Source organism: Cyrtonyx montezumae, unplaced genomic scaffold (genome assembly GCF_038088225.1).
Source record: "Cyrtonyx montezumae isolate F1298 unplaced genomic scaffold, pur_monq_1.0 scaffold_21, whole genome shotgun sequence".
Lineage (NCBI taxonomy): Eukaryota > Metazoa > Chordata > Aves > Galliformes > Odontophoridae > Cyrtonyx > Cyrtonyx montezumae.
The window spans coordinates 1,686,049-1,755,447 of NW_027071948.1; the positions used below are offsets into that span (position 1 = coordinate 1,686,049).

The 69,399-nt window shown below is 41.0% G+C and overlaps 3 protein-coding genes across 7 annotated transcripts; 1 reads left to right on the forward strand and 2 right to left on the reverse strand.

The window, feature by feature from the left end:
* Window positions 1-3,630: 3,630 nt before the first annotated feature.
* FAAP20 (FA core complex associated protein 20) lies at window positions 3,631-8,081 on the forward strand. The gene is made up of 4 exons (XM_065738267.1): window positions 3,631-3,716; window positions 4,701-4,848; window positions 5,436-6,046; window positions 7,058-8,081. Exons 1-4 carry the CDS (start codon window positions 3,631-3,633, stop codon window positions 7,128-7,130), a joined length of 918 nt encoding a protein of 305 aa, XP_065594339.1. The 3' UTR covers window positions 7,131-8,081.
* A 1,153-nt stretch (window positions 8,082-9,234) lies between these two features.
* On the reverse strand, window positions 9,235-46,738 carry PRKCZ (protein kinase C zeta). 4 transcript variants are annotated; one of them, XR_010622313.1, is made up of 19 exons: window positions 46,607-46,738; window positions 44,881-45,002; window positions 42,557-42,646; window positions 42,135-42,185; window positions 29,440-29,525; window positions 26,625-26,756; window positions 25,473-25,554; window positions 24,935-24,987; window positions 23,035-23,223; window positions 21,480-21,577; window positions 21,046-21,132; window positions 20,271-20,406; window positions 19,823-19,910; window positions 19,288-19,407; window positions 18,344-18,423; window positions 17,672-17,761; window positions 10,613-10,728; window positions 9,500-10,178; window positions 9,235-9,410 (listed from the first exon to the last, which is right to left on the reverse strand). XR_010622313.1 is itself a non-coding variant. In XM_065737915.1 (18 exons), exons 1-18 carry the CDS (start codon window positions 46,678-46,680, stop codon window positions 10,091-10,093), a joined length of 1,782 nt encoding a protein of 593 aa, XP_065593987.1. In that variant the 5' UTR covers window positions 46,681-46,738; the 3' UTR covers window positions 9,235-10,090. The 4 variants fall into 4 exon arrangements, 3 of the variants coding, with proteins under 3 accessions (XP_065593987.1, XP_065593988.1, XP_065593989.1); XM_065737915.1 differs by having other exon boundaries at window positions 9,235-10,178; XM_065737916.1 differs by lacking the exons at window positions 42,135-42,185; window positions 42,557-42,646 and having other exon boundaries at window positions 9,235-10,178.
* Window positions 46,739-52,571: 5,833 nt separating this feature from the next.
* Window positions 52,572-67,098, reverse strand: GABRD (gamma-aminobutyric acid type A receptor subunit delta). Of its 2 annotated transcripts, none has more exons than XM_065737921.1 (9): window positions 66,893-67,098; window positions 60,779-60,891; window positions 60,202-60,269; window positions 59,171-59,391; window positions 58,539-58,621; window positions 56,760-56,897; window positions 55,692-55,844; window positions 54,904-55,115; window positions 52,572-54,342 (listed from the first exon to the last, which is right to left on the reverse strand). In XM_065737921.1, exons 1-9 carry the CDS (start codon window positions 66,958-66,960, stop codon window positions 54,043-54,045), a joined length of 1,356 nt encoding a protein of 451 aa, XP_065593993.1. In that variant the 5' UTR covers window positions 66,961-67,098; the 3' UTR covers window positions 52,572-54,042. The 2 variants fall into 2 exon arrangements, with proteins under 2 accessions (XP_065593993.1, XP_065593991.1); XM_065737919.1 differs by having other exon boundaries at window positions 55,692-55,847.
* Between the last annotated feature and the right edge of the window lie 2,301 nt (window positions 67,099-69,399).

Below are 69,399 nucleotides of genomic sequence, written 5' to 3' on the forward strand. Positions count from 1 at the left end.
GTCACATTGCAAAATTGTAGAGGAAGATGAAAGGCAGATTCCCCTCGCCTCTCTCACACTAACCCCAGGGCCTAGAAACATCAGGACTTGATTTAACCAAACACACAGTGGGCCAGAAAAACGACGAGTGATACCAGGACATGACTGAGACACAGAAGACTTTATCTGATTCACAGTTTTCCATCGGATCTACTCAGAACCTTGAGCAAATGGTGCCCAAATTGTGATCTTAGCACAAATTAAAGTGGTATGTTCAGAGAACCACTTGTCTTTACTTAACTGCAGCAGTTTTAGCACTGCTGTTGTTACTTTTGAGAGGTAATTGTGCAGGCTTCTTGACAGTTTGGTTTAGGTTGTCTAAATGTAGCTAAATGACTCTTACCAGCTTCAGTTGCTGATGACAATGATGACTGCGTGCACCTTTTTCTCCATGTTTACTTTAATCCACCAGCCAGAAGCAAAGCAATCCTCCTCCAGCACACCTCCTTTAAGTAGGGCACAGGGAGAAAAGCAAACAAACAAACAAAAAGGAAAAGAAAACATCACTTGCAGCACCTTTTCATGTAATAGTAACAGCCTTTTGGTGCCATCATCAGCTATGGCATTTCATTCACACAGAACACTTGTGGGCACATCACATATGTTTTTCCACTCAACGTATTTTTAAATGTTTCCCAGGCAACTGTTTCAATACAATATGCCTCCTTGGCAACCTGGTACCCACAAATGCCATGCCACTCTCCCCAGCCCTCTTTTTAGGTCTTCCTATCTTGGCACATAAATGCCACATGGCTGCATTTTCCATGTACAGCGACACAGGTCCTGAACCTGATCCTACACTTTGAATGGGAAGGCTGAACTGAGCAGATGCATCACTCACTCATCTGTGCACATTAACAAACTCAAGTTCCAGTAAGGTACCAGAGGAAGCAGGTTCCAAAGCCAATGACTTGTCATTGAAGACTACGTCACCTAGCACTAAAATTAGGGAGAGCTTACATAACTGTCTCCATTCAGCTGATTTTCTCAAGAAACAGCAATGGGCCCACACTTCTCAGAACGAAACCACGCGTCATCTTCACTCTCCTGCCTGTGCCAAAGGAAGTCTCTCACAGCTTTCTTAATTTTGTCATACGTCCCATCAATGAAAACAGCCAGAATTCCCCATCTCACTGCCGACAGCGATCCGTACTGCGTGAGCAATACGACGGAGCTCCTCCTCCCAGGGCTGCCTTCGCTGGTGCTGGGCTGCAGGGGATGCAATGCTGGCAAGCCCCATTGCTGCAGGAGCTTCCACTGATGTTCTGCTACATGTACTTCAGTTCCCTGCAGTGTCTTCATGGGCATTTTCGTTCCAGCATTTAGCAGAATGGGCATGCTAATTCTTGAGTGAAGTCACAGTGTAATTGATAAGAACAAAAATGTATCGCCATATACTTCTTAACCAAGTGCAAATTAGATCAAGTAATCAAAACATAATGTTCCAGCTTTCTAGCAAAGCACTATTTATACTTAAGGTCCTCCTCTGATCCTGGAGCCATCGCTGCACCACCAAAGATATTCTGAAAGGACCAAAACTCTCTGACAGCATCAGTCGCCATAAAAAATGAATAACTTTTAACAAAAGCTGCGTGGGCTTCAGCCTGAAAGTGGTACATGAACAAAACAGCTCCTGCACACAATTATATCAGGCTCTGAGAGAAACCTTGCACAGACTGCAGTGCCACTTCTTCATCGATTACTCCATAACAATAGCTGAAAATTACAATTTTTCCAGGCTATCAAACACCCAACACTCCAAATTCTACACTGGCAGCAAAAATCTCCTCCCTGTCTGTGAGCTGTTGTATCTGTAACAGAGACCCTGCCTTACCAGGCTTCCTAATTCTTCCCAAATGCAGAAGCTCTCATTCAGTGTTGCAGCTGTTGGGTAGGAAATCAGAAATAGCAGAAGGAGGATTAGTTGATAATGTACCAGTTCTTCCCCAGCAAATGCTGCCACCTGCGTTTTACACTCTCCTCTTTCCCTCAGCCCAGGAAAAGATCACTTGGTTTGTTTGGCAGGCTTAAATGATTGTGGAATTGCAAAAGGATTAGAATTCGTTATAATAGCCCCTTCTTCCTGGGAGCAAAAGTTAAAACTGAGGCCCAATTTACAGCAAGAATCAGGAAACGTGTAAGTGAAGATTAAGCATGTGCAGCTTGATGAGCCTCTACAGGGAGTAGATAACTGCACATGCTGGCACTCCATTTACAAGGAAATCCCTAAAGATAATCTGTAGAAGCATTCTAGCTTCCAAAAATCTCAAATCCTTCGACCGTTGGCTCAAGCCCAGTTAAGGCTGCCGATGATAAAGACTTCTCTTTGCATTTCCACGAGAACTTTTGTGTAAGATCACAAAACACCGTAGTTATTGAATTAAGTAAGACTCAAAGTCAAGAGAGAGGTAACGGGATTTCCATGCCAGTCAGGGAAACTACAGCAACGCTCTCGTCCAGCGCGGCAGAACCAGGAGCAGGTCCTGTTCTACACTTCACCTTCATGCTATGCCAAGTCCGTTTTTAATTCTGGAAAGATCCATACTAGAAATCCTCATCCACGCTAGTGATTTTTACTGTTTATTATTCTCCCACTTGTCACCCTTACTGCACTGTAATCAGTTTTTACACTCACCCATGATAAACCCTTTGTAAATGTTACAGCATGTAAGCCATAGCACCGCACAGCAGCACCTTCAGCGTGGCAAAGATGATGCTTCAGATGGCTGCTTTTGGAGAAGCCGTATCTGACAGCACAAACCCATGAGAGGGCTGCCCAGCGAGGGCTCACGAGATGCATAAAGCACTGACAAACATCATGCGGGCAAAGGAAGGAACCGCGGTGTAAGCAGTCGTTAATGGTGCACCGACACAGGCGTACAGACACAGCTCAAAGAGCGTGTTGCTCCAGCTCCATTTCTGCAGTTTGCTGCCTCCAGGTGGCGGTTATCAGCAGCGTAGCACAACTCCTAGCACAGCCTTAACGAAGGCCGGTGTTAAAGTGATAGCCGGCTCTCAGTTTCCTTGTCATCGCGTTTTCAGCCACGCACGTGGCCAACGCCTCGTCGACGCTTTCGCTCTGCTGATGCACAGCTGCTGTCACTGCGGCCCTTTCCCCTCTGCAGCCCTAAAACCTCGGGGAAGGGAAGGGGGAAAGGAAAGGGGGAAGGGGAAAGAGAAAGGGGACAGAAGGGGAAGGGGAAAGGGGGGGACAGGAAGGGGGAAGGAGAAGGGAAGGTGTATCCACGGAGCTCGCGTCCTCTGTTGGGGACGCAGCTTTTTAATGGCAGTGGGAACAAAAGGCGCGGCAGTTTGTGACCATCTGCCGTTTCTGGGGCACTGCGGCAGCTGAGACAAATACTCGAAGGGGGAAAACCGTCGCGCCAGAAGCGCTGAGCAGCGTCGCGAGGAGAAGTTGGATCTGAGATTGCGTTCCTCATTCACTTTAAGGTTTCAGTCGGCAGCTTCGGGCCGCCGCCATGGCGCCCCACGCGGCTGAAGGAGACCCGCGGGGCGGAGCGGAGCCGCCCGCCCGCGGTTGAGGCGGTTCTGAGGCGGTTCCTTTCCCGCCCAACGACCGCCCCCGCGGCCATGGCTGAGGAAGGAGCCGCCAAGCTGCGCCTCAAGCCCAGGAAGGCACCCGCCGCGTGCAGCCGGGAGCGCGCCCCGCGGCGGCAGTGAGTGCGGGCGGGGCGGGCTCCTCAGAGCGGTCTGACGCGGTGCGGGCGGGCGGCGGGAAGCGGCCGTGCCCCCCCCCCCCCCCCCCCCCCCCCATACAAAAGCGGGAAGAGCGGAGCAGCATTCCCACGCTGGCATCGCGTCAGGGCTTGGCGCAGCCCTGCTAGCCTTGTTATGCTCACTGTGTAGTCAGTCCTTTCTAATGCCTTCCTAGGAAGGATTGGATGGAGTTGTTTTAGAAAGCGAATCGGTAATTTCAGATTGCGGGGCGGGAGCGATGCGGTTCGGCCTTTGCTGCTTTCTTCTCCGCTGCTCTGCCCTGTTTCACTCAGAAACGAGGACAGGGACAAGTACCCAAACCTCACTTGTTACACATAGGAAGTAATGCTTCTCCTGGATGATTCAAAAAGCAGTTTACAGACTAAATAATTTCTCCTTGTTCTAAGGGCAGCTTGCTGTAGGCCAGATGAAGGATCCCTTGCTAAACAAGTGGTATAATAAACAGCTAAACTTTTCTTTCCCTCCACAGGGAGCCTCACCTCTTTTAAGCTGTGAGAAATCTGCCCTGGTTTACTTATTCCTACTGACAGCCTTTGTAAAACCACAGAGAGGTGCATAAAGTTGTCAAATATAATACCAGCTTTGCACATAGTGCTGCTTATCAAGAGAAAATGGGTGAGCAGGGAACGCTGTGTGGTGCAGATGGAAGAGGCATGCCAGCTGCAGTCAGAGAACCCCCGTGTTTGTGCTTAGCCATCAACAGGAGAGGTCAGCACACTTTGCCATGCTGCTGGGCTGAAATAGGTTAATTAATAGCCATCAGCTTCTGGACATTTCATTTTAAAACATCTACCTTGATACGGTAACATAAATGTTTCAGGAAACCTCAGCACTACACCAGAATAATCAAGAGGCAGAATAATAACTATCTAAAGTATTCTCTTTCCCACCCCCAAACTACCAAACCACTCCTTGCTTTTCAGGGCATTGGCCGACACAAGTTCCTGGTTTGAAAATAATGATTTAGATGAGTGTGAAGAAACATGGAGTTTGCTACTGAGGAACATCAGTCCGGAATTACAGTGCACAAGTTGGCAAGCTGTGCCCAGTTTCCCAGAGTTCTCCAGAAAGGTAAAGGCAGTGCAGTGGATCCTGTTTGTCTTCACTTTGTGACATACTTACAGTATTGACAGCCTGGATGAGGGTAGCAGTGGAGACACTGAAACAGATTTTAAATAGAAGATTTGCAGCTCTTTAGCCTCTACCTCTATCACAGGGAGCATAAGGACAATTTATGTTTTCCTGCAAAGAGGTTCCCTCTGAAAGCATAAGTAGCACTAGCACCTCCCTAAAGGAGTGTAATTAGAAAAAGCAATAAGAGGTTAATTACACAGAGCACTGTAAAATTTGTTACTATTACTGAATAGAATCTTTAAGTACAAGACACTGCACTTCAGAATCAGATTTTTTTCCCCTGAACAGCAGGTGAGTTATCTGCTGTGGAAGGTACAAGAAGAATATCCAATTTGTGTTCAATCAGTGGGAATTACTTAGAAATGTTAAGACACTGTGTAAGTTCCAGGAAGTTGTTAATTGGTTTGATGGAAGCAATGAGCATCTTATTTACCTCTATGTAGTTTAGCTTTCTCAGTCTCTATCAAAGTCCAGCTTTGTTTTTAGTGCATAGATTTGTTCTGAAGATGTTGTGTATCTTACAGCGCTCCGAGGAAGAGAGTCTACAAAAACAAGAAGTCTTCACAATTGGAACAAAAGACTTTCACTGGGTATCACTCCCATCTTTTCACAAAGAGCAAAATCTTAATCTAGAAGATTTTAGCCCCCCTCAGCTAACAGAAACGCCAGCTGAGCATTTACATGAAGAATGGGACCAAGCGGATGAACTGAAAAGTTTACCTTCTACATCTGAGCAAACATACTGTAAAACTAATACAGATCCCAAAAATACGGTTGGGGAAGACACAGGAGGTATTTCCAAAGCAGATGTAGATCTCAAACCATGTAAAGTCACTCAGCATAAAACCTCCACACACCACTTGGCATCGTCACAAAGAACTGTAAAAGCTCTAAGCATTCAACAGCACTGCAGGACAGTGCAGAACAGCAAGGGAAACAGAAACCAAGAGCTCCAAGGGCAAATGCATCAAGGCAGCATTTCATTTGGTGAGACCACAAGTGTGCCTGCAGGAAGGAAGCCTCCTCTGGTGAGCACGGCTGGAAATGAGACCCACAGGGAGAATTCTGTACGTCAGAGTGAAGGATCTTCAACTCTTGAGAGCTGCCCAATGTGTCTCATTCGTTTCAGTGAAACGTGAGTCTCCTTTTACTTTGTACTATCTTCTGAGTATACAAAAAGCAACACCTCTGGCTGCATTCTATGTGATGCTATGAAAATAAAGTAGGCAGTACTTTTACTTTACTTTTTCATGGCAGAATTCAGCCCTCCATTACGCTCCAACTGCCTCTATTAAAAAAAAAATCTCCCAGTAATTTAGTACCTACTCTACAATTTACTGTACAATTCGAGTTATGTTTTATCTTGAAATTACAGCACTTATCAGCAACTGCAACAGCCTAAATGCTAATAACTAATATGACTCTGAGCAGGTCCTCAAACACTGCGGGATGCATCTGCCAAATACTTTCCTTCCCTGGAAGGCTGAATGAGAAAAGAATGGCTTCATTAACATTTACAAAGCTGTGGTCTTTTGCCAACCTATTTAGACAGAAAAGCTTAACAGTTTGTCCTCATATCCAGTCCTCTGCTACTAGCTGTTCTGCATTGATTCAGATTCGTTCTTGCAGAAGTCACTTCACATAAATAGCCCTCCACAAAACAGACACGAGGAAGCATCCTTCCTCTGTCAGAAACCTTCCTTTCCTGTATCTTCAGGTTGCAGCTGGGTGTGGAGGATGGCAGTGGTTTTGGATCAACTGCCTCCTGTTTTCTTAGGTTTTGAATGTCTGTACTAAAAACATACATTCAGATCACCAAGAGGAAAAAATTGCATGGAGATGCAATGATCCTTAAATCAGTGTATATGTACACACACTAGGTTTCAGTGTACAGCATCCCACAAATAGGATTACTTGACCCAAAAACAACAAGTATGAGCATTCTCTTGTACTAAAAGACATGAAGTAAATCCAGGCAGCAGGCAGCAGCAGATACAGGAGCTTGTGACATAGCGTAATGATTCTGAGCACAGGAGTGACGTATCCATACTCGAAGACTTTAGATATTTTATAGGAATTGAGGAGCGGGGAGGAGGGCATAAATCATTCCTGACTTGGTAGCTCACCGAGTTCTTTTTATTTGCAGGCTGTCACAGTTGGATATCGATGGCCATCTTGCTAGATGCTTATCTGAAAGCACAGATGATATAACATGGTAAATCCAGAATAAGGAAAAGCCAAGGGACAAAGTTGAGTATTAAACTTCCCCGAAGGAAAAACGTGTCAAGGAAACACGTCCTTGTCTCAAACTTCCTGACATCATAGATCAGGGATGATCTGCTGAAACACAGCTGCCTGCACAGCATGTGAAGAGCAGCGCAGCAAACCAGGTTCTCAAGTCTTCAGTCTCAGCAAAGCTCTCTTCTGGACCTCAAGAGCCTGCAGTTCAGATGTGAGCCAGGTACACAGAGAACAGAATACAGGACTGAAGTACAGGCATAATTCTGGAGATTTTTGTTTTAATTTACAATAGGGTCGCTTTAAAAAAGTGCAAGTTGGACATAGCTCAGTTTACTGATAAACAATAACAATTAACTTTTTCATTAAAGTTTTTAATAGATGTGCAAGAATATAAATGATCTTAGCTGTTATGGATTAGTATACCATCTTCTGCACAAATAAAACTGGTCAAAGATCCCAACTAATTAATTATACAAAACTACAAGAACATATTTACTGTTTTACAATCATTATATTAGCTAGAATTTTCATTTACTATTTCAAATAAGACAACTATATATCATAACCAGATCCATTTGTAATATATTAGGATTTTTTTTAAACCACACATTTAATTACATCCTTCATTTTCTTTTATTTATAAAACAAGTACTTTATATAAAAAATTTCCCCTTCATTATGAACAGAACATACACTTGCACATGAGCAACCAAACTTGTATCCAGCAAACTATTTGGCAACACAGCAACGTTGTAAATGCCTGTAAGTTTGTAAATAAATCAAGTATTCTTTACAGCATTTGTTTAGCAGATGCATCTGTTCTTCCTTCCCTCCCTCCCCAAAATGTTCTGGCCACCTAGGACACTGTTAAAAAACAAAACAGAAAACAACTAACCACGTTTATAATTGTTAAGAGTTGTATGCCTCAGCATGTCAGAGGACAGCTTAATGTCCCATCTCCTTCCACGAGCTGCCTGCAGTCACTGCTGTAGCTATCCATCAGCTGCATAACCAGGGGAACTGAAACAGAAGGTTTTCAGGGTAAACACAGCAGTTGACAAGGAGAAGGAAAAACGATTTCAAAGTGACCGATTTAAAAGATAAATATTTCTTTACTAGACAAAGTATCTGAAGTCCAGGCATTTGAGGCAGGTACTTCTTACTGGTTGAATTCTTTAGTGCTGATTAAAACACATCTTGCTTAACATAAAAAGCTACAGTCCAACCAAGAGAAACCCACAACTTAAATCTGAATGGGATTAATAAAACTAAACCACGCGTCTGCTAATGGAGGGATACAAAGTGCAGGCTGTTAATCAATGGGTAACTGAAAGTTTCAAACAATGTTTTGGCAGTCTCATCCTAGCACCTCATGACTTGGATGTGAATCCGAAAGATGTCACGTTCAGCACCTAATGCAATGCTGTACCCTGAGAAAACCATATGTTAATACAAAGGAAGTGGAAGTGTTGCGTTTTGTCCTGCAGTTTACACCAAATCAGGTGAGATGACATGGCACAGGGTTTCTCATTATTTCCTGTTCAGTATTTACAACCCACACAACACTGTTAACCCAGCAAAAAGAAATACTGCCTCGTGCTGTCACGTGTAGAGGTGAGTCCTCACACGCACCTGACGTTCCAGACAGCAACACACACTTATTAAAACTTCTTGCACATAGCGACATGAGCTTTTCCAAGACGTTAACAAACCTTCTGCATGTAACACACACTTCTCCCTGCCTGCCCTGTCCCGTACCCCACCACCCCTTTTCTACAAGGGGTTTGACAGTCACTGTAGTTCACCCAGGCTCTTGGGCATGCTCCTCAGTTAAAGTTACTACTTGGATGCAAACCATTTCACCCAAACATCCCGTTCCTTCACGCAGAAAGATTGGTTATTAACATACACCGAGTAATCGTAAGCAGACACTTTATCATAAGCAGGAGGTGTGCTTTATCAGGAAAGTATATTTTATATTATGGTTATTCTAGATTCACTACTTCAACTTTAAGGCTATGCTTTATTATTATTATACTTCCTCTCTGGTTTTGTACTGTTGGTAAGATTACTTTCCACGATCTCACTGTAGGTGTAGGCACTGCTTCAGCATTTCCAGAAATCCCTTCTGTGCAAATTTAGTTTTCTTCAATCTATGGATTCTGGTAAATTTGGAATTTAAACCAACAGATTTCAAAATCGATACTGTAAAATTTAATTTGGAACTCATATTGCTGAGTCACTCCACATGTCAAATTCTACGAAGAAACAAATGAACATTAGGTTGCAGCTGTGAACCATGTTTCATGTGTAAATGGTTACTTCAACATTAACAAGCAGAACTTACCAGGTTTAAGAACGTTCCAAATATGTAACAACTCCTCAATGCAGTTTATCCATTTAGGCACTTAAATCTTGTACCCAAACTTATGCTTTGATTGCTAATAAAACACAACTCCTTTTAAATACATCTGAGACGTTTAGACAGGTACCACTTGTGAAAAAAGGCATCAAAAATAAGCTTCAACACCACCGTAATATATTTTATTCTTCAGGATGTTACACTAATATTCTTCAACTGGTAGCTCATTGCATCAAATGTTTGTAGAAAGTGTGCAGTCCTCCAACTTGTCCAGAAACTCCTTTCCCAGAGATGCAATGAGTGTTTCAATCCTTCATGAAATAGGCACAAAATGCAAATTCCTTCATTAATGAAGCCAGCTGTGTCAGTGCCCAGAATGTAAGAATAACGCAGTGGTGGTACGTACACCCACCAAAACCATTATTCTCTTCTTTGATTTTCAGCAGCAATTTTTTTTTTTGTTAAATCATTGGTCTCCACCTGGAATCTTACAGTTCCCCAGCCTCGCATGCATATACTGTAGTTAAGTATAAATTTAAGGTCATTCACATTGTCCACAGCAAAGATGCCTTTCCTTCATACTGTTTCTTCCGTTGACAGCAACAATGGATTAATATATTCAAATCCTTCAAATTCTGACTGGTCTATTCGTTTTATTATATCTCTGAAAAACAAGAGACAGATTTCATTTTGTTACTACATCTATTTTCTTCAAGTAACAGCAGAATTCCCAGAGAATTCCCAGAGCTTCCAACTGAACTTTTAACACTTCTGTAAATACCCAAAACTGTGCACAGTTACTTTACAGGAGTTTGGGCAAACTAAGATTCAAACTGCCTGTGTTAGGAACCCAACTCATGTCCTCATTCAGTGCCAAGCACATGCTCAACAGGCAATTAATGAAGTGCTCTGACCCACTTAGTGGATTATGAGCAGCTTTCTAATATACAGAAAATACATTAAGTTGTACAATGCTTGAAGACACTGACTACATACTAAAGCTGAGTACATATCTAAAGATTACTATGTGGAAACAACTTCTGTAGTTTACAAATAAGTTTGATATATAATTGTATTCAGGGAAAAAGAAAAGCTCACTCATCATCTGGGGTTAGCTGCACGGGTTCACTGGTGAACTGCGTATCAAAGTTGTCCAAACCATAATCATCTGTGATCTGAGGCTGAAAGGGAGGGGTTGTTTGCTTCTTTTCCAGCTGGAAAAAAGATAAATGGGAGAGGAAATAAAGTTAGAAATATTCAGTAATTGGTGAATTCCCTAAACATAACAAACTGGTTTGAGAGTACGTGTACAAACGTCACCACAGTTCATTTCTGTATTGCTGGAAGGTACAAACATGCCAATAAGGTTTTACTCCCAGTAGACATTGCCACCAAATTGTATATGCTTCTGGTTTATATTTAAAATGCAGCAAAAGGATAAAAACTGGAGAAGTAATCAGAAATTAAAGTTTTAAGATAACAGAAAAGCTGTTTCAAGTCTCTCACCATTTAAATTAAGAACAAACACTGTTGCTATATAAATCTGGTTGAAGATTTAAAATTGAGAACACATTCCAGAAGCTTTCCACTCAAGCCAACAAGCCTCCCCACAACTGCTCTCGTTTTCCCCCTCCTATAAGCTTCTCTAAAGCTGCATCCTGCAAAGGCATTTAAATCAACCTGTCAAATCAAGACATCCAGACTTGCTTGTAAATGTTAGATCCAGCACAGAACAAAGCTGCAAGCAGTATTTACTAACACCCCCATCAATGGGGAGCCACTAAAAGCAAGAACTATCATAAAGCTAAAGCAACCCAGACCTTTACTTTGCAATTAAAATGCATCTGTATTCACACACAATGCTTCCTGCTATGAGAACTACAAACCACTATTTATCTGCCATGCCAAGGACAGTCAGAGCACGTGGACAAACAGTTTTGATTCAAATGCTGCTCTAACTGTTAAGAACCTTTTCTCATTTGCTGCAGCAGTGGTGTGTTCAACAGTAGCCACAGTTTACTTAGTAAGGCATATCCCTGCTATCATCCAGAGCTGTAAGGCTGCTCTTATCACAGGTTCGAGTGACACAGGAGCTGCTGACAGATCGATGTGCTGAAACCTCAACCCACAGCAGTTACAAACCAAGAACTCCCCCTCGTTGAGCTTGCTCCAAGGGGAAGGTCACGGATGGGCTCTCTGACCCCCAGAAGCCAGTGGGTGCCCACGCACATGCAGCTCCCTTTGTGAGCTGGTCACTAACCGCGCTTGGAGATGCTGTGTGACTTTGCCAACTGCATCACACTTTGCCTCAAATGCAAAACCACACTACCATAGCAATACAACAGAGCAATGCAGAAAGTCTCTGAGCTGAAGTAGTGTAGAACAAGCAGCATCTTAAGATACAAGAAATTGAGGTTTGATAGGATTGTCTCTAAGTGGTTCTAGAGGATCTGCATACTTCTCACGTTGCTCTTTAAGTTATTATACATCACATATTTGTGAACAGAATTCTTTTCAGCGTGACTTTATATCTGACAGTGCAATGAAGTAACTACTGTGATAAAAAGAAAGTGCTCTCCCTCTGCTTTATAAGGGAGAAGGGAAAAAAAACCCACAATAAATTAAACAGGTTTCCATTCACACAAACACAATGGCTACAAAGCAGCATTAGCTGCTCCTCCTCCCTCCCAGCTCTACCACGTGGGAATGCTCGTGCTAGTTCCTATACACTGGGCAGCCAAGTCAGTGCTACTGCTCAATTCCTCACAAAGCGAACAAGTTATTTAAAGTGTGACATCTGGACAACCAGTGAGGTAAACAATGCCACTTCACATCAAAGGCAAGAACCTGAGTCATCAAAACTCGGTGGGAACTGAACCGACAATGAACCAAACTGATGAAATTCTCCTAAGTACTGTAGGTTTACTTGACATCACCTTGCTGCCTGGTCTGTCTTTAAGGAAGCTACTGCAGTGATTGCAGACACCGACCTGGACCAGGCTGACATCAGTGCCTCAGGAAAAAGCAACGCCCGAATTGTGGCCTTCCCCAACCCCACACATCACTGACCACAGCTCTGCCACAGTTCTTCCACACCCAGCCCTTCCCCACGATCTCTGTCCACCACAGCTCCTTCAGCCAGGAAACAGAGGTTGCTGACTACCACTGTTACGTAGTTCAGTATGAAGCACTCAGAAGGTACCACTGAATGTGCAGCCCCAAATCATACAATGGCATGTTAACACACAACAAACGGGACAAAGCACCGAAGCAGTAACAGGCAGAAAGTACACAAACTGTGCCATTCCCATCAGGCTGCAAGTGTGAAAAACCAGGTCAGACAATTTCAGAGGGCTAAAACCTTCCAAACAATTATGTACTTATTGTCAAATCAGTGAAACATTCCCAGATACAAACATCACGACTTGAGAAATCAGAGGAGAAGGAACAACTGCAACATATTTATGTTGGGCACTGAGAGAAACAGTGGGGGTACTTGGAAGAACTCTCCTTCCTCTCTAAATTTATGATTTTTTATTACTTATTTTTAAACATTTATTTGAATCTCTCAAATCTGTTAAAAAAACAAAACAAAACAACTACTGCCATCAGATCTCAAGCTCTGATTTTAATATCAAACTGTGGCATTTGTTAACCCCACATCACACTGAGAAAAACGTAGTTTCATTAGAAACCCAACTTCAAAAGGATAACCAGTGAGCTAATTACCAAGCAAGGCATAGCAAGTGATGAAAGCACTTCAGTGTGCTGAGTGAAGCACACATTCATGAAACGTGCTTCTCCATCCACTCACTTATGGATGCTAGTAAATTTCACCTATTTTGCAAAAACAATTCTTGCAGCAACATTTCAGAGACATTACTGAGCATTAAAAAACCTGAAATTGCCCCTACACAGCACAGCTACAACCAGAACTGTTAAATGTCACAGACAACCATGTATTGTCAGAGTTCTTCTATTTACAATCACAGAAGATGGCAATTCTGCACAATGTTTGCTTAACTGGCATGCTGCTTTTGTTCAAAGCTCCCTTAATCCAAAGAGGTTCTGCATACACATCTCAGAACTGCCATCTAGAAATGGACTGAAGTCATTACTTTGCAGAAGAAAGTGCTCGGAAGGATTCTGGGATAGGAATGCAAAAGGAATTGTTCTTCAGTGCTGGCACATGCACGTCTGAACATCCTCTGTGGATAGTTCTGTCACATCTGCTGGCATTACTATTTTCAGAGTACAACTTTACAGCTACACTGCTCGTGCTCTCATCGTTGTTTGAAACAGCCTCATAGCAGCAGAGATTTTCCACTTCACAGTGGTTTCCCATTCAACATTCCTGGATTACGTTTTAATTGGAAGAACAAAGGGTAAATAAATGCAGACTTCCAGTACTAACACAGTATGCCTATCACCCACTGGGTTTCTTTAATGGGTCATCTAAGCAGAAATTAGAGAACCTGAAACAGCATCAGTGTTTCAGTTATAGGCTTTGGAAAAATAACCAAGAACCATCCGAGCTGCATCAAACCAGAGCTATAAAACTGTCTGCATGGATCTGCTTGTAACTGGGATGGGGTAAACTGGGGCAGAACTGGGGCAGAGACACCCAACAGCAGGAGGGCAGCTGGTTCTGCTACCTGGGAATGTGCTGTGCAGTTTCTCACAGGTGAAGGTTCTACTCCTAACCACTAACTGAGCTGAACATCTATATGCTCCGTGTTACTCCTCATGCTACAGAGCATAAAAGTGACCAATATATGAATCAGAAGGAAGATATTTATCTGCATGAGAAACATTGTAGGCTATGAGCAGTTTGAACCATGTTTACCTTCCTCTGAAGCTTCTGGTAAGGGCTTTGACAGAGACAGGCTACCAGACTTGATCATTATTCTGATCTGTTATGGCCTACGTGGTACATACACTTTGGGTTAAGCCTTGCTGGCCACTGGAGGTCACCGTTCCTCTAGAGAAACATCAGATACAAAATCAACATTCAAAGCTCCCCCTGGAACAGAACTAACGACTCTAATGGAAAATTGAAAAGCAGTTTGTTTTCATGCAACATCCTCAGTGACAACAGCATTAAAAGGCAAAGCAATAAGACTGTTTTAATACAAACTTCTGTATGAAGATTGAAAAACTAACTTTAGTTCTCATAGCAATAATATTCTGTGATATACTCTGCTTTCTGCCTGGCTCCAGCTTCTTCACACACCCACATGGATGGCTGAAACACACCAAGGGAAGGGAGACACGCTGGTTTTCTACACCAACTCTTCTAAGTGCTGTACAAGATCTGTATGACCTGTAGGAGCCTTAAGCAGTTGCATTTAACATTCAATAGTATTCCATGATTCTATCAATCCTATGATTCGTTTCAGCAGTATTCTTTTGAGGAGGAGAGGCAGGAGTAAGGCAGGTATTACACCTGTGATGTCCATGTGTTATCAACTGCAACTGCACATAAGGAGCCTCTGCATTGCTTCCTATCAAAGAACAGGAACATGGACTTGAGAGCTGGAATGCACTGTCACTATTATTTAATTTCAGAATACAGTGTTTTACATCTCCTCTCATAACCATTTGACTTTGGGCTCTTCCTTGCCTCACAGATCATATACAAATTACTGTCACTTCTAAAATAGTTATTCAAAATGCAAACATGGGACTTTTCCCATTTAAAACAGCAGTTTATACAGACTGTGTGGGCTCCCAGGATCTTATTCTGATACCCTTTTATAGGTCAGTTTCACAGGGAAAAATTGAAAGTTTTTGGATGTTTTGAAGCAACACTAACAACAAAAACCACAGTGACACGAGTAAAGTTATACTCTAACAGAAACACATCACTATTTTTGTAACCTTTTCCATAATAATTAGCAGCCTACAAATTCAATGCTACTAAGTGCCATTTGAGAGCAATGTCAAAATACTTAAGTATAACTTATTACAAGTTAAGCAGTGAGCACCAATATAGTTAGTGCTCCACTCTTTAAAAATAGAGATCCAAAAATAATTCATCCATTTAAGCTTTCTGTTCTAACTTGGCACAGTGTACTCAAGACTGGAAAAACTCCTACACAGACACACAATGCTGCAACACAAGAAAGAGTCAGGACGATACATTTACTTATCATCTCAAGGAACAGCATTTGTGTGCAATTAGAGACCAATCTAGTTTACCTAATGCTCCTGATACACCACCAATCAAATGAAAATATCTGAACTGCAATTGCAGCTAATACTCTCAAATCTAGAGACTAATGAACTGACTACAAATCTACAGCTAACAGGCAAAACTTGCAATTAAAAAGTATAAGCCAACAAGCACGGAAAAGCTACTGGCTCTGTTTAGTAGAAAGGGAAAGACCAGATGAAAAGCAACACTTGAACAGAATAAATGACTTGAAGTAGCCCTTAACCTTCAAGTCAGAGCAACAGAGACTAAATTCATTCCAATTTCCAGTACCACCAATCTCAATACTACAATTCTAAAATTTATATTCTCTTAAAACAAACAAAACAAAAAAGCCAGCCAAGCTACAGTCACCATAATCTACCAAAACAATGTAAATGAGTTGATACCACGGTCCAAAACATAACCATTACTGCTTCCACACACAGCTAGCAGTAGCCAGGGCTTTGTAGCACTTCAATACATAATGGATAAAACTATACAGATGGGTACTTCACGTGCTGAAACAATGAGAAAGGTTGTCTTGGTGTTTCTTTGAATGCTATTAAAAGATCCTGCATACAGAGTGAGTAATCTAATTTGTTCTTAACCATGCCACACACAACTCAGATGACCAAGACTGAAAACCACACTTACAGTGGTTTTAAGTTTTATCCTAAATACATTTTCCAACACTAGAAGTGTAGCTTAGTTTTTTTCCTGACAGCTTAGATCCTGCTGAGCAGCACTGCAAAACTGTACAGAAATCCACCCCAAGGTTTTCAGTAGTATTTTTAAATTAGAAAACTAATACCAAAGCTTCCAACCAAAAAGTAGCTAGAAAATCAAAACTCAAGTAAACTCAGCATAAGTGTTGACCAAGAAGTAGCAGTTCCAATTAAGTATTTACACAAAGGAAGAAAACAAATCCAAGTGTCTCCTGCATCTCTCAGAAAAACTCTGCAAAACAGAAACCCTGCAGTGCATGGCATTTAAATTCTAACACAAACCCAGTCAAGATGCATTACAGCTACCACTAGGTAGCTGACATAATGGAACACAGCACGTAGGTAAAAGGAGAGTACAAAATGAGCCATGTCTGTGACAGAACTACCTTGTAGTTATGGCATAAATTGCTTTGTGAACCACAGATATTCTGAAACACTGTTTCCTAATGTGGTGAATGCCTCCTCTGAATGTCTGAGCAGCAGGCCTGAGAGTAACAGTCATCACCTGGTGCTTCTCTTCTCTGAACCTCTTCCACATTATTACAGGCATTGCTGCTTGCCTGCTTCTGTGTTTTCTGGAGGCTTCCCAGGACTATGGAAGCACTACACGCGTATATTCTCAAAGCTCATTTAAGTATTAGAAATGTAATGCTGGTAAGGAAGAGTTCCTGACTTTTCTTCGGCTGTGTCAATAAATGCAACATTGTGGTTCCTATGGTGAGCTTCTGTGAAGCAGAGACAGTTATGAGTACCAGGAGCTTTTATAAAGCTAGTTTTAATAAATATTTATGCATCCAAACCTACAGACATGCAAGTTGCCTGCTCTCCCATAAGCTAAAAATCTCCACTACAACACGAAATTATTGAGAAAAGTAATGATCAGAATCATTTCAAATTGCTACAAAACTTTCAAGCCAGTTTTTTGTTGTTTTTTTTTTTAAAGAAAAAGATGTGGTCTTATTCTGTCATAATACGATACTGCACTGTTACCAACTAGCACTTCACCTGCCCTTGGTCATTCACTTTAATGCCAACCTTCCCCCCCTTCAAGGTTGAAACATTTCTGATCAGAGAAATAAAGCACTGCTTGCTAATACACAGATCCTGCCTCTGTTAGGACTGTGTGAAGTGACCACCAAAAGAGTACAACTGCAGGCACTTTGCATCTACACTGGGTAAGTTAACAAGGGACTCAGGATGTTCCTTCTAAACACACAAACAAGTAATTATTTTTACCAGATCCCAGTCTATGCTGCGGAAAAACGTGTGAGACTTGATATCAGAAAATCCTGTCTGTGGCTGGCAGCCAAGCCTTTCTTTGGGATCCTGCAAAGAACACAGAAATTCCCTGTTACACACTCTGAATCTGTTACAGCCCATTTTGGTCCAAACCCCATCCATATGACCAGCATTCTCCACTACTATGCAAACTGCTGTTAAGATGCACGTACCCATGGCTACCAAAGCATTTTCATTCTCTTTTCCTTGAGAGAGTTAATATAAGAGCTCATTTTCAAGTACTTTACAACTTCTGACAATAATAAAAATTAGATTTAGTAACATATAATTCATATCCTTCTTTTTCCCCTCATTTGAATGATAGTGGTTCTACAGATCTGAAATGCATTTGATGTTCATTGAATTAAGTATTACAGATAAGAGTTTATAAATGTCTACAATAATTTCTAACTAAGGACAGTCTCTTGCAACAAGTCTGATGTGGGAGAGCCTCAGAACTAACAAGTTGTGTGGTGGTGGTTTGGTTGCACTTTTTTTTAATCACACAGGATGCCAAGGTTTTATAGATTTTCTTAATAGTAAGCAGATTAACTACTTAACTGTATTCCTTTCAACAGGAAGCTCTGACTTCCAGATATTAGATGCTAAAAATAAGAGAATGTTATTTACCTTGTTTAAAAATCCTTTTAACACATGGGAGGCCTTGACAGAAAGAAACCTTGGAATCCGGATTGGCTTCTCAAGAATAACTGTTACAGGTTTAAAAACAGTAATATTGTTTTTTTGTTTTATGACATTGACCATTATTTTAATACAAACAATATCGTGTTAGACATGTTACCTTTTGGAAAATGGGAACATGTGGTTACTTTTGAAAATAACACAACAAAAGGAGTTATAGTTATACAAACTACTGTACCAAAACTTCAAGATTTCAAAAGAAATGTTAGCTGCATCATCTTTTTATGAGTAGCAGAAACGGGGAATAAAACATCTGGTGTTCTGAGTATATGTAAAAGTTTGCTTTTAAACAATAATATTGTGCTCATCAGAAGACTGTGGGAGAGCATTATTTGATTACAACAGCAATTAGTTTAAAGAACCTTTCTGCATTTTAGGGAACAGGCAACTTCTCAGTTGCCAAACCTACAAAGTGTGTCATAATTAACATAACAAGCATTACTACTTCCACTGAAAAAACTTCAGGTATCCTGAAGGATAAAACTGTTCTAAAAGGTTACACTAATTCTCTCAGAAGTCAGTTACTCAGACCAAAGCTACATATCAAAAAGGTCCTTTCCTCATAGATCCTCCCATCTTCCCACGTAGCACTGAATTTTCATAACCCATTCTGGGACTGTGGAATGAGTGCCTTCAAACAAAGACACCATGCCATACAACTTCAGTTGGTCTTACTTCTGTCCTTTGCCAAGCTCTTGCCATTTAAAGAAGGCTTCCTAATATTTTATCACAGTTCCACAAAATAAATACCTAGGATGAAACACTTATACTGTAGACCTGATAGTGGCCATGAGATGAGAAGAGTGTCCTACTGCAACTGCTAACTTTCATTATTTCTCCCTGCAAGAGAAATCACAGAAAAACAACTATACCTTGGAAGAGGTAATCTTCAGTGTTCATGTCTGGATTGTCAGAAATGATATCAAATGGAGACCTTCCTGCCATCATTTCAAACATCAATACACCAAGAGCCCACCAGTCCACGCTGAACCCTGTCAATATTTACACAGCAGATTTTCAGCACTTCTTCAATTTCAAGGTTCTCATAATGTGAAGATTAATGGCCTGCTTATACATGATCAGTATCACTGGTTGAAACTTGACAGGAATTTGGACAACAAAAGCAACCTGTATGGATTTTATGGGTGTCTGTACACAACCCAACCAACTGGTCGGATCCGTTTATAACAACACTGGTTAAGAAGATTATAGTTTTGACTCCTGCACAAGCAATGATCTTTGTCACAGCATTCCAGAAACCTTCCCTGGGACAACAGCAGCTGGGATGTCAAATACACCAAGGGTTGGGGCTTGGTTTTGATGCAGTATCACTGCGGTGTCCAGGGAAAGTAGGATTTAAAACTAGCCAAAATGAATATAACATCACATCGTTCAGTCTCAGCTTACCATATTCTTCTCCTCTTAGGATCTCTGGTGCAATATAATTTGGTGTTCCACAGAAAGTGCTTGTAGTGTCACCAGGGCCCAACCCTTCCTGCACACATAAAAACAGTTCAAAAAAAAAAAATTAGGAGTCTACCTCTATTTTTGAAGTAGGAAACTGAACAGAAGAAATGAACTCAGTCAAGATCAACTTCTCTCCTGCAAAGTGATCAGCATAAGAAACACAGAGGAAGTTACAAACGTGGTCCTATGCTTCAGTTATTTTGCAGAATTACACTGCTATTCCACAACCAAATTCTGGGCTCAGTAACACCCGTGTTAAGCAAAGGGGAACTTCTGTCAGTTTTTCCTTGATATCTCTAGGTACAGTATCAGATTTAAAACTTAACCAGAGAAATATACTACTGAGTGACAAAAAGAAAGAGACAAAAGAAAGGTAAGAACACTCTACCTTGCACATGCCGTAATCTGTTAATTTTATATGACCCTCTGCATCTAAAAGAACGTTGTCTAGTTTTAAATCTCTGTAGATTATGCCTCTTTCATGTAGGAAGTTTAGAGCGATACAAATTTCAGCAGCATAAAACCTGAAAAAAGGAGAAAAATATTAAAAGAGATTGTACAAAACGAGTTTGACTCCATGAACTGAATACTGAGAAGATGCTATGTTTGTTCACAGAAGGTACTGAACTCATCATATAACCATTCCTTTAAGAATGGCAAAGGTAATTTCAAATTTTATTAAAGAGAATATTTACTCTTTATCCAGACTTTTTTCCCTGAAAACTCCAAAGTGATGACACAAGAACTGTAGTTTCAGCTTATCAAGAAAAATGATGAGACTTTATGCAGTGCAAAGATTACACACAACACAGCGAATCACGTCTTCTTCCTTGTCCTATAACTATATTAATTTAACATAAGATCAAAATAATTAGAACAGCTACATCATCTCTCAACATATCAAAGAAATGTTAACTGCATACGAAGCAGTAAACAAAAACACACAGGAACAGCTTGCTAATTATCAAATGTTTGCCTGCTTTAGAAATCACATCTTTTTAATAAGTTAACATTTCTTACCATGACAAACATTCTAATCTTAAAAAATAACCTTCTCTTTTCTCTTAGCTATTCATATTCTTTTACTGAATAAACTCCCCAGAGCATTTCATACAACATGAAGTAACAAAAGGAAAACGATGATGGCTGGGTTAGGAAAATACCTTGCATGTTCTTCAGGAAGTTTTCTTTGCCGTTGCATATGAAACATAAGGTCTCCTCCATTTACATACTCTATGACAAGAAACAATCTGAAAGCATATAATAGAATTAATGGCTTCCAAGCAAATTCTCAGGAGGAAGAAAACTATTGCTATTCTTCTAATTCAAGCCATTTCATTCAGTCGTCCACTACTCACTGTGAAATCTGCAGAACTACCAAAACCAGTACAAAAGACAACAGCATTTCATTAATAATATGGGCAGGAAATCCCTGCCCTCTGCTCCACACTGCACCAAGTTACACCCTGGAAATTGGCTTTGGTGGAGCAATGGAACCCCTCCAAAGTTTCCTGACTGTCATGACAGCAGTTATATTTCCTGTATGAGAAGTAGCACAATGATCACTGTTCAAAACAAGGTTTAGGATCCTTCTTACCGACTTGTTGTTTGAAAGCACGAATGTAAACCAACTAGGAATGGGTTGCTGGATGCCTGCTCAAACACATGTTTTTCTGTCTGTACCCAATCAATATCCTGAAATAGAATAATTGAACAATCAGAACTTCTACCAGATAACCACTATGAACAGTCCCAGAACATAAACTGTTTACATCTGACCTTCCCTGTATGTAGTGTTCTTACATATGCCCTTAAGAAGGATTAAAAATCTGGACGACAATAGCAAACACTTCAACTCAATTATTCAGCAGGTTTAAACCAACTAAACTTCATTTGCTCTGCTATTTGAAATTAGTCCAGTGAAGCAACAAAAGTGATTGGTTTGTCCAACCAAAAATCACCCTTAGTAATATCACAGAATGCCTTTAATACTTCAAGAGAAATTCTTTCCACTGACTGCAATACAATATAAGAATGTAACAAAACTCGAATGATATTACTGAAGTACTGCAAAATAATAACACCTTTCATCATTTTTCTTATAACCGTAAGAAATCAAAACCTTACGGACCAGTTCTAGCAGTAGATACCAGACATGACCCAGATCACACTCTGCTATATGGTCAGTACCCTGCCAACAGACGAGGAATGTAAGTAGTCAGAATTCTCTATTTCTAACCAATCTGGAGATGACCAAGACAGATGCTGAGAATTCAGACCTTCCTGTCAAGAACTGCTGAAACACTGAATGAAGGGAAACAGACTTCAACCCCAGGATAACCCATCTAGCTGAGTAACTGAAGTCTCAAAGAGAGTCAAGAACAATTACCAACAAAACCAAATCTGACCCATTTGTGTTTAGACACTCCTCAAACTGTTATGCTTCAGAATGGTAAACCTGGGTCTAAGTATGAACCCTAAATTCAGTTTTGAATAAAACACATTCACTTTTTGTTTTATTGAATGATTTCTCCTTTAAGAAATTCCAGACTAAACTCATCTCATTGCACACATATACAGTACACTAGAATTACACTCGTAAGCTAACATTAAGAGGACCAAATCTAGAGAAATTCATACTCTTCCAATAACTTCTGGTGTCATATCTCATACACCTCTTCATACATGCTGCCACTCTTGCATGAGCATGTCACACTGCAGTGTGCCACTGAAGCTGGCAGCCTGACAACGTATGGCACTGCTCTGCAAGGTCTCTCAGAGCACTGCTTTAACAGGGCTGGGGCTGTGAACCCATCCCCCACTGCCTCACTTCACATGGCATGTTCCAGCCCTATGGCACTGCAAGTGGTTCAAACCTCCCTTCCTCCCCCGCTGGGATTCACTTTATTCTATTCTCTTTTGAGTGAACACAAGCATACAGATTAGCACACTTGCATTTGAGCATTCTTCACGTGCACTCTGCCAAATTTAAGGTATTTCTTATTTTATAAGAGATTTCGAACTTAATCTTGATGCTACACTTTAAGCAGACAGTTAATGACAGATGAGTTCAAAAGCTAGAAAAACTCCTGTGACAGAACTGCCTAACATTTCTGTTGCCTTCCACCTTCCAGCAGTTAATACAGACTTACCTCATCATCATGGACCAATTCTTTCTTCACTACTTTCATCGCATAGATCTGATCATTCTTTTTTAACCGAACTAGAAGAACTTTGGCATAGCTTCCACGCCCAATAACTCTGATTAAATCAAAGTCCTGTAGCCCAAGCCCCTGAGAAATCTTAATTCCATCCATTCCATCAATGACTGGTTTGATATCCTGTATTAAAAAAACAAACAAACAAGTAGTTAACAGTTAAAGTAACTTCTCTTTCTAGCATCTACAACAGCCAAAAGGTCTTTAACCTCTGGACAGAACTCACTGAGTTTACATGCTGTTGCCACTGTCACACCAATATGAATGGCTGATAGTAACTTACTTAGAAATGCTTTGCTGCTATTTGTTTTGTTCTTGCTCTAGGTTGTTCAGTGAATCATATAAGTATGCCTTCTGTTTTCCAGAAGGGGATTGCTTTTAGAAGTGACATTTTAGTCATTCTTAAACTTTAGGCTATGTAGAATTATACACAGCACTGAGCAAAGACCATCTTTTCTATTCTGAAATGTGAGAATTGGCAGAAAATATTCTACCATGAAGAATGCTGTTTCTAAATGCATTATGTACAGTAAAATCAAAAATTGATCTTCACTATTAGCTGGAATTGCATGATATGAGACTAAAGATTAAGTAGTTAAAGATTCACATACAAAACACACTTTGACTTCTCAAATTTCACCAGGATGCACAATGCTTTGACATACTTCCATGGCCTATTTTTATCTGACCCCATGCTACAGTACGTGTAGACAGATCAGTGTTCTGCTGAACCAAGTATTTATATAAAGAACCTTGATCTAGGATTGACTGCTATTAGAAGAGGTTGCTGTGAGCTTAAAGATTCTATTTAACAAAGCTACCACAGTACCACATCCTCTTTGCAGGACACCTTCAATTATTTTAGTAAAGCTCAGAAGAAAGATGGGAAAGTCAGATCAATGTAATTCAAAAGAGCATCTATCAAAATTTAAATACAGAGTACCTGAGCACTACCGTGGCAGAAACAAGTAACTTCAGATAGCAACAACAATTCTCTGATGTGATTTAAGTTTATAGCTTGGCATCTCTGAATTTGAGACAAATCCTAATGGCACATGATGGAAAATAAGGCAGCCACTTACCCAAGAGCAAGAACTACTCAAGTGTAAGTTAATAGTAGTGACAAGTATTGTAGTGGAGGTAGAAAAGGAAGGTACAGGTTTGTTTAGAAGCAGGACAAAAAACCCACTGCTAGCATTCTGTAAAATGCATTTAATTCAAACATGCCAGAAGCATTTTTAAAAAGCAGCTTCTTGAAGTCCTTTAGAATTCAACTGCTTTAAGGGAATAACGTTCTTAGGATGAAGAGACCATGACAGAGCCTCTACAAAAGCTGGAAAAAAAATAGCTTAAGTAGATATTATTTTACTTGTATTTCCACAGGAGCACTGTGTAAATTGTTAGCTATCCAGAAAGCTGGATAGGTAATGTACTGCCAGATTGAACCAACACTCTTAATGTTAGCCTGCAGAGGTAGCCCTAGGGTGAGAAGGGGTGTGCATCCATTAGAGAGGGCAGACGACAATGTCAAAGCCACCACATGCTGTAAGAACCTACACAGCCAACCAGTCTGCTCATCACTATTGTTTCAGCATGAATGCAGGGAATGAATGCATCTCTCTCACATCATGACTCAGGTGACAAGAGCTTTATATAGAAGAAATCAGAAAAATCCAACAAAATTCTTTAAAACTTATTTTCAGAAAGAATATTCAGACCTCTTATTTAAGTGGAAGCAGAAAAAAAACCAACACAAATATAATTAGCTATTTCATAAAAGGTATTTGATTAAGAGTGTGCAAAAGTGAATTAGAAAAGTAATTTTACAACATACCTCAGAGTCATCTTTAATGCCATCATGCTTCCGACTTGAGGGAATGTAAGGAACTGGAAATTACGTCAAAGAGAAGTAGAGTGATTAAAGCCTTACTAGAAATAATTCAAAAATTGATAAATGGTAGGATAATTTAGTAGCTTAGGGTTAGCAGTTCACTATAAATACTGTGGGATGGTCGATCACATTTTCCCCACTCTATTCTTGTAATCATGACAGGAGTTCCTAACCAAGGGCACTGCAGAAATAACCAACTCTGAGACAGTCAGAAACTTATCAGTGACTCATTTGGAAAAGGAGAAGTAGGTAGGATAAGTGGGCTACAAACTTGCTAGTAGGAAGAGAACTTTACCTAGAGAGCTTACTTAACTCTTCAGTACTGAACACAAAAAATGCAACCTCTAATAACAAGGTTAAAGATCTCATCCTCTGAAGGATATCAGCGGAGGCAAAGTTAGCAACAGATTTCCAGATCACTCTACTGTAACTATACTACAAACAAGGAAGAACAGGAATTCCATCTTGACAGAATACTCACTGCCATCGTTTTCTTCTGAAGGAAGGTCAACTTCATCATTTTTATCATCTAACTGAGGTTCCTGGGAAGGCATGACCGAATCCTTCAAAGATACACAAATCGTACAGAAAAACATCAGCTCACGTAGCCCCTCTTAGGCCACAATGTCTTGCCACAACTGCAACAAAGAACCTTACATTTGTAGCTTTAAGAAAAAATAAAAGGATTTCATAGGAGGTATTCAGAATATTAGTACTTTGCAACTGTTCTAACTACAACTGATGCCTAGTTATCGCCTAGAAGTGGAATAAGTGAAATGCAAAGTTTAAACTGATCCTTTTTAAGTCCTCTGAGTGTTTTACATGAAACTGCAACAATGTCCAAATGATATTACACACACAATTTAGAGCAGTGGCATATCCCTTCACTCATTATGCAGAGGTATTGAATGATTTGATAAATATCACAATACCAAGTAACATTATATTATGTTTGGACACTGGTCTCATCCACGGCTCATTATGAGCCACAAAGGACGACTCCAGTATGTACAGTGACATGTATAAATAAACTGCAAGTGATCCAATAATGCCAAGGTAAGTTGTATCTAACACCAGTGAGAAAAAAAATAATGGTTTAACCTTGTAGGAAGCTAAAAAGATGTAAAAACAAGTAAAACACTGGTGAAAATCTGTGATGAGCATATGGAATGGCTGAAGTTTAGGGACACAGATAAACATTTAAAACCTGGGAAGGAAAGTAAAGATGCCACTAGAAAAGGAAAAAGTCTCGGAGAAACAGATGGCAAAACTCATCAGAGAGGTGCCAGTAAGTTCTAACCAAGTGTCTTAGCTCCTAAAACATTCCCATAGACTCCAAGAAACAAACACTAAGGCTGCCAGCAACAACTCCTGACCTATCTGTAAAATGAAATACTGTCCACAGGAGAAGTCAAAAATCAAGCTCTCACACACACAGTCACATCTCAAGTTTTCTTTTTGTCTTTACTGCTCACAATCTAAAGCCTTATCCTCCATAAACATTTTGGAAACTGAAAATCAATTACCACCAAGTGTTATAAACCTACCAGTGTTCAATCACCTAGGATGCACATCTAGAATTAGCAGAACAGGGCACAGTAGGACAACTTAGTTTTAGACAATACAAACTTACCATATGCCTTTTGCAGGTCAGTGGAACAAGTATATGACAACGTTTATGGACCAGCAATTTGCAGTTGATACACTTGTAGCCTTGCTTGCTGAGACCCCATATCCTTTCGCTGCACTGGCCACAGTATGCTCTCTAAAAGGCAGAATGCATATTATCAATTTCCATTATCAGTTCCCTTCTGTAGGCTGCTAGCGAGCCAGCAGAAAGAGCTCACCCCACAAGGTCCCACCGTATCTACTTCCTAACAGATGTTCAATAATAGTTTTTAAAATACCCAGGATTTCACTAATATCTGAAGGTTATATTTCCATATTAACATTCAGCTATGTGCACTTTTTTTTTAAACTGGATGCTAAGAAAAAAAAGTGTCTCAAGCACATGGACACATCACAGCCTAACATCAGCAGATCATCCTTAGACAGCAAGTATATTTTGAACTTCAGGTACCAGAAGAAGTTACCCAAACAAAACTCAACTTGTGCCACGTGCAAAGAAAATAAAAAGCATCCTAACTGGCAAAAAAAAAATGTTACAGGACTCCACAAATCAAAACATGAGGACTGTTCTACATCTGCATCTACATTCTTCCAAGGCAGAACATAAGTAGAAACTTAACAATTAAGAATCTTATCCATCAAGTCTGATTTTAAAACCTCTCTGTGTTGCATTATTTAGTATCTGAAATATATTACCTTTTTTCTTCATGTCTGGAAATGGCATCTGAATAAATTACATCAAAATGAGGACAGAGTAGTAAGTCAGACATTCTGCTGACTTTAACAAGGCACCTCTTTAAATAGTTTTTCCACTGTATGTGTGCTGTGGTCATTTTATACACTTCACCCAAACTGCCAAATACCAAATAGATCCTTTTAATGCCAAGAAGTCTCCTAGCCTCAGTTATCTCCCTATATACAGTAGGGCACAGGTTGCCAAACAGTGACTTGCATGCAATCTGCTATCTGCAGACTTTCTCCTGTGATTAATGTAAGAGGGTAAGGGCACTGCCCACCATGCTGCAAGCAGGCTCAGGCAGCCCTGCACTCCTTCCCCATTTCAGGCTTTGAACTCCACAACTGTCCCAAAGCCACAGAACAGTGCAAGTCTGTTCCTCCCAGCAAACTGCAGTTAGTGTGGTTATTCAGATCCTCAGACTAATGAATCATACATGGTGCCCTGCCCAAAAGCATTCAACTACTACGAATCCTTTCCAGTAGTGTAATAATCAGAGACAACGTGCTTTTTTAAAAAAAGCTCTTTTCTATATGGCCTCTCATGTTTTAAGCTTCATTTTCTACAGCTATTTATTTCATTCCATTTAGCTATGTAGCTACTCCTTGACTGGGAGATATCCAAGCTACGCTGTCCAGAGGAAAACAAACAAGAGAAAGTGCCAGGCAGTAAGCTTTGGACATCTGTAGCTGCTTCTTCCAAAAATCCTGCTCCACGAGACTACTTCCAGTACTCCAGTATGGGTTTGGCAGCAGGAATATCAAAGGAAAAATAAAACGTCCTAGACCCTGGCAACAGCATACAAGAAAAATCTCATTTACTTTGGTTAGATGCAGGCAAACAGGAGGAAAAAAAAAGACAAAAGGGCAACTGTCAGATTCTGTGAATAATACAAGCATCTCTCATCCTGTCCAGAATGTACATAACCATAGAAATAACAGTGGGCTTTCACATCACATTCAACAGGATTACAATCACCAAGTTATAGTCTGATCACTTAGATGCTCCGCCTTAAGAAGATTTAATTTCTGTAGGAACAGTTGTAACAAAGTCATTAGGATTGTTGGCATATAAGTATGCTAATGAAGTTTCCAATTCAAGTGTTTATTCATCATTAGCTCAATTTCTGTAGAAGTTCATTATTTATATCAGTAACAGAGAATCATTAACATGGCATGTATGCATCCACAGTGCTTCTAAGTGTTCTAACTGGGCACCAAATGAACATCTGAGTAAAATTTATGGAATATTTCATACCATGAATTACAAAATTAAAGACAGCACAGCACATTACACAAATGCTTGTTATCATTTAGATAAATAACCTATATTTTCACACAGCCACTGATAAAATAACTACTTTGAAAGGGCTTTTCCTGCTTTTCAAATGCAGCTTCAGGGTAGGGAACATTAAGGAAAAAAACAAACTATCCAGGCAGTAGTACAGATTTCATAGGAGATAAGAGCACTGCTGAAAAAGACAGTTAACTCACCTCACTGTACTGTTTTGTATCCAGTTCCCCAAAGCGTACATGACATTTGTATGTGCTGCAATACTTTGACATAATGGGATAAAAGTCAAGGAGGAGCCTCACCCTTAAAGCTACATCCACTTGCTCATGTGGATTAAGTCAGATTCTTAATGCAGTTGTATTCTAGCTCAACAGAGATTCTTTCCTCTTAATTAGATTACGTAATGCCACCAATTCAAAACAGTTTGAAGTAACATCAAGAGCTGTAATAGCTAAAAATAACAATATATACTGAAGGTAAAAGATCACACAGCAATCAAGCAGCTTAATCACTGCATGGAAAGGAGAAACACCCCTCTAAGCCCATGAGTTTAAATATAACAAAAACTGTTTTTTGGAGACTTTAGAATAACTGCCACCAATCGGAATCAAAGTCTGAGCCTTCCCATTTTTCTGACCTGAATAACGCTGCGCAGACTGAAAAGCCACATCAATAAGCATCTTGCTTCTCCTTTTATTTTTTCCACCACTCAAATACAGAGAGCACGGACTGAGAAAACAATTAGCACAGAACATTAGCAAAACCCTACATTTTATACAACAGTACTCACTCTGTTAAAACGTTTGGCTTGAAACAAATGCCCATTCACTCGGTACAGCTTCCTCCATCTTCTGGCTCCACGGCGGTAGATTGATTCTAAGAAAGAAATTAAGAAGGTGTAAAGCAGCAGCATGGTTGCACAGCAATAGCAGACACACTATGGTAAGCAAGTTGTGACTTAAAACAATCCTGCTTTTCTAAATAGCAACGCACAGCTAAGATCACTGCGGATTTTTTTTTAAGGCAGCCTTAAATGACAGCTCCTGCAGGATGTGCTCTCACACTGCCTCTCCCTTTTTTCCATGCCTGTCTCTTTTTCTTCACATGATCCTGATCCTGTTACGGTTTCCTGCCTGCACGCTGTTCAAGCTCAGGTGAGGAGGAAGGACAGCAGCAGTTAAAGAAACAGCTTCCTCCAGGAAAACTGCCATGTCAATCCCACCACGTCAACCTCATGCACACACGTGAGGATGCCTGCTGCTAAAAATACTGCACAGTTAAAGAGTTAAAGATGTTACAAATCTGCAGAACTGCATTATTTGACCTCAATTTTATAATGGTTAGTAAATGCTATCCAAAGTCATTTATTCCATTATGGAAACAGTTCAAGTGCAGGTCTGCAATTATGTGTAATACAGTCTAAACATGACAACAATAAATAATTTAACTGCTTAAGACAAAGTCATGCAAAATAGCACGGAGCACCTACTCCAAATCCACTTTGTTGTCACTTTCCACATACACACGTGCAGTGTTGGCCTGGCTCATTAGAGAAACTAAATACCAAGTGTTGGAAGTGTTGAAAAATGCATTGTGCAACACTAGTCCTGCTGAGAGCTGCTCACAGCTGCACGGTGACACACACATCCTGCAACGTGAGCAGCACCAGGCTGCCCAGAGCAGGGGCACCAGCAGGTCCTGGCAGGGAAACACATGGGGAAGAGATGGGCTGTGGAGCTGATAGGAACTTCAGCAGCCACATGAAAACTGGCAATGCAGTCCTGCTAACAAAACAGAAAGGGAGACTTACCTAGCATGATTCTAATTGCTGAATAATTTGTCTTAATCACACTCAAGAGATTCAAATATATGAGTTTGTGGTTTGCTGTCATGTGTACAGTTAAAAACCTATTTTTTGACAGTGAAGCACATTAACATCATCTTAAACATTTCAAGGAAACACAGCTTTCACTGTTAATAGTGCCACACAGCTTCCAAAGAAAAACGAGAAGCTAAAATAGTTCCTAGATAGCATTACTTTAAAAATCATCTTCAGTAACACGAGTAACATTTTCCAAATCAAAGCTCTAAGCCTCTTTAAACACACTATTTATATTAGCTATAATGCAACTTAAAGTAACTGGCACCTCGTACAGAATATATTCTGCCCACTTCACACATGAAACATTAGCAAGTAAAACAGCCCCATAGGAAATACAGAACCAAACAGCTTCAGAAGTATAAATAGTCCCATTGAGAAGGTAACGATAAGATGCATGCCTTTATGAGACCTCACAAATGGCAACGTGTGCTATTTTTTATCTAGGTACGCTGCCAGAACCAATGACAACTTCAGATAACGTTCAGAACCACAGAAAACCCAATAGCACAGTTGCAGGTTTTGCTATCAAGGTAAAATCATCTTTAGTTCCCTTTACTCAAAACAAATTCAGTAATGCTTTGTGAAAAGCTACTTACCCTCCATAATTAGGTACATATCTTCCTGATACAACTGTGAAATATACCATACACAAACATCAGTCTAAAACTGTCCCACCATTTGTAATGACTTTTCACCAAGAAGAAAAAAAAACTTCAAAAGATTTTCTCCAGGATAGCTAATGGATTCATTAGACAAAGCACCATATGGAGACAACCTCATGCATCTGTGTTCTGAGCAGCAGCTTATCACCAACACGAGGAATAGTAAGTGACGGGTACGGTAACGAGCAGCTCATGTTGATGAAGTCTGTAAATAAAGGAGCAAGTCACTTCCCTAATTGATGATAAACATTAATATCAAAGTCAGGATTTCATACTATAATCTTAGAGGGCAACAGTCTAACAAAAGCTGAACTTAATACAGCTTAAATTAAGAAGTACAATCCCATCCCAATTCATTGGGATGACAACCACTGATTCAGTCTGGGATCAAATTCCTATTCCCTGTCTGGAACACACCAAACTCATATACTTCCAAGACTGGATCTTTGGAAAAAAAAAGAGACCATTTTTTCCAAGTTCAGATTAAAAGAGAAATAAAAATTCTTAACCTGAATGCCTACCACATTACCCAGCTGCCTCCACAGAGAAAACAGAGTAAAACAACTGTCACTGTTGAGCAGTTCTTCCCTCTGCAATCAAGCTCTACAACTGCAGCACTAACAGGAATGCCTGTAAACATATTTAATAGCTGCTTCTGTTGTTGTTTTTCCTCACCAAAAACACTGTCTACATTTTCTTAAAGTTCATAGGAAAAAAAAAATGAAAAACTTGAAACGATTTAAGTTGTGGATATGAATGGCTGAGTGATTTGAGAAGTCTGTTGTTCTTCGCTCTAAATTAACTCATTTACAGCTGATGCTTCCCCATTCAAGAGTGGTCCCCAGAACTTACCAGAAACTGCTTTTAAACAATGAAACTTGGAAAAGCAGAGAAACGGAAGAAAATGGAATTTTTTCAGATGACAATACACTTTCCCAGTACTAGAGGATAAAAGGAATTGAAAAGACAGGCCCAGCCTCTCCCCAGGCCTCAAGTATACTATTTTCCCCATCCAAAGCAGTTTGACAAAGCTTGTACTTTTCCAGAATATAAGAGAATTCATCTGTTGTCTGAAGAGTGTGCCTTGCACCAACAAATGGCAATAGGAGAGCCACAAACATTTTATTTTCTCTGCATTCAGATTTTATAAATGCTTTTTATGAGTCCAAAATCTGCTTTTATGCAAACTATAATGAAATCTTTTACCATAATAAGCACAGAGATCATTTGCTACCACTGCAAATCACTTCTCAGAGATTAATGCAAGTTGTTTACAGGCCAATTACATGGCCTGCCAGCTGGACACTATGAGAATGCCCACTTTTTGTTTTGTTCTTTTAATGTTTCACTGAACAGACAAGTGAGCATTCTCTCAGAAATTATAACCACGAAATGGATACTGCTATTTCAGATGGATGCTCAATTAGAGAGATAGTTACATATAAAGATAAATTTTGTGAAAGCAAACCCTAAATGACTTGGGATAGTATGTTGCTTCACATCTCTGCTACTTACTATTTCACTAATAGTTGCACTGAAACAATAAAACTGCTTTCTAAAGCACGTAACAGACGTGCATTGTATGGTGTGTTAATAGGCCTTTCTTTTTATTACCACTAAGCTGCCATGTACAATGGACATTCTTTTTCAGAAGTTGTGAGGAGTCTAAGTATGAAGCATTTCCAATTCAAGAAACTGCAAGCAGTTATTGAAATGGACAGAAGACATCATTTATTTTATTTAAAACTAAATAGTATTTGGGAAACAACAGTACCTCAGCTTTTCCTCTCCTTTCAGACAGCAACTTCAAAGGACTCAGCTGATGCCCATTTCAGGATTGTTAGCCTCCATGCATACTGTTTTCTCAAGCATGATCTCTTGGTTGCCCATGCTCACGTTCTCCTGTTAAAGCAGCTGAAGTAGGACTTAACAGAACACTGGCATCCAATAGAAACAGCTAACACCTCATCCTGAAAAAGCTGCACTGCTGTTGCATGCCTCTTTAGTTCAACCACACCCATTAATGCCTTACACATGCTCTTGGTCTGAATCTTTAAAAGCTCATCTGAATGATCATTGGAAAATCAGGACCATCCCATCATTAAAATCACAGCTGGTACTGAAAATATCCCAACATTAGGAAAAAAATAGAATATTAGAAACAAGAAATAAAATGCTCAAACAATACTTAAGCTCCCTTCAGAAGTTCACTTTACTTGTGACCAACACATGGACTGATCAATCAAAAATGCTGTGGATGAGGCCTGAGAAGCACCTCAGAGAAACACCTTGAGTGGAAGATACTGATGCACACTAGCAGCAGAACCACCAGGATAGCTGCTTCACCTATCAACAAACAGGAGGTGCCTAAGGAGCCAACTTTAATACACTGACAAAGTTGCCAAACGGATAATTCAGAGAAGAGTAGGTTTCTCCCAATCACTGTTAGAGAAGTTACAGCAAGTTCAGTGGCTAACCTACTTCCATACTAAATTCTAGAAGAACTGTGAAGTCACCATAGAATTTGAATACAATTCTCTTTTTTACCAGCCAACCACTATGAAGCCTCCTCCTGGTGCCCATCAGATTGCTTGGCTCGCATTCAAGTCATAAGTGTCCACACTTATTTGATTTAGTCATCACTGAAAATGCATAATTAGTAAAAAAAACCCCACCAGCTATTCATATTGAATTTAACTTTTATTTTGAACTCATAAGGCTTGCACAAGGAGGCCTCCACAATGCCCTTGAAACAATGACTTGATTCCTACAGTCTCAGCATTAAGACACTTTCTGAGTCAGGCTGCTTACCTTCACAGCATGATCCCATTACTTCAGCTTATGATCCGTTCTAAAAACAGTTCTATTTCCCTTCCAAATGTTTACAGTATCCCAGCATTAAAAGAAAAGCAGAAATTCAGTTCTGATGTTACTTCATAAAGGTGTATTTACCTTCTCTAATATATCAGACTCTTAAGTGCACTTCTCTGAATTCCTTCCAATTTAATCTGCTAATACTATACTCAGAGATGTGTACAAGATCTCAGTACAACAGGATATTATTGCCTTGCAGCAGGACTTACACTCCAGATCTATCACTTTCTAGTCTGACAGACTGAACACATTTGTATTTCAGAGCACCTTACTCTGATTTGTATTAGGAAGAAAGGAAGCTGAAATGAGAGTGGACAAAATTATCACATCAGAAGTTGAGATGTTCCAGTCGTGCTTGATTTTCATTGTCCCACATTCTCCAATTTGTACTTGCATCCCTTCTAAGCTCCCTCATACAGTACACAGATAAAACAGATGTATGTTTCACAAGAATAACATAAAAACTCACGTTAGCAGCATTAGAGTATCACTAATCTTATTATCATTACTTAGTAATAGTAGCTAAATAAAAACCAAACAGTTTCAGAAGTTAATCACTGGACCTTTCATATTTTGAATTAAGTGAGTACACATTAACAGCTAACTGAATCAGTCTTCCAGCTTAGCTTCCATTATTTTATAATGCAGAGGACTGCCTTTACCCTAGAAAGCAACCTTCCATCCCAGAGCTCCTCATCCTTACAGAGAAAGAGGTGTGTATGATGGCCTTATGTACCTGCCTGCTCCTCTGCTCTGTTAACAGAAAGCTGGTGTTTAACACGCCAAAGAAAGCACGTTAAAATCTTTCAAATTAATGATGACATTCATCTTTCTGCTTTTGGAAGGATGCACTCCATTCATCCCACAAAGGAAAGAAATGTAACTGCAACAGATGGGCAAAGTTTACATGCTGCTTCCCACCAAAACCCCTTTTTGATCTCTACGGTGCTCTCCACTATCTCCATACTGAGAGAACTGCTAAGTAAAGCCATATTAAGACAGTTGTTAACAATTCTTGAGTAACATTGAGATAACTCATAGCCCTACTTTTATCAACATCAATTGCACCTTGAAATTGATGTAACAGGTCCAATCCCTAACCTACTGTTTTATACTCTGAATGTTATCATTGCCTGAGTTCTTCCTTTCTTTACAGTCCCTATGGGTAAGAATGGCTCTTTTATCAGAGTTGAGAAACTGAAAAATAAGGAATCCTGCACTAGTCACAGGGGATCTGTACCTGCTTTACTTCAGAAAGAAAGAGATAACCTGAATTATGGAGGAGTGAGTACGTTATTATAGAAATAAAGGACTATATTAAGCCCAAGGTTTTGCTTTCAAATATCTTCTGGTTTCCCTTTAAGTATATCCCCAGCTAATTAACAAAGGACAAATGCCTACAAGAGAACTGGTAACACAGCTTCAGAACTACAGGTAAGGTGCTTTCTAGTCAACATACAGCATCCTGATTTTTCATTTTTCACTATCCATTTTTCATCATCTTCCCCCTGTGGTTTAAAGACTGAACTGCACAGTCTGCTCAGTACTTAACTCTTGCACTGACAGCGATTATTAGGATTTTCACATGCCCTTTCTGAAATCCACCCTTCCAGCATGCCCAGAAGTAGCTGCTTTCCTTAAGTACTGCAGAAGATCTATGTGCCACACAGACCTGAACTGACAGCAAGTCTTCAGTGGCAAACCAACAACTATCTGTACTTACTCATAAAAAGCTTCACTTCTGGAATGCTCCCCATTTCCAGTAAGCTGAAACTGCCCCTCACAGAATCTGGTTATCCATCCAACCACTCGGAATTCCCACAGATAAGCACATTCAGCTGCCCTGCCAGCCTCTGCAGGTACTTATGGCCCAGAGTACCTGAGAACTATGACAAACAGTCCCAAATACAGTACCATTAACACTGAACATGTCATTTCAGAGATTACACAAAATGGTTCTTTCAAGCCACTGGAACAGAACGGCCTAACAGAGCTTGACAGTTTCACCCACACCCACCAATCCCAGCTATGTGCCTTACCTTCCAGCCACTGCAGTTACCCCATGTGCCTGTGGATCTAAGGCAGAGTGCCCACCTTAAGGGAATAAGTATATAGATGAAGAATGAGCAGTGACTGGGGCGTGGAGCCAGGCAGCACATCTCAGGCAACTCTCCTGAAACTGCACAACATCTTTCCTATCTGAGCAAACTATAATCTGAGCAATAACTAGCAGAGAGGGGAAGAAACAAAAGGTATTTGTTATGACACCTTAAAAACGAGCTCACATATTCCTTAGTCTAAGGAATTTAAATTTACACTTTATTACTTGGCATACAAACATCTAAGATATCCAATATTTTTAAAGTCAGGGAAGATATCAAAAACCACGAGCTGATGCATGCTTTATAATTTCTTACTTCCATATCCCAAAAGGAGGCCTAGCACTTTTTTCACTACTGGGTGCTTCATTACTAAGAAAAATGCTGGAATCTGGAAAAATGTACCAGAAATGTTATGTGATTCCAAGCAAATCAGACATCTAGCTAGAACTCTGTGTCAGGGACTTACCCTGCCTCGTGACCGGTACGTATGTATTTCAGGCACGACACATGAAAAAAAAATCAAGCAGTACACAGAGAACAGAGGCAGAGATTTCAGGTATTCTTGAGAAACTATGACACAGCTATTTTTGATTCCTAAGGAACAATATATCCTACATTAAAAATAGTACAAAACCCTCCTCTGTCAGCTCAATTACTGAAAACCAGGAGGGGGCTACAAGCAGTTTCCAAATTGACTAATTACCCAGTGCAATCCAAGCTATGTCTTCAGAATACTCTCTGTGGTCGCTATAGTTCCTTTCTTCATTGGGGAATGAAATTGGTTCACGTGCTCTGAATAATCTAATCCCTGCTGCCAATACAGTAACAAACGAAGGGGGAAAACCTGCCTTACAAACTAGAAAAATATTTACAGGCCACGTTACTCTAGCAGGAAGCTTTGGGGAACGTTTTGTAGTATTAGACAGAATATAAAGCAAATAAACCCACCAAATATCCTGACCTAAAATAACTCAAGACAATAACTAGGTTAGTGCAATACCTTTTCTCAACCTCATGATGAAATTTTAAGAAAGGTAGCACGGGCAAAAATGAAGCTGAAATACCTAATGCTAAAACAGCATGCAGATAAACAAAGAGCATAACAGGCATTCACAACACTGCAAAAAAAGGAAAGGCCAGCAAAAATCAGACAGAAGCACCAGATAATAACAATGCTAGGCTACTGCCATACTAATGCCATAAGTATTTGCACATTAAAACATTTGTTCTGTTTCATAAAAAGACGTAAAGGTTCTTTACTCTGCATTCTTCTAATGAAATCAACAGCAAAACAATCCTAACATTTGTTAACACCAGTTACTCAAACTAGATGCCTTTTTAACATTAAATACACATCAATTTACTTAGATGTAAGAATACAGAGGTGTGCCAGCAGTTTATTCTGATAACATTACAGACTAACTAAACCCTAATTCAGAACAAATATTTCAATTAAGCAATCCATCTAATACAATTCACTGCATACAATCCAACAAAACGACTGTAAAACACAATGCTCCTAAAAACATTCATCTTTAAATCAGCAATATTTAAAATAAACAGGCCCTGATCACATACCGTCAGGGTTTTTCGGATACATCTCTCACTAATCTCCCTCAGCAGCAGCAGCATCACTCACTCTTCTGTCCTTTTCCTCCTAAAATACGTCCCCTGAGAAAGAGTCTTCTCACCACGATTTTATCAGCGTTCCTGAGGTCTCTCCACCACATCCCTGCGCTCGAGAGGCAGCAGAAATCTCTGCATTTCTAACAATCTATGGCTGCAAAGGAGGCTGGTAGGCAAAGCAACTATATCATAACCAAAACGCTGACTTCTATTATCTACTGCACCACACATACACACACACACTGCATCAATGGCCTCAATTCATAACAGCAATCACAATGACACGTAAAATCTATATAAAAGGCATGCATTACTCACTGGGTTTTATTCTTTAGCTTCTTCAGCATGTGATTCTTTATGCTCTACAATGCAGTAGGTATGAAATGAAACATTTTCCCTTTATTCCACTGATGCCGCTGTTTGAATACCATTAGACACCAAGGACAATAGGCAGGATCAGCTCGGACATTAAGAGCAAATATTTAATGGAAGACTGGTTCCCCTCGCCTCTCCCTTTCACATCCCTGCCTCATGTATCCAGGCACGGGTGGTACTGGCTCCCTTGGGAGGCTGTAGCTAGCAGCTGAGGCACAGACTAAAACATGGCATGGATGTCAAGGAGCTGATGTCACAAAAACAAGTATTTCTCTGATAAAACCAGCGATGCTGTTAGGGAAGTCTGACAAATCAATAGAAATTGTTCTGCTAAACGTGCTTTGTTCTACAACGTGCTGCAGCACCAAGAGGAATACATCAGATCAAGATCTGTTGGTATAAACAAGCTGAGACTACAATAATTAGCAGAACTGCCAATCAGGCACCGCGCGTGCATCAGGACATCAGGATGGCCCTCACAAACACAGACAAGAAAGAGAGACACATTTCAGAAACAGCCCTGTTTAATATCCATTCCGAAATAACAGCTCATTTATACTTCACAAGTATTTTTAAACACAGCAGACAGGCCTAAAAGTGTCCCATTTTTGCCAGGAAACGTCAGGACCAAGGACTGAGGCTCAGGCAGCAGCCGGGAACGCCCCTGAGCCACATCCAGGGCCGTGCAGGGCTGCAGGCACTGCAGGAGCTCTGCCACCCCACCCACCACCAGCACTGCCATTCCCAGCCCAGCATGCACTGGCTGAAGGTAGAAGGTGCTGCTTCTATGGCAGCAGCTGTGCGTTTACAGGAGGAGCTAAGTCTAGCAGGGGGGAAAACAATTCAGGAGCAAAAGAAACAGTAATTACGTATATCCAACTCTAAAGGATCTGCAGTTAATTCCACATTGCAGACAGCACCACCACAATGTAAGGGAGCTTCCCCAAGCACAGAAACAACTTCTCTGACACCACGTGACTGAAATTTCAATGGTATTTGCATTCCTTATTTTATTAATGGATTACATGCATTTATTTCAAGCATTACTGGCTTGGCACAATCTCAAAGTCACATCAATTTCACAAAGTTTCTGGACAGCTAATTTTATTACTAGGTTTCAACATAAACACGAAATACTCAGTACATATTTCTGCACTCTTACTCCAAAAGACTGTTCTGAAGCAACTGGAAGGAAGAGTGCAGCTCCACAGGAACTCACCACTCAACATCTGCAATTCAGAAGATCACATGCAACCAGATGCAGTTACTCATAACCTAATGCCATCAGGTTTGAATAATGTATTGCAAACAAAATGATTCAGCAGCTCAGTATTCCTCCTTAAAAGTTTTATTCCAAATTATCTGCAGTTCTGTAACAAAGTACATACTTACAGTCCACGAATTTAAGTAGAAGTCCATTCTGGACAGTGACTAATTAATGATTTAGTTACCCCTGGAAACACCTTGAGGCAAACTTAGAAGCTCCTTCAATAGAGTAAGCAGGATCATCCGGAAAGGGATTTGTTACAGGTGTTAACAGTACAACAAAGCCAATACAGCAACAACTTGAAACACACTGTACATTTCTAAGCAAGGACACTATTTGAGCCCCCTTAACTTCCCACTTTCCATCAAGCATAGTGCAAAAAGCTGAGCAAAGTCATAGTTTTTAATCAGGTATTTTTTCCTATGTGTATTTCTGGGGCATGAGAAGTACTGCTGAGACAATCTACTTCCCTTGCCTGGCCTTTAAACAAACAAATCATCCAAACCAGTAGCATTTCCATACAGCCCAAGAGCAAAGCAGATCTTTGCTGTACATGTGTAACTAATAAGCAATAATGCTGGATGTGTTAGCGTACTGTAAATTAGCACCAGCACAGCTTAACAGCTCTGTTGTAAAAACAGTTTGAAAATATTTCAACCAGGCCACAATAACAGATTTCCATGTAGGTCCCATGGACGCAAGGAAGCAACAGGCTCTGGATTCATCCCTTAACTGAGAAATCTGACTACCAATCAGTTATCAACTACATCCTACAAAACAGCCATATTAAACAAAGGTTCAACCTGACCTGCAAAACCCTATGGGTGGAACATCCAGGTCACCTACCCATGCTAATCAATGCTCCTGTGGCTCATCGGATGCCTTGCCATAATTAAAACATCTACAAATCAGTAGCAAACACCTTTCCTCAGAAATATCCACATCTCTAATAAGAAGATTAAATCATGACAAACTGAATTATGCTGCATCATCTGCACAAAGATCTCTCCTGTCAGCTTACTCTTTTTGACAGCATAGTGGGTTTTTTTCTTCCACTCTTAGCCATGGAGGTCAAAAAAGGGGTTCAAGGTTTGTCTTCCCATGCACATCTGACACTTTTCCAGGTCAGAGTCCAAGATTTAATGCTCCTAGGTCCCAGAATAAAGCAGCATTCCCTTCTTTTAACTCATGCTGAGAACACAATTAAGCCTACAGAATTAGGACCACTCCTTCCAGAATGATCATGAAGCTAAGTCTGAAAATATTTTCCTGTATTTTCAACCTGTTACTCTAAATTGGAAAGTGACAGCATGGTTAAACCTACACATTTTTGACACAGAGTAAAATATAACTGCACAGTCCTCACTTAAAATTTAAGTCATGGGCAACAAGTATGGAAATTAAGACATTCACTTGCACATTCAGCAGAATTTTATTATGAGATGAAACAAAAGGGACTGGTTACCCTATTTTTTTTTGGTCAAAACTTAGCTCAATGGTTTTCTATTAGTTGTGCTTAACAGCTACAGCACAGAAGAAACAATGCACAAAAACTCAAGATATATGAAAACAGGGTATTAAATACCTTCACAAATGCTTGCCTGGTCAACCTAAAGATCACTGATTTTTCTTTCTTTAAACTTGAAATGTCAAGAAAATGCTTTTTTATCAATTTCTATTCAGCGTAGAGAACAGTCTTATTTTCTCTAATTGACTTAATGAGTATAACAGATATTGTATTGCACTTTTACTTTTTCTACTAGATAATAATCTGCAATAATCATCTACTCAGAACATGAAATTGCCTGCTTTTTACATTCAACCTTTAATCCACCGTGGTTTAAATGTACAAGCTCACACTATGTAATATCTTCATATTTATTCCATCTTGTGCCATCTAAATTTCGGTAAAAGCTCTCAGAACTACATTAGCATTACTTCTCTAACTAGAAATATTATTCACAGCCATTGAGCACAGCACTGCAGATTTTAGCTGGTCCATCAGTGCAGATCCTGGTCAGCTGTGTAAACTGCATCTCCCAGGATGCATTACTCACCTCCTCTTTGTATCATCCAAATGCAAAATAGCAAAGGTCCTCCAACCCTTCAGAAGGCTTTTACTCATGGTGACTACCATCTGTTAACTCCTGTCACTCATTTTTCACATTCCTTTCCTCAGCATTTACAAAGATATGAACTAAAACTGATATATTCCCTCCATAATTAACAGTGACTGTACAGCCACTTAATCATCCACCCCTGTGCAGTTCAAGCTATTGAAATACAAGTAAACCACAAGAAGTATACCTCCTTCCTCTGGAGGCTTACCCATCCTTCAAAGGATTTTAATAACTCAATGAGATTTGTGCAAAAAATAAAAAAGTAAGAAATACTGCATTTCACTCTTAAGTACATCCATTTGTTTTCCTGAAAGTTAAGAAATAAAAAATACAAAAGCAAGGACCCCGTTCAAATCCTGACCTCTCTTCCTCACAGCAACTGGAAACTAGTATTAATCCTTAGAAACATTACAGTATCACTTATTGCTATGTTAAATACTGACCATATTAAACTGCACAAAACCATAGAACAAATATACATAGACATAAAAACAGCTTATGAAAAGCTTTCAATGTATTTCCTTCTCATATGACAGAAAATATACAAGCTAGAATTAGATAGCATTCTGGTACTCACTGTCTTCTCCTGGGCAAGGCATGCCAGGTTTCTCTGGAATACTTGGGAAAACTGGAAAAAACATAAGTTTTTAAGTGAAAAGTTTCTCAGTAGTACCATTACCTGATTCCTGAACACAATTACTCAAAACCAAAACTTTCTGAAAGCCATAAAGTAGTACTCCTTCATAATGCACAGTCACAACTACCACCCCTACTGCCCGGATTTACAGAGCTGGGGTTCAGAACTCAAAGCCCACTGCACTGTGCAGTTTTGGAATCCACAGCCAACAGAACTTCAGTCTTACAACACCAAAGCACAGGGTACCAGGCACACATGGAGGAACTGTACTTGACAGGCAAAAGTGGTTCCAATTTCACATCTCTGAAGCTGTTACGTTTATCAACAAGTACATACAAGGCCTCAAACTGTGTAATACTTGCCATGAATAATCAGCCCTTCCTCTCTGTTCTGACAATACAAACGGAAGGCTTCTTCCAACTCCATCTGAGATGAGATGGTACATGGGTCACCTGTGGAGAAAGGCAAGACATGGCAAATTTATAACTGAAATACCACGTAGGTTTTTTCAGCTAGTACCACCCCTGGACTGCTTTTCTGTCAGTAACTTGAAATTAATCAGGCACTTTGATCACATACAGAATGCAAGAACAATTTCTTTTCCTTCTATTTTCATCTAAACTAAGTAGACAGAAACACACGGTGCTAGTTGGCAAATGGAACAGCACAATTCAGTGAACAGATGTTTGAACATCTTAACACAAGGCTGAGAAAAAAAAAGCTCACTTCCTAGGACCCTGAAAATTTTGTCTTCTGCATCCACACACTTTATTAGTGCAGAATAAGCCTTTAAATACACTCAAAAAGGCAATAGCAATGTGTTAGCCTCAATTGTATACCAGAACAGCCTAATAATTAACTAAAAAAAAAGTGAACTAAATGGAGACAAGCATTACAGAACACTGAAGCCTCAGCTCAAGCCCTGCATCTTGCCCACACCTTATATAAAGAAAATAATTAGGAACACAAGCATTCACACCATTATAAGGAGCATATTTAGTGGATATAAAAACATCAAAATAAGCTTTACAAGAAGAAAAACTGTGGATGACAGTAATTAATCAAAAGCAAGTTAGTGACAAGTATGTGCAGAAAGCTTTCCTCCTCTGAAAATCTCCGTAACTTAACGCCCTCAACTGCACCCTCCAAGGAAAACCTCGACCCACAGACCAAGTAATACATGACTTATCTGCAACAGTAACACCAGCAAAAACCCACTCTCAACAAAACCTAGTCTTCCATGCCACCTGAATCTTCCTTTCATTAGCCATCATGCAGTTCAAACAGCTACACACATGCAATATTCTGTGGGCACTTCTTATCAAGTTACTTTTTATTAGACTGCTGCATACAGCAATGAAACAACAAACTGAAACCAGTATAGCTGTCTACATCTTTCTTATCAGTCTTAAGATGAAACTGAGTGCTAGTGCAATTGCACAATTGGAAGGTAGCTGTTCACAACATATTAGCCAAGAGATCCACCCATCACAAATCACAGCTGTGTCACACCTGCAAGTTGTAAGCAGCCATCTGAGTTATAAAAAAAGCAAACAGGTAGCAAAGGCACACAATGCCAAGCACTTCCATCCAGCTCCTACTCACAGCAACCAGAAGGCTCTATCTAACTTAAGGCTGTAGAGAAATGCCACATTGTGCAGCAAGAAGAAATATCGAAAGCCACTGCACATCAGGATGACATTTCAGAGCCTACAGGAAGGGTAAAGAAAAGGTAAATTTCTCACAACTATTTTTTTGAAGAAACACAATGCTGAAATCCTTTACATGTGAGGATAGCTTAGAACAAGACTTGCCAACATCAACCTTTCCTGCAGGAAGAAAGTAAGCAGCAGAGACTTGCACAAGTGATTTCTACAGGTCTTTGTGAACTCCATGCTTCACTGACATAAAAGCTTACATAATTTCTCTTCACACATTAAATTCATCCCCCTAATTTTTTTTCTCCTGGACATGTCACATCTTACATACACCAGAAACTTTCCCCAGACCAGTTTATTTCTTACAAATTGATGTCATTTTATCTCATGCTTGATCATCATGTTTTATATCAACAGGATACTAGCAATTTTGTAGAATTTTCCTTCAAATATGAACACGCTCTCTAGAGATCAATCAGGCTATGGCAGACAATATAGCCAATGCTACAATCAGGGACAAGAACACAGCTGCCAAGTGCAGCCCATAGAAGAAAACCACTTACCATAATGTAAATTCTTAGCATCTATCTTGCACAAAACACAAAAAAATCCAGAAGTTAAAAAACAGTCTTTGATGTTACAAATGCATTACTTCTCAAAAGCACACTCTAGAGGCAAAACAGTTCAGAAGACACAAGACAAGTCATCCTGCTGAATAGAGAATTTTGAGGGGTATGGCATCAGTAGCACAAATATACCTCGGCATTCAGTATCTGAGTATGTAATAGTAAAATATTCAAGTTCAGCAGAACCTTCACTTTGTAGAATTGGATCCAGTTACAGTACAATCCTGATATTCTGAGACATGTTTTACTTGTAAATAGCAGGGGACAATACTCTGTTTAATAAAGCAAGAAGTCTGAATAACCCCACAACATGAATGGCTTCTATTTACGTTTGTTCGACGCCTCTGTTCATACCATAACATACCAAAAATGAGAACTACCAAGTAGCATTTCATACAGTACCTTCATCATCAATCCACTTGAGGGTAATAGGCTGCTCCTGTTGCAGATTACACATCTCGTGCACTTCATTGCAGAGCTCATCATAGCTTATGGATGCATCCAAGTTTGTTATCAGGATGTCCCTGCATGACATGAAGTCAAACTTTTGTCAGATATCTGCATAAACCTGAGTATTCCAACAGCTCCATCCATGGATTCCAGCCTGCAACACCACACCTACAGAATCAGCATTCTTCATATAAAACACTCCCACTAACATATATGAGTAACAATACATTAAGTAACTGGCATAATGCAGTGAGAAGTATGCAAACTCCCCTTCTGATATCTATTTATAGATTTATATTACAGTATGGTATGAAGTGCCACACCCAGAAACACACATACCTGCAGCCCTGGCACTCCAGAGATAGACTGAACTCTGTGTTTTATAACTTCCTCATGCTTAGATTTAACTTGGATTTCTAAGCAATCCTATCATTTACTACTGATTCCTGTTATTTAATTTAACATGCTATCAACTTCTATTTTAAATTCTTTTAGCAGCTATCTGAATGAACTCAGCTCTAATTCTGAAGTCGTCCAGCTCTGGACTTAACACGGAAGAGGCCAAAACCTACACTCCAAATTACTCTAGAATTCTACACTCAGATTGCTGAGTTACTTAGCAGGTCAGTGCCAAGTAAGGTTAACAAGAAAACACCTCAGTTTAAATTAAGTTTGGTGGAATTGCTTTTAGTATTATATTTAACTAAAAGCACTTTTCTGCACCACAGTATTAAAAACACCACAGTAGCAACATTTGCTTGTTTGGGCAGGAAAATATCAGAGATTACTGATGCTACTGTTATCACGTGCCAGTAATTTCAGGCTAAATACTTGAAGTCTGAAGATTTACTCCGGCCAAACATTTAACTCCTCAAATGACTTAAACTTTGGCTTTAGAGAAAGACAAGGCAGATCAAAGCAGAGCTAACTCACATTGTGGCAGCAAATCGATTAGATTAAATCTGCCTGAAAAACCAAACTTCATGCTGAAGCAGCACTAAGTGAGACTTTCTGACTGCCAACAACTGACTGAAGCCACAAGGACCACGACTTGATTTATTGCCTCAAATCAAAGCTGCCAAAATAAGCACTGCAGAGATAACGGAAGCAGCTGTGTGAGCATCTCCAACTGCTGGGAGGGGAAAGGGTGGGAAGTAGGGAGCAGAAATAAAAGGCAGGCTGACAGGCACAGGAAAGGCATGCGGGGGTTTACTTCTGGTGTTTATTCACTGTAGGAAAGCAGATTTATCTAATCTTCAGGCGTTTCATTTGGTAAAACTGAGTCCTTAAAAAGCTCACACAGTTCACCTGGATCCACTGTTAACATGAGAACCAACCAAGGTTCTTTAACTTCTCTTATTAATTTATTTAATTTTAATAACTATTAAAATGTATTCGATTTTAATATTTTCATCTTTGTTATAATTTATTTAATTTTAATTTAATTTTATTAATTAATTCCAGTAACTTCACACCACTTGCGCACATGTCCCCCACTTCAAGGCCAAAGTACGAACTCTTCCCTACAACCGGAACACCGCAGGAACCGGGATACCGCTTTAATCACTCCTTTTAATTCCCAGACAAACTACAACCGCACCAACGCCGCGCGTAACCTGTTACTACGATCAAACTGCGGACTCGAAATCTGACGGGACACAACAGAGCGCAGACTCACCCGCTGTAGTGCGCCTTTACTCTGATGATGTCTTTGTTCATATTAACTTTGTTCGCGTTAACTTTGGAGCCCATCGCGCTGAGCCCCGCGCTCCGCTCCGCCGCCCCGCCCGCCGGCAACGGCGCCACCGCACCGAACATGGCGGACTAAGAGGGCTAACTCTCGCAGCCAATAGGATGCCTCCCGCTTTACCTGTCAGCCAATAGGGAGCTTCGACTCACCTGGAGCCAATCCCCAGAAGGATACCGTCTACCTACCGCCAATCGCGGGCCAGGAACCGTTACCTGGGAGAGTAGGGACCGCCCGACCAATCAGAAGCCAGAACGGAAGCGGGAACCGAACACCTGCAGCCAATCAGAAAAGCAAGCGGCAAGCGCGCCCATCTCTGGCGCTGAGGTGACAGGTGCGGCGCTCTCTTCACGGTTGGGGCCGCCTCACACAGCTCCGCTCGGCCCCTCCCTGTGTCAGGAGCCGCGGCAGCGCGGGCAGCAGGCGGGCTCAGACCGGTGAGGAGCAGCGCTGGGAGGGATACGAGCGCCTCCTGAGCGGCGTCCCGGGGCACAGCGAACCGCTCCGAGGGGCGAGCGCAGCGTCCTGCGGTCCGCGTCCAGCAGATGGCGACATGTTCCCGCCAACGCGCGGAGCGCGGCCCTGCCCCGCGGGGAGGGCTGTTCAATGTGTCACCAGAAGGAAGTGGCGGCCTTTGGGCTTTCCTGTGTGGAAGGAGTGCTGTTTCCAAAGCTGAGTGTTTTCTCTGTGTGCAGTGCTAAAAAGAAACGAGTCGTCGTCAAACGTGGTTTCATCCACCGCAGCCAGGGAGGAATGAGACGTTTCTGGGTTTAAAAGAGAACATTTCTGGGTTTAAAAGTAATCGGTTTGGTGCACGCTGTGAGAATAATTACATCTCTCCCGTGCAGTGCTCATTACGAATGTTCTGGCACAAATAGCTACAAGCCAGGAGAACAAAGAAATAATATATTTTTTATTTTTTTTTTAAGGTCAGAGACGGCCAAAATTCAGTTTTCACTCATCCTGCTTAAAGTCTGTAAGTAATACGTGGCTTTGGGCGGTTGCAGTTGCAGTTGAAATTGAGTTTTGTTACACTTTAGCTCTGGTACCCATTTTTCCCTCTTTGCGTTTGCCTCTTTGATGCAGCTGTGTTAGTAAAGCAGTGCAGAGGCTCCTCCTTGTGAGCAGTACTGCTGGCTGATACAAGTTAAGGCACAGATGAGACAACTGTTTAAATGTTTATGGAAGATCTTTGCAACATTGGGCTATTTACCATATCAAAGTGTCCATTTAATGCAGAGGGGATTATAAAATCAGGTGAAGAATGATTTGAAATGATATCACAAAAAGTGTTTGAGGGTCATCACAGAAAAGATTTATCAGCTAGCATGGTTTATTTCTTTTGTGTTTTGATAAAAATTAATTTTCATGTTGAAACTCTTTGTCTTCACCTTAAAGTATTAACTGTGCATCAATTTAGAAAGTCAATTTGATAACTTTTCGTGTATCCTAGATCCTAAAGGGAAAAAGCTCAGCTCTTGAACCTAGTGAGGATTACCTAGTTTAAATATTAAAAGGGAATTGCAGGTTTGTGAGGGAAACATTCCAGGTCTGCTGCAGAGACTGTGAATGGCAGGCAAGGTGCTGTTAAAGTGAACTGGGAATTCTGTGTTAGCTCTTCATTCGCAGTCGTTGCCAGTTGCTCTAAATCATCTCCAGAGCACTGTTTCTGGTTTATATAGAAGGCTTCCTTTGAAAGAAACACATGTCTCCTCAGGAATACTTCACAGGGGTATTGAATAGAGATAGAGATGCTGTCCTTGCAGTTTGGGAGCTATTACTCTGTTGGCTTACATCTTCCATTTCCACTGGGTGTAACAAATGAGGAAAAGCTCTCTTAAGTTAATTCTGATAGTTCAATGAAAAGATAATGAACAGTGCAATTAATTAGGATGTGACTCAGCTAGGACCTTCAGTGCTTAAATGACAAAAACTACTGGGGATATTTCTACTCTTAAATGTTCTAATCATTGCTCTGTGTGGACTCCACTCAGAACAGATGAGGTACAAAGTTCTTACAAATTTAAGCAGAAAGATACAGAGTTGTGGTTTTTTAGATCTGAAATGGAGCAGCACAACCTGCAGGTTTTTCTATCTCTTCCTTGCTGAAATTAGTTTTCTTTAATGGCTCTATCCACAATGTACTTGCATATTCCTTACAATCTTGACAAAAAGAAAAAAAAAAAAAAACCTTTTACTTGAATTAAGACACCATTATGAGAAATAGTTCTTTAAGACCCTTTAAGATAAGGGCTAGATAATCCTAAATAGGTGTCTAAAAATCTGCTAAGATGTACAGAAATCTGTGTTTGTCTAACTCTGAAAGAAACATAGCAACAAAGGAAGAACAGCCTGGATAGAGTATTGTGCCAGATGTTTTACAGATTACTCTGTATTTCATCACTCAATCTTTATTTAATCTTAGAAGACTGTGGTAATTCTAATACTGGAATAGCCCAGTGGACTTGGTATTTGTTTGCAGCTTCCAGCCATGTCTGTTCCCAGCTGGCCAATTATTTATTATGATGCAAAGAAAAATGTCCTCTTCATCCCATTTGCCAACCTAATGCATGAAAATTGAGGACTTTCTGATATTTGTTCTAGCAAAGGTAATTCCAGTGCTCTTCTGATCTCAGGAAAAGGTGAACATACGTAGCAGATTCATGGCAGGCTTTATACTGAAGGATGGAGATTGGACACATGAGTAGAGGAGCCTTTGCTTCAACAGAATTAGTCACTGCTGTGCATTGGTTGGTCCTACAGTCTGGAGTGACCACAAGTTTTGAGATACCTGAGAGATCAGGAGTGTTTGGAGTTCTTTTTTTGGACCAACATTTTGCTGAACGGGGAACTTCAGTAACATCTGATTAGTTCTGTTGGTGCTATATTTTCTGACAGAGTGCACTTTACTGTCTTCTCAGATTTGTTTTCACTGTGCATGACTTAGTAAAAGGAATAGCCATGACATAAAGCTTGTACGAGGAGAGAACAGATCCTTAATGCATTATGTAATGATGAGCTTAGGTCTTTAAAGTCGTTTCATTTAAGACACAAGCTGTAAAAGCAGAGACAAGTGCCTCACGTTTCAGCTGCCAAATTTTTCCAAATATATATGTTCACTGCTCAATTATTCTTCAGTCTTCAATTAGGAAGAAGTGTCTATATATGTTTGTAACATACTGCACACAGTATTACTATGACATCAGACAAGCTTTCAACCTTTGCAAGCCACTATCAACAATCAAGAGAGCATGAGGGGAGATCAGATGTGTGGGTTTTTTAATAAACATCCTACGAAACTTTCAGTAAGCTTCTGTTGTCTGTTCTGCTGCACAGACAGATGCAGGGGGTGCTGTTTTCCTCTTAATGTGAAGTGCTTTCTTAGGTTAATGACTGAATATTTAAAATGAGTGTTCATATTGAGTGTTTTGTTGTACCAACAGCAGAAGCCTCATTGAGTTAAATTGGTCTCACTACGTTATCTATTGGATTAGGAAACCTGGTAAGAACTGATGTGAGAGCTTTTACTTTAACTGGAATAAATGCTTCCTTCTTGCCCAGAAACAGGGCAGGCTTATCTGCATATTAACCTCTTAATAGTGCTGTCACTGCAAGCATACCTTTCAAACAAATGATGCAGTGTCTTGTTCTTCATCTTGTGCCTTCTGTTTCTTTTCAACCTCTTTAGGTAGCAACAGCTTCTTTTTTTTAACATAAATACAGTATTCTGCATGAGAGCCCCACAGAAAGCACTCATGAGTACAGAATGGTCCTTTCTCTTCTGTTGTCAAGGCCAAATGAGAGTTTTATGAGCCCCTGGGCACAGAAAAGGCAAGGCTTCATTATGGGATGAAATCCCTGAGGTTATTTTGATTTTCCTTATAATGTCTTCTATCTTTCGTTGGAAATAACAAAATAGTTGGAATGTCTATTTTGTCAATTTTATAGGAGCGACCATTTCTATACAAACTACACTTTATTAACACTTCACATTTAGAATGATTGCATTAATACATATCCCACGTATTTTCTCACAGATACACCAGGACTCTAGAGCAGTGCTCATATTTGCTGAAAGGAATATAAATACTTTCAGATACAGCCCTCATATATATATATATATAATTTCCTCCCTGACGTTGGTACAACCCATCCAAAGCTTGTTAGCCTTCAACTGACATCGGATTTAGTTTATTATGTGTGCCATAAAATTAGAGTTGATTAGGGCATTCTCTTTAGATATTAATAATGTATAATGTTTTTCAAATGGATAAAAAAAAAAACAAACATAAACCACTCTCAAATGTACAGAAGCTTCAGTTTTATTCAAAATTCCAGTAGTTACACAATACTCCTGTACTAAAATCCCTCCTGCAGGAGTCTCTGAATGGCACCTGTTTTATTTCTGGCTCTGGAGGAACATTTCAAAAAGTGCAGCTCTTCACAATGGAGGTGTTCTGTCTTGTGCTGCTCAGCGTGTGCAGCAGCAGGAGCACCTGTTCTGAGTCACCTAACTCCTGGAGTGGACACAATTGCCATATGGACACTCACATTCTGACTTCCTAAAATATTCTGAGGGCTTTCTTCCCCCTTTTGTTTATGCTTCTGTCCACAGCACTGTGACAGCCTGGCATTCTGGGTTTGGTTTCGGTGTTATTATTTTGTCTCAGGTTGTGGTTTTGGTGTTTTTTGTTGTTAGGTTTGTGGATTTTTTGTTGTTGGGTTTTTTTTTTGAGTTTTTTGAGGGAAGGACTGTAGCCATCCTTTACTTTGGTCAGTTGCAAGTTAGATGAACAGGATTTCTTCTTTAGCAAATCAAAGGTTTGCTGAAGATTTGCAGTCAAACTACAGAAAAATTCATTGACTAAATCTTTAGAAGAAGTCAGCAGGGTGTGTAGCTGGTGACTGCCTCCCAGGTGGAGAAGCAACTAATTTTGTCCAATAACCCCATGTGATTATCTCAATTGGCTTCAGGGTAAGGAGTTGTGTCAGGTGCACAACTACCAACTATTACTGCTGAAGTAATTAGATTAGACACTGCCTTTAGAATGTATGCAGCCACTTTCTCACTAATTACCCTAAATAACCAGCCACTGTATGCTACAGGGACTGGGTCACTGCTTTTTTTCCTGTTCTTTAATAACTTTAATCTCAAAATCATGGATTACTTTCTTATGATTTATATTCCATAGGAACTTGCAACGACCATTTTATCTGCTGGATTTATTCAACCATTTCACTTTTAGGAGTAGTTACTGACCCTGAAAGGCAGTGATAATAGCTAGAGGAACTGACTGGATACTGAAAGGAACCCTGATGGCCTTCAAGTATAAAAGGAGATGCACAATTTTATAAGCTTTCTGAGTAAGATGAAAATTGAATGTTTTAATTCAATATATGAGACTCAGAAACTATGGTAAACAGCAGCACACAAGAGCTGTTTGAGTGTACATAACTAGTTGGAGGATGTCAGTTTCTGTGCCTCTCAGAAGGGTTTTGCTTCTGTAAAACTCAAAGACTTAGTAAATAAATCAGTATAATTATACCAGTTCTTCAGATGATGCAATGAAATGACTCAAAGGTTCACCCCCAAGTTTGTGGCAAGAGTGTAGTGCAGAATCCAGGTGTCCCCGTCCAGGGCCAGACTGATTAAAACTTGCTGGAAAAAATACAGCTTGATGACAGTTTGCACCTTCCATCTCTTGACTGGCAGAAAGTGCTTCCATTGTTACAGAAATAATCCATGTGATCCTAAGCCTGACTTATGATGGGAGGGTATTTTATATCACAGCTCGATTCAGGATCATTAATTTTTCTTCAGAACATTCTCTTACTTCAGTGATATTGAACAAATCTCTTTTTAAGTTATGAATTTGTGTTAAAATGCTCTTTCAAGTTCTGGTCATGTGAAATCAAGCCGTGTGTCACAGGTAAGTAAGGAGGGAGGGATATGTCATCCACCACTTGTTTCCTCCTCACTGCAGTTTTAACTGTTGCTCATCAGCCATGCCCATCTTCCAAGCCCAGCACAACTCTCGTTTACAACTTGTGTCTTGTTTAATCTTGCAGGCACCAGAATCCTCAAAAAACACTCCAACCCCAAAGCCAAAACCCAATGTTTCCCTTTTAAAGTGTCTTAAATATGTATGTTGTTTTAATCCACATCCCAATACATTTACTGTGCTTTTGTGATAAAGGTTAATTATGAAACTTGTATTTGTTGTGAATTCTGCCTTCATTTGCTGAGGTCCCTGGAGTTATTCACAGAAGAAAGTGTTAATTTGTATGAGTAGGGTGAGAGGATCCAGTCTTGAATTAAGGAGCATGTCTGAGTACCCATAAATTTCAGTCAAATAAGGGAAGCAGAGAGCCCTAATGTTATGTCAGCCTCTAAGTAAAAATTGCAAAAATGTCCAAAGTGACTGCATGACTTAAAGCCATTTATGGCATCTTTGAACTTCACTCAGCTTTTTAGAGCCAGAGACAAAAAGGAGAGTTTCAGAGGCACGTGGGGCAGACTGTCACTGAAACTAATAGAAGAAATTCTGAAGTCCTTCCTGGAAATTGAGTTTCAGTTCCTTCATTACCAAGCACCCCTGAAACTTCTGGCGATCCAACACAGAAAGGCTGAGCTTGCCCTGAGCCACTTTCATCTGCTTTGGGGCCTATTAAAGTAACAAATATGCTTCAGTGTTTAAACTTTCATTAGCTTGGATCTGAAATGTAATGCCGTCATTACTAACAATTCAGTAGAATTCTATGTAGTATATTTTATTTCATGCTGTAACTAAGAGCACTGAAATGTTTTCAATACTTTACCTAAGACAAAGGAAAATTCAGTAAACCTCCACTCACTTCTTCAGCCCCTTTACTTTTATCATGGGATTTTTGTGATTAAAATTTCCAACTTTGCCACTCGCATTAAAGCTAGACCAGTCCACAGGAGGCCAGGTACAGAAAATCACTTGTGTGGAAGATAGGAATTAGCTGTTCCACTAAGAAAAATGAAATGCTCTGAGTGTGAGAAGCTAAACCTGCATTACTCACCAACCCTTCAGGTGGAGAAAAACATGGCCGTTTAAGATTCAGACTTCTGCAGTTATGTACATGTGAGATGTTGTCTTGTGGTAAGAGTGGAAACAAAAGGAGCTGGGGTTGTTCAGCAGAGTGCAGTTATTATCAAATCAGACTGGTAGCAGACTGTTTCTCTTGCTGCTTTAGTGGGAGTTGATTGCAGGAGTTTCTTGACTAGAAATGTCTCAAGATCGTGGGAAAATATTTTGAGATGGTACAATACAGTTTCAGCAAGGACTTCCCAGTGTGTAGGTATTGTTCAGTTCTTAACTCTTCACAAAGTTCTGGGCTTTTTACATTGTGTAGGCAACCCAGTATATAACATTGACTGCTGCAAAGGCTGCTGGGAACACTGCTCTGGCATATATATCGATGGTATCAGCATCAATGGGCTTAAAGAGGGACTTCAGACCACTCTTTTTGTCCAGTTTCATCTCTTGCTGCTGCTTAGTCTCTCCAGTCTCTATTTCTATTGTGCCATATGAGCCAGGCAGACTTCTGGGGATTCGGTGCTGCCTGTTGGAAATGGCCAGCTCCTGGTTCACACCAGCGATGGAAAGGGAAAACAGAACAATGGCATTCTTCACATTTATCTGCAAAGGGAAGAGAAAAATCTGTAAGAACAATTCATAGAGCAATGGTACTTCATGCAGACTATCCATGATACTGACATGGTGTAATATGAGAGTGATAAATGGTACTTATCATTTGCTTTGGCAGAAAGACCTCTGAAAGCTTCTGTGCCACCACATCTAAGCTGGCTCTAAATGTATTTTCCAAGTGTAAGTCTTAAGACAGACTTTGCATCTCTTCTTATTTGTTCTCCTTTATTCTCCATTTCTCATCTTAAATACAGCAACAAATCATGCAAGGACGTGTTGCAGTTAGTGGAGTGCTCACTGTGCATTAACAGTTGCTTGCTATCTTAACGTGACAGAAGCACCGGAGTACTGGAAAGGGTGTTAGATAATCTAATATAGGTTCTGTTCTCCTATGAAAAGCTGGACCTGATGGTTTTTGAAGGTCCTTTCCAACCTGGGCTGTTCTATAATAGTGATTCTACAAAAACAATTTACTTCCACAAGGAGAAAACATTGCAATGCTGAGCCATATTTTTTTTTTGCAAATCTTTTCACACTACTTGGCTTACTGACCTCTCCACTCTGCCTTCTCGCCTTGATCTTGTTCTTCTGCTTTTTCATGTAGTCAGCATTGAAATGTGCAAAAGCATATTCTACCAGTGCAGCGAAGACAAACACGTAGCATATCCAGAAGTACACATCAAGTGCCTTGATGGCAGAAGCTCGTGGAAGCGAAGATCGGGCACTGACCATCAGTGTAGTCATTGTGAGAACGGTAGTTATACCTGCAGTGTGGCACGAGAAGGCTCCTTTAGGTTTCATAGCACACCCTAATAAGAGTATTTACCGATCTGAAACTGTGGAATACTTTTCACAATAGAAAACCCTTAACAGTATGGTTTCTGACTTTCCAAATGGGATTCAAAGAGCTTGTAAGGACTGTACATTTGTATGACTACGGCAGCTTTGAACATCTTATCCTTGGTTTTCTTCTAGTTAAAAACAGAATTACTCTCAAAACCTTTTGGGTCTGGACTTGCAGCCCTTACTTGGGAAGCAGACTGTCAAGCTCTAGGAAGACTTTGTCACATTTCCAGTTTCTTCGGGTCAGTTCTTTTATATGACTGCCTTACCTTCACCACTGCTCTTAGCTATCTTTAAATGTTTGTGTTCTTTATTGGGGTAGCTGCTCTGATAGCACGACAGAAATCAAAGCAGGCAGGAAATATTTTAAAGGACCCTCTCAACCGCAAACTTAAACACGGTATTCATAAAGGCATCTGAATGGAAAATGGTACAGCAGAGAGCATAATTACATCAGCGTGCCCTTTCCTGTTAGATCCCCAAACCATCCATCTTACCTAATGACACCCTGGCAGGCACAGCTGACTGACTGATCCAGAAGGAAACCCACGACATGGCCACCAGTAAGATTGAAGGGACATAGGACTGAATGATATAAACACCTCTATTCCGTCGAAGGTGGAAGTGGAGACTGAGCCTGGGAAACTGACCTGCTGACACAAAGTGGAGGCAAAGAAAGATTCCGACAGTGTGAGCTGCAGATATGGAAGGTAATCTTGCATTTCAGATGAGCATTTCCTACAGTGATGCAGATCTACGATCTTAAACAAAATTCTTTTGGCCAGGGATCACAAAAAGCTTTTATGAATCTTTTTTGATTAGTCCTCATAAACCCTGCGAGAGGGTTTATGCAGTTCTCATCAGCACAGTTAGCTAAGAATAGGTCAAATGATTTGTCTCAGGTCATATCAATGCCAGATCTGAAAATATAATCATGAGCCTTCTCAAATAACACTATTGCTTCAAAATGTGTACTGTCTTATCATCTGCTGTAGAAAGTCCTCCAGATACTAAAATTAGATTTTTTAAAAGGCCAAGTTAATTTCAAACTCAAAAAAGAGCTTAGAGGAGATGTGCAGCATAAATGAGGATCTGAATACATGAAAGAGGATGAAAAATCAGCAGGAAAGAAATGACTCCAATCTTTTACAAACATTGCAATAAAGCCAGTGATATACATACACACCACTGACTTGTACTGGGTAGAATTAGAACAATCTGACTGTATGTCATAAGCCTCACAACGTTAGGCCTAATGGAAATTTTCCTTATCCGAAATTGCAAATTAGGTCAGGAAAATGTGAGTTACACCTTTTCTGTCAGACTATTCCATGCAGTATTTTTTCAAGCATATGGAGCTGAAGGATAGAACATGCTATAGTGGCAACCTGAAAGCAAAAGGTTACCAATTTTTGAAAACATTAGCTACAGAAAATTCGTATCAGAAACCTGACAGATTATTTAAATGAGTTACTTAAGAGCAGAGATTTTCTATTATAGAAATAGATTTCCTGTATGAAAAGAACGTCAGATACTGTCCCTGAATTGAAGACAGATCCTGTTACCAGATTTGAAGTTCATCAGTTCTGTTGTAAACTGGTAATTAGTAATTGTGAACTGAGCAAGCTGCAGCTTATCCAGCCCATGGATCTCATCCTGGTTTTCTGACCAGTGGTAGACAATGTCCTCTGAAGAGTAACCATCTGCCAAAAGAAAGCAGATTAAGTGCAAAGCTTGGGGAAGAAATTAAGAGCCTAGAGGACTCGTTGTGGTAGTGCTGTAATTCCTCTGCTACATTGATTTTCATTGGTCCCACTGCAAACATGCTGTGATTCAGTCTAGATAATTCACTATCCTGGCAACATCAGTGTTCCCAGGTTCCCATCAGGGGTAGCTTTCCTACAGGGAGAATAATCCGAGTTGATTTGCACTGATTACCAATATGTGGTATGGCACAGTGCACTGCAGTGTCATGAGAAATACCCGAACTCTGAAAAAGCTCATGTGTGTGCTCACAAGAGCAGACTAACTGCTGCTGTAGCTCAAACAAGGCTACTTGCTCCAGTTAGAGAACAGCAGGGTAGCACAGACCCATGTCCATTCTCAAGTTAAGAAGCTATCTTCATAATCACCGTGTATATCAGGCAATTGATTGCTGTAGTTTGGCACGGCTGTCAGCTCAAAAGAGGTACAGGATACCAGGGACAGGAAAGAAGGATGGGAGATGCATGAATGAATTTATGTAACATGCAAATCCATAGGAAATCAATCTTTGCTGGTGGTGGTGTTAATGCACGACTTGCTACAAAACCACTTTGTTCCTTTTTCCTTGTTTGTTGCACTGACATCAGAATCCTCAAATTCAATTAAAAACCTCAACCAGCACCCAAATTCCCTGCAGAACTTGCAGAGGGAGAGAACTGATTGCTGGTTCAGTGTCTGCTGCCTCTACATTTGGTGATTACATAAGTAAAACTGTAGATTGCTATTTTTGACAGGATAAAATGGTATTGTGGTTAATTGCCTAGAAAACAGTCAGGGCTAAAAAATGAGAAATAGAATCTTAAATTGATAGGCCAGTGCTTCTGCTTAGAAACCACTGCTCATATCTCTCGAGCCCCGAGGTCCTCCTGATGCAAAAACCACAAAAGGCCAAAGTCATTGCTGTCAATGGGGTGGCCTCTGTTTGTGTCAGTAAGTTTCATTCTTTCCCAAGTGTTAAAGCTCACGAGAATAACATGTCATGGTGATCCTAAATAAAGTGCAGATTGGACAAAATATACATTCACTCTTCGCTCACCTTTTTGAGCACAAATGAATTGAAGCCAGTCCCTGAAATACTCTGATTTTCGTGCAACAGATGGCTATGCAAAGGTTAGGCACGATCCCATACATTAAAAATAAGCAATTCTCTTTTTCCTGTGCTTTTTTTTTTTTTTCTTTTTTCACAAAGGGAAAATAGCACGCCACATTTTGCCAGTGGGCTTCTCTGCCTTGCTGGACTTGATGGAAACATCACTAATGCTAGTGGAAAGACTGCCACAATTCCACTAGGCTTTACATAAGACACAAAGTTCCAGGCATTTGTCTTCAGTGGGACTGTAGGTTGTTCAGCTTCACTGAGTTAAATCTCACATCTTTGAGTTGGTGCCAAATGAGTATTGAGAAATCCAAAGACCGACACACAGAATGAAGGGATGCACATTTGCACCCTTTCTTTCTGAACCCATTACATTTCACTGATTAAAGCATAATCACTCCAGCAAGTTCCCTCAAGCTAAGCAGCATACATGCAGACTTTAAGCAGAATTTAGGTTATATGAAATGCTGTGCTCAGCCCTTACAGCTCTCCAAGTCCAACATGCATTCCTGCTCGTCCATTGGGTACTTGGAGAGGTCCATGTCACATGCCACCGTTGAGGTAATCCTGTCCCAAGCAAAATGAACACCAGTTAGTGGCACACAGATAGAGCTGTGCACTTGCTTTTTCCTTGAACTCAAAGACTACATGGAAAACTGAAACCTTAATATTACAAATACAACAAACTATTTTCAAAATACTTACAGCAATTGTCGTTGCTAAGTATTTGTGAAGCACAGAAGTTTGGGGCTGGGAGTTGAAGAAAAATCAAATGACTTATATAACATCAGAGGATGCTTCAATGACTTCTGATGACAAAGAAGACTTTCTGAGTCAAGCCTGCTCCCTTCCACTGCCCCTGAGTTCATTTCTTCCTTAAGGATGGCTTTGAACTTAGAATTTCACATGTACACATATCCATTTTTAGAACAGTACACACTTACAGTAGTTACTGAGTTCTAGGAAAAGCGCTCTTCCAAAGTGAAAAACACTTCCTTTGTTTTAAATTAATTGTTACTTTAGGAAATTTTCCAGGGAAAAAAAGAGTGATGACTTTTATAGTCTGTTCAGAAAGTTAACACGTGGCAGAGGACACTTGCCCCCCGCCCTGCTTACCTTATGCTGTATAAAATGACTCCATCTGGCTGCAGCCTGATGAGTTTGTTTTCCACAGTCACGTCGTGGAACCAGGCAGACTTGGCGTTTACTATGAAGGTATCTGGCAGCCAGAGCTTGTCCACAAAGCGGCTGTCCAGCCCCAGCGTTTCGTTGGTGTGGTTGTAAGACAGGCGCTCGTCTCGCCAGCTCTGGTGCAGAAACACTGTCATGGTGTACTCCTGTGATGGGAGAAATCCCAGTTACCAAGCCATGCTGAACTAAGGTGATAATGCCTCAGGACTGGGTCAGAAATAGTTGAATTAGTCTGAAGTGTTCCCTGTGCACAAAGGTATCTTTATGCTCTGCCCTACAACTGTCCATGCATTTTAATTTGTCGAATACTTTTACCTTGGATATATAAAAACTACTCAGTGTCCGTGTTACAGACACTGCCACAGGAGTTGCATATGTTGTACTGAGGAAAATCCATTTATGTATCCCCACAAACAGGAGGATTTTTAAAGCAAAACTAAAACAATCAGGTGAAGTTATGAATCTGTAGTAATGGGAAAGGATGGAGGGAAAGTCAAAGTTCTGCATTTCAAGTTCGATCTATTGTGTTTCAGAAGCGCAGTCAATTCACAATGGTTGGTTGTGACATTTGTAAGTTGTTACAGTCCATTGCTTTATTGAAAGGTCTCCATGTGGAAAAGAGCCACATCTCACAGTTAATGCTCCCCTCAACTTTTGGGGGGTGAAAAGGAACATGAACAGCAGTTGGAGCTAATGCTTCAAACAAGGCTGATAGTGCTGCTCAGTGCCAAACTCACTAACTCCCATCAGAAGTCTCAGTGACTTACACAGATGTAGCCAACTTCTGCCCAAAGAGAATCTGCCTGGGTCTTAAGATGCAGTGTCTGTTCTCTGTGATATCTTCTGACAGTCTTTCTACTCCGCACATGTTGGGGATCTCCTGTCTCTATGTAACCCTCTGCACTTACAGTCACTGCAGTACAGACATTCACAACTAAGTGTAATTCACAACATACCATGTTCACTTCTGAGATGTGGTCAATGCTGGCTACCTCAATTGCAAGAGCAACGTTAACAGGAGGACCTGTGAAAAAATGTTTGAATGACATCATTGACATCATCATAGCTGAGTATGTAGGTGCCCACAAAGACTGTTAACTCTTTCATAGAGTGAATTCACAGTGGTATTTTCCATTGTGTCCTTGGTTTTCAACGGAACACTTCCCTTCAGTGAAAAAGAAAATGAAATACAGTCACAACTACTGAAACTTATGTGATCTCTTCCAGAAAACATGACATCTGGTTTAACATAAGACACTTCAAGCAATCAGAAATTACTGCTGCAGTGTGATCCAAAATGATCTTGACTTAGACAGCAGTGGTTTAAGAGCTGTGGCAGAAGAAGGCTGCACTGATTGTGTTGCACAATCTGCCTTTTTTCAAATGGCACAATGAACACTTTGCTTGCTACTGTTTTCAGGATCCAAGTGTAAGATTAACACAACTTTTTCATCACGTAGAGGATGAAGTTCAGATAAACATCAGAGGGTAAAATAATCATAAGAAATGAAAGGCAAAACTTCAATTTCTCACCTCCAATCCCAGGCCTGAAATTACGTGCGTACCCTTTCATCAAATCATCCAGGTTGGGTAACCAGGATATTTCAATGTTGGAGCCTATGTAATCTCCGATATCAGTCATAGCTCTAGGGAAAGAGAATTGGTATCTTTTAAATCTTGCCCACGTTTACAGACATGAAAGCAACAGCAAATGGAAGGCACTGCCCTCTTTTACTCCATGGCCACTGGCACTATAACCAGCAAAGCATGGGTGATGCTTCAGAAGAACAAGGCTGTCTACAGGTAGAAGACCATTTCAGATTTTTTTGTTTAAATCAAAACATATTCCAGGAAGGAATGCAGCTTCTTTCTGCGAGAAAAGAAATCACTTTCAAAAGCATTTTCTTTTTCTTGAAGAAAAAAGTTTTAGGAAAGCAATGGAAGCATAAGGAAAACCAGGATACTTTGTACAGTGCATGAAATGCAGCTGTCTGGTAACTGGATTGAGTGGAGGAAGAGCAGATCAAGAAAGGATGGATCTTTTCAAATGCACTGTGAAAAAGAGTAAAAATTACTCAGCTGGAGTTTGGATTTAACATCTCTGCTGCTGCGGAAAGCCCCGTTAGCCCTCAGAAACTGGAAAAGCAATGCACAGTAGAAGGTGTTGGGGTACCTGTACCATGCAGATATACGGCCTAAAAGGAATTTTAGAAGCGATCAACAGAAAACAGTGAAGCATGGAAAGAGGCATCCCCGCAGTCTTAAGTAACACTGTCGATATTCCATAATCTCTTAAAACAAGGCAGGCTCCAATTCTCTTCAAAACGGAGCTGGCAGGCTTCATCTGAAGCAGATCTGTGCCTGCTCACATAATCCCTCTTGCCAGCGCTGTGATTGACACAACGGGAATAGATAAATGAAGGACTGTGACAACGTCTACCACAACTATCTGCAAAGAACTGCTGGTGGGCTGGGAGGGGCATGCATGTGAGTGCAGGTACTGTACTGGAGCTGTTTTAGGATTTCCCCCTGAGGCCAGCAGTAAATATGGCATTTGGGAGATCTATGTCACTAGTAACAGAAGAGGAGCTTGTTCAACACTGACGAAAGACTGCAGAGTAATGCACCATAAATATATTCTGCCTTGGTACTTACATAATTTTCTTAGAGTGTTCATGCGACATTGACCCAAATAAAGCACATGGTTTTCCTCTCCAAAATATGCCAATCCATGCATTCAGCTCAGCACGTGCCATTACTTCCAGCTCTTCTGAGTAAGGATCTTGGCAGACTCGGAGCCATATAATTTGGAATAAAATTATTGATTTAAACAAAGGCTTTGAAAATTTATAATACACGTGGTAACGTTTTTTTCTTATTCTGTGTCACATCTCACCAACCACACAAACGCTTCTTTTCATCAAACTGCTGTTTCCTATGTGCTTCTCTTTCATTCTTCCCAGTGTCAGTTGGTACTTAAAGAAAACTATTGTTTCGCAGTACTTTGCAAGATCCAGGTGCTCAGGTCTGGCTTTCTGCAGCAAGACCCTCAGTGCAGTTCACTTTTGTTGCAGCTAAGTTCTTTAAAGTGCTTTTAAAACCATGCTCAGTCAGAAGGCGGCTGCAGTACACGGCCTGTCCTGCAAGGCTGATCTGTGAGGGTGGGAGAAGCTTCTGCTTCCTCCGTGCACAGTGCCAGGACAGTGCTAGGTACCAGCTATAAAATCAGAACACCATCACAGCAATCATAAGGACTGCCAGGAGTCTCATCTTTTTTATTCAAAAAGCATTTACAGTGTGCAGCAGTTATCCTCTGTCAGTATACTCCTGTATGGCATTATGGAGAATCAGGGAGCTGAAAGGAAGTTCAAAGGACAGAGTTGGGTTAAAAAATTGTGGGCCATAGCTTGCAGTGTTTTAAGCAGATTACTATCTAGAGGGAGTTTTACTTAAATATCCATGACACAGTTAAAAAGAATCTGGTTTCTATTATTAATAAAGCCTTAAGGTCAGATCAGTGTAACAAATCTGTTGAAGTTAGCAGAGCTATATGCACTTAACACCAGTGGGAGTTATAGAAGCATTACAGCTGAAATGATTTTATGGCTAGATGAGCTTTGTTTGCCTATAGTACTGGTTCATTTTTAAATTTGTACAAAATAGCAACAAAAATTACTCAGTTACTGCTGTTCTCACAATTAGCATGGTGTTCATGAAATAGCTTCAAAATACTCTGAGAGAATACGTGAATCAGAATAACCTACAGTTTCATTACAGGCAGCAGTCAGTGAGTTAACAAAAGCTCTTGCTAACGTTAGGCTCTTTTCAGGAGGAAGAGCATCCACACATCCAGCATGGTGTGAGTGCAAGTTGTACTTGTGTCAGGCTGAAGTGGGTTCTTCGGGTCTAAAGTTATTGTAGGTCCTCCTGCATCACCCAGGTCCAGTGCTTTAAAGTGACATGAAGAGTGGTGGGAGGATTTCATTCATCCTTCATAAGCAGTGGGGATTATGTATGGCCTTAAATATTGCTCATGTTTTTTTTACCTGAAGAAGGAAGACCAGCGTAGAAAATATTCATCGGAAGGGATTAACTTTTTTGTAATGTAAGCAGGAAAGATTAAAAGAAAGGAAACCACTAATAGTGGAATTAGCAAATTTGCTTCCTAATGTAGGCTGCTGTCAAGCTTGTTTTAGGAAGAAAAGGAATTTGTAAAAGCAAGCTGTTGGTTTGTAAAATCCAAGGGATGTAAGAGCTCATCGAAAAGCTTATCTGTACATTGCACCAGGCCAGAGCAGGATGCCTGGGTGGCTGAGCAGCATCCTCCTGTGTCCTAATGTCACTCTGGAAGTCATTCTCAGATCTGAAGCTGAGGAAGATGTTTTTTTATCTCAGCTCTCTACACACGTCTCATTTCAAGTGGATAATTTGAGAATATATTTTCACCCGTACAAATCTGGAGTTTCAGCATTGTGAGAAGTTCAGCAGAGCTGGCTGTTAACAGTAGAAAACAGATTACTGCTGTTAAAACTATAAAAAAAATAGTTCCCTTATATAGTAGACAAAGAAGAGAGGAAATGGCTACTGGTAGGCCTGGGAATAAAGTTCTTCTTTGCCTAACAAAACTGTCCTTGTCACAGGTTAGGAAAGTAGCTCTAAGCAGCAGATCTCAAAGATAGAGCTAAGAAACTCATCTCCTTTATTGCTGTGTTCTCAGTTCTAGAATCAAAATACATATATACTAGCATCCTTCAAGCTGACATCTTTCTCCCAGCTGCTATGGGACCAAGGCATTCTGTTCATCTGGAACGATCTGGAGAAGCATCAGTCAACTTGGACAGCCTGTCTTTTAAGATGTGAATGTTAGGCTGTCTTCACTGCCTTCTGAAACACTGCTTGAAAATGGTCACTAGATAGTTGCTGTACTAATCTTGTAGTTTGAAAGATGGAAATACCAGTTTGACTGATACTAAGGACCAGAGTAGAGTGTATTTCCTTTTCTTTGAGATGATCTTTTGGGGGCATATGGCCCAGGTGTCACTGCCACTGAAGAAAACTTCTTTCTTGAGAAAAAAGACAAGGAATATCCAGCAAGGTCAGGGAACAATCTGGCTTCTGTCAAGCTCCAGGATTATCCAGAGCAGTGTGTGTATCCTTCCCATCTGCCATTCCTGACTCTAAGTGAGACTCGCTGTAAATATGTTCTGTATTTTGAAATGTAATTGAAAAAGCATTAGGCTTAATTCATGGCAACCTTTTGAACATCAAAGCTCCATCAGAGGCTAAAACTCTCTGAGTTTTAAGGACAGAAAATAGCCCACGCTTTGCATATATTCATGTGTTAAAGCTCCTCTATTTCCATGACTGAGGATGGTACACTACAGAAGAACAATTGCATGCGAACGTGTAAAAGCCATTTAATATAGCAGGATCCTAAACATGAAAGATACACCTATTGTTAATTAGAGATCTATTATGAGACTTTAATTATTGCAGCATCCAAAGCATATCAAACTCTGATAAAATAGTCTTTCCCCAAAGAGCTGGCAATCACAGAAATGTCAGATTTCCTGCCACTTATGCCTCAAGCAGCCCAAGAAATACTTCTCTTCCAGAGATGTTCACCTGCAAACAGCTCTGGCTTATGCAGGATGTGCTGACTGAGGTCGAATCAGGCTCATTCAGACAGAGGCAGAGGAACTGCGCCAAATGCAGCTCTCTGAAGCACTCTCCTGGGGTACTCGAACGCACCATGAGGAAGCAGGCTCCTCTGCCAAACCTCAGCATCACTTTAACAGGTGGCTTTGCCTTTGGGACACGTTATGTGGTCCCACCAAGTGCACAATTCTCTGAAATGTTCCTCTTCTTTGGCATTTTGTGTCACTGTGGCGGCTGTGGATCACACATGGGGAATTTCACATTTTGGATGTCCTCTGTCACCAGAACCATGAATCAAATAACACTTAGAAAGCAAAGTCAGAGTGGTAAGAATGTCTCTTTGATAGCATAGCCCATTATTTTAAAACCACAGCACCAGTAACACACTGCTCCGTGTGAAACTCTTACAAAATCAAAACAGATCAAAAAATCCTATTCCAGGACGTTAAGAGAAATAGGAAAGTTAATGTGCTCATGGGGCTCTTACAAGAAGGATTATTTCATGCATCAAAAGCCACCTATGTGTGAGTAATTTTACTGAAGCAAAGGTTAGAATCTGTTTTAATTCCACGTAATAAACTCATCCAGAGGATGCTTGCAAGCAAGATGACTGACTTTACAGGATTAAACAGGGCTCTGCAGAGCCGTGCTAAACCTGAGTGTCAGAAAACTGTGTTGTACTGAACAGAGCAGCTTTCTTTGGATAGTGGATGTCTTACACTTCAGCATATTTGGAAAAGCACTGCAAGCTGAACAGTTGGAAATTCAAAAGCTAGAATTCGCCTTCCTGTGCTCTGTGCCATGAGTCTGTGCATTGCTAACAAACAGCACGTCACTGTTGTGTAACTGGGGGAAGAAAACCAAGTAACAGGCAATCAACCCCGTGCAACTTATCTAAGAAACTACAGGCTGCACAGAGCCTGGCAGTTCCTGTGCCTGGAAGCAGGTCGTGAGCACAGGAGCTGGGAGCACTGACTGTCTCCTAACATTCTTTTTTTTTTTTAACATCCAGACACTGCTTTTCAGACAAAATCTTTAGTCCTTGTCCAAGTTCAGACAGTTCAGGATCACTGAAATTATGGGCAACATCTTGATGCCTTTTGGTCAAAAGCATTATCTTCTTTTCTGCCTTCAGTGTAACACTGGCTGGCTTCAGAGCACGTAGGTGTCAGGCTGCGGCCCTGGGCAGCAGCCCAAGGTCATGGGATACATCACTGTGTCAGTCCTGGCCAAGAGCAGTTGACTTGACACCTCCTCTAATGTCAGGTCCTTCTCCTTCCCAACGAGGAAAGATAAGATCTCACTCCTCAATTCCAAAGGCCACGTCCGCATCGTTCCATCTCTGCTTCTTACACTGCTCTGAAGTTATTAACAGTGTCCATAATACAGAAGTGGGAAGACCCCTTTAATTTCACAGCCACCCGTGCTCTGGGTGATGTAGGCATGTTTTTGCATGCAGCAAGTCCTTTTTAACTCCCCCTCTGCTTTCATTGCATAATCTGGCAAGCTTTTTCCAAATCCAGCCTCCAGATCAGCAGAGAATATATAGAGAACGTAGCTGGTTGCCTAGCTAACACCTTCTGACTGAATGTGACTGAGAATCGCAAACATTCCGCTTTGGAATTTATTATTTCAGAAAAAAAAAAAAAAGAAACGGTGTTCTTCAAACTTTCTCTGAGATTTCTGCCAGCCCCATCCCCTCCGCCGGAGCACTGATGACCGCGGCCGGCACTGGCGCGGGGTGGAGGGGTCACAAAGAGGGGCTGCCCCCGATTTAGAGCGAGTGCCGCGAGGAAAACTCTTCCCCGGGCTCCCGCTCGAAGTGCGCCCCTCAATTAACCCGCAATTAACCCGCGATTAACCCGCGATTAACCCGAGAAACCGCTGCTCGTCTGCCCCGGGTCCTCCCGGCCGTGCGAACGCGCCCAGGGCCCCGCGGTACCGCAGCTTCGGGGCAGCGAAGGAGCGAACGGGAAGGGGCAGCCTTACCTGATGCACCTGTGCTGCTGGGTGCACAGTAGAACCAAGGCAGGAAAAACCCAGGTGAGAAATTCCATTTTACTCCCACGTATTAGATCGCGGCGCACGAAACCCAGGCTCCCTGGCTCTCTGGGCAGCTCCGGAGCTCCGCCGGTGTTGCCATCCTTCCTGCGGCAAGTTGAGGCTCAGTTTCAGCGCCGTATCGCTGCCCCCGCGGCGTCGTCCGGCGGAGCCGCTCCGCTGCGCTGCGCTGCAGTGCCGGTCCGCCCGGCGCGGGGCTGCCCCGCCGCGCTCCGTCCCGCGGGGAGAGCCGGATCGGGGCAGCGGGATCGGCTCAACAGCGCCGCGCTCCTCCTCCGCCCGGCCGCTCCGCGGGCTGCCGAAAATAGCCCCTGCAATTACAGCTCCATCCCACCCAGCGCGGGAGAAAGAGAACTAAAAGTGTTCCCGACACTGCGGGCGCGTCCCGTGCAAATCATCGCCGGGAGGAGAACGAGGAGCGAGGCGGCCCGGGCTGGCTGCGGGAGGGAGGACGCGGGAGGGCCGCCCCCCGCCCGCGCTGAGCTGCAGCCCCGGCCCTTTCCCCGCGGAGCAGCGGGCGCCGGGGGCGGGGGGATGTGCCCGGGACGGGGGAGGCTGCGATCTCTCCGCTCCCTAAAAGCTGCCCCCGACTGGAGGTGCGACGCCGAAAGCGGCAGTGCCCGGGGTGTGCGAACTTCTGCCTCCGCGCTTTCATCGCTCCGGATCGGTCGCGTTTCGGGACCGGGCGGCACGGGCTGCGCTGCCGCGGGCTGCGGGTCCAGCCCGAAGGTCAGACGCGACCTTCTCCATCTTCGCTCTTTTCTTCTCCCCTCCTCCTCCTCCTCCTCCTCCTCCTCTGCTTTTTGATGCTGTTCAGTCCAGAAGAGCAATTTTAAAACCAACCCACAAAGGAAACACTGTGTAGGAGACATTTTAAAGAAACTGTATCGTACAGCAAAAATGAATGCGTGGATCCTTTAATCCAATGGAAGGATGCCCGCCGGGGTAAGCTGTTCGGTTTCCCCGTTTTTATGGTCGACATTTTCTTGTTGATGAATACCAATAAATGGCAACAAAGGGATGATGGGTTGAGGCAACAACCAAGGTGGCTCAGAAGAACAGTTGTGCACATCATCACATACTGTGTGCAGATGCACCCATGCACACACATACAGGGGCACATGTCAGAAATGTGTAAGAATGAGGTGGGGTTTTATGTTCTTTGAGACCTTTTCTCTGCACACCACATTAAGTCACACCTTCACCCTGGGGTGAAAAGACCTACGTGTAGGCTCTAGCAGTTGGATGCTGGATGAAAACTGCTTTGTTAGAGCACGGAAACCAAAAGATCATTAATGGAACCAACGTGATGAGATTCAGAACAGAAAGATTTTGTGTCTCTATATCTGAGCAGATTTACACCTTTCAGGATATTTTCAGTTGACATTTTTTCCTGCTCTTAAGGCTCAGTGAGCTGTGTACCTACTCTGAGAATTCCTTGGTACCACTTTTCTCTGTCTAGACAGCTGTCATCTAACTTACCAGTAAAAAATGAACACACATTTCTATGTCTTCAGAATACATCTGTTAAAATAGCAAAAGTCAGCGGAGGTGATGTGCACACGTAGGGTGGTACACACATGTGTGCCTAGAGGAAGACCGTGGCAGCTTATGCTCTACAGGGCAAGATGCTGCCAAGAATCTGACCACTGGAACATGTGCCACTGCAGTGGTGATCCTCTAGAGGAGTCATTACCAAAAGAGCTGTTTTCCACGTGTGCTCTTCCAGCTCCTGCTGCCTTGGAGTCCAGGAGGAGAGCTGTCTGCTCAGTGCACTGAGGTTACTGCTCACAGCGTCTTCCATGGCACTGTGATGGGAATGTGTTCAGCTTCAGGATTGTGATAATTTTTTGGACAAATTCTGATAACCCAGGCACATCGTCAGCGTTCTGGTTGTGCCCATTCATTTGTCTGGGCACTGCACAGGAATGGGTGTTGCCAGAGTGAGCAGGCCTTATGCTGCAGATGTGGATGGATAATGTCACCACGAGTAAGGGACAGCTACACAGCAATTCTTCCAGCACAGCTCCAGTGCCCGTGCTTTGCAAAGCCTCACACGATCCTCCCAGGACTGATTCAGCTGCCACTGAGGTTCTGTGCTTCAGAGAAAGATGTTCCAAGATCCATGTGCACAAAGCCCTAAAATAAATGTGCAACTTCTCTCAAACAAGTAAACCACATTTGATGCAACGGGCCACGATGATCTCTCCTGTATTATACAGGAGGAAGACAAATGCTTGGCCACTCAGCCGTGTTTGCAGTTCATTCTGAGTGCAAACTGAAATATCAAAACAGTCCATTATAAATACGTGGACCTGCACCCCCACTCAACGTGAGTAATTCCTATTAGCCAAAGGGAGAAGAGAGGATGAAATAATAATGATACGCTATATTTAATTTCCTACAGTTCTAGCAGAATATCCCAAACTCTTTAG

Coding starts and splice junctions, on each gene's coding strand:
- PRKCZ (XM_065737915.1), bottom strand. CDS start 46,680: ATGGGCTCCAAAGTTAACGCGAACAAAGTTAATATGAACAAAGACATC. Junction 45,003..46,606: donor GTAAAGGCGCACTACAGCGG/GTGAGTCTGCGC, acceptor CATGTCATGCAG/GGACATCCTGATAACAAACT. Junction 42,186..42,556: donor GGAAGGGCTGATTATTCATG/GCAAGTATTACA, acceptor TGTTTTTTCCAG/TTTTCCCAAGTATTCCAGAG.
- GABRD (XM_065737919.1), bottom strand. CDS start 66,960: ATGGAATTTCTCACCTGGGTTTTTCCTGCCTTGGTTCTACTGTGCACC. Junction 59,392..60,201: donor ACATCTCAGAAGTGAACATG/GTATGTTGTGAA, acceptor CTCCCATCACAG/GAGTACACCATGACAGTGTT. Junction 55,848..56,759: donor ACTGATGAACTTCAAATCTG/GTAACAGGATCT, acceptor ACTTTGTGTCAG/CAGGTCAGTTTCCCAGGCTC.
- FAAP20 (XM_065738267.1), top strand. CDS start 3,631: ATGGCTGAGGAAGGAGCCGCCAAGCTGCGCCTCAAGCCCAGGAAGGCA. Junction 4,849..5,435: donor TCCCAGAGTTCTCCAGAAAG/GTAAAGGCAGTG, acceptor TGTATCTTACAG/CGCTCCGAGGAAGAGAGTCT. Junction 6,047..7,057: donor CTCATTCGTTTCAGTGAAAC/GTGAGTCTCCTT, acceptor TTTTATTTGCAG/GCTGTCACAGTTGGATATCG.